Source organism: Megalops cyprinoides, chromosome 3 (assembly GCF_013368585.1).
Source record: "Megalops cyprinoides isolate fMegCyp1 chromosome 3, fMegCyp1.pri, whole genome shotgun sequence".
Lineage (NCBI taxonomy): Eukaryota > Metazoa > Chordata > Actinopteri > Elopiformes > Megalopidae > Megalops > Megalops cyprinoides.
The window spans coordinates 34,339,594-34,411,186 of record NC_050585.1 but is presented as its reverse complement, the minus strand read 5'-3'; the positions used below and the strand labels follow the sequence as shown (position 1 = coordinate 34,411,186).

General features: G+C 40.8%; 12 protein-coding genes across 12 annotated transcripts; all 12 read left to right on the top strand.

The window, feature by feature from the left end:
* Positions 1–3,432: 3,432 nt before the first annotated feature.
* Positions 3,433–4,396, top strand: LOC118774638 (odorant receptor 131-2-like). Its single transcript, XM_036524026.1, has one exon. It carries the CDS (start codon positions 3,433–3,435, stop codon positions 4,393–4,395), a length of 963 nt encoding a protein of 320 aa, XP_036379919.1. The 3' UTR covers position 4,396.
* Positions 4,397–16,443: 12,047 nt separating this feature from the next.
* Positions 16,444–17,406, top strand: LOC118774644 (odorant receptor 131-2-like). Its single transcript, XM_036524030.1, has one exon. It carries the CDS (start codon positions 16,444–16,446, stop codon positions 17,404–17,406), a length of 963 nt encoding a protein of 320 aa, XP_036379923.1.
* A 5,687-nt stretch (positions 17,407–23,093) lies between these two features.
* On the top strand, positions 23,094–24,056 carry LOC118774641 (odorant receptor 131-2-like). Its single transcript, XM_036524029.1, has one exon. It carries the CDS (start codon positions 23,094–23,096, stop codon positions 24,054–24,056), a length of 963 nt encoding a protein of 320 aa, XP_036379922.1.
* A 2,554-nt stretch (positions 24,057–26,610) lies between these two features.
* On the top strand, positions 26,611–27,573 carry LOC118774482 (odorant receptor 131-2-like). The gene has a single exon (XM_036523825.1). It carries the CDS (start codon positions 26,611–26,613, stop codon positions 27,571–27,573), a length of 963 nt encoding a protein of 320 aa, XP_036379718.1.
* A 3,333-nt stretch (positions 27,574–30,906) lies between these two features.
* LOC118774645 (odorant receptor 131-2-like) lies at positions 30,907–31,869 on the top strand. Its single transcript, XM_036524031.1, has one exon. The coding sequence runs from the start codon at positions 30,907–30,909 to the stop codon at positions 31,867–31,869; it is 963 nt and encodes a 320-aa protein (XP_036379924.1).
* A 6,283-nt stretch (positions 31,870–38,152) lies between these two features.
* Positions 38,153–39,146, top strand: LOC118774647 (odorant receptor 131-2-like). The gene has a single exon (XM_036524034.1). The coding sequence runs from the start codon at positions 38,153–38,155 to the stop codon at positions 39,110–39,112; it is 960 nt and encodes a 319-aa protein (XP_036379927.1). The 3' UTR covers positions 39,113–39,146.
* A 5,025-nt stretch (positions 39,147–44,171) lies between these two features.
* LOC118774631 (odorant receptor 131-2-like) lies at positions 44,172–45,134 on the top strand. The gene has a single exon (XM_036524020.1). It carries the CDS (start codon positions 44,172–44,174, stop codon positions 45,132–45,134), a length of 963 nt encoding a protein of 320 aa, XP_036379913.1.
* A 4,954-nt stretch (positions 45,135–50,088) lies between these two features.
* Positions 50,089–51,118, top strand: LOC118774640 (odorant receptor 131-2-like). The gene has a single exon (XM_036524028.1). The coding sequence runs from the start codon at positions 50,089–50,091 to the stop codon at positions 51,049–51,051; it is 963 nt and encodes a 320-aa protein (XP_036379921.1). The 3' UTR covers positions 51,052–51,118.
* A 941-nt stretch (positions 51,119–52,059) lies between these two features.
* LOC118774627 (odorant receptor 131-2-like) lies at positions 52,060–53,272 on the top strand. The gene has a single exon (XM_036524016.1). The coding sequence runs from the start codon at positions 52,260–52,262 to the stop codon at positions 53,229–53,231; it is 972 nt and encodes a 323-aa protein (XP_036379909.1). The 5' UTR covers positions 52,060–52,259; the 3' UTR covers positions 53,232–53,272.
* Positions 53,273–56,867: 3,595 nt separating this feature from the next.
* Positions 56,868–57,842, top strand: LOC118774481 (odorant receptor 131-2-like). Its single transcript, XM_036523824.1, has one exon. The coding sequence runs from the start codon at positions 56,871–56,873 to the stop codon at positions 57,840–57,842; it is 972 nt and encodes a 323-aa protein (XP_036379717.1). The 5' UTR covers positions 56,868–56,870.
* A 5,458-nt stretch (positions 57,843–63,300) lies between these two features.
* Positions 63,301–64,357, top strand: LOC118774637 (odorant receptor 131-2-like). The gene has a single exon (XM_036524025.1). The coding sequence runs from the start codon at positions 63,301–63,303 to the stop codon at positions 64,261–64,263; it is 963 nt and encodes a 320-aa protein (XP_036379918.1). The 3' UTR covers positions 64,264–64,357.
* A 6,044-nt stretch (positions 64,358–70,401) lies between these two features.
* LOC118774480 (odorant receptor 131-2-like) lies at positions 70,402–71,377 on the top strand. Its single transcript, XM_036523823.1, has one exon. It carries the CDS (start codon positions 70,402–70,404, stop codon positions 71,311–71,313), a length of 912 nt encoding a protein of 303 aa, XP_036379716.1. The 3' UTR covers positions 71,314–71,377.
* Positions 71,378–71,593: the final 216 nt, after the last annotated feature.

The window sequence follows — 71,593 nt, the reverse complement described above, 5'->3', positions numbered from 1 at the left end:
GAGGGGGAGGGAGGAGGAGGCGGGGTGAGGAGGGTGGAGAAAAGTTTTCGTGGGTTAGTTATATTGGCATTGATTTTGGATTGGAAGAAAGAGGACTTAGCTGATGTTGTTGCGGTTGTAAATGCTGTTAGCAGAGAGTGATAGGCAGCCAGGTCCACAGAGGATCTGGATTTCCTCCACTTCCTCTCAGCAGCTCGCAGCGCAGTCCTGTCGGAGCGGAGGGAGTCAGTCAGCCATGGGCATGAGGGTGATGGTCGCGATGGCCTGGAAACAGTAGGGCAGAGAGCATCTAAAGATTGAGACAGACATGTGTTGAGGACTGATGTAGCAGATTCAGCAGGCATGCTGGAGAAGGAAGGAAGAGGAGGGAGGGAGGAGAGAACAGTAGAGGAGAATGCAGAGTGTGAGAGGGTGTGGAAGTTTCTTCTGAAAGTGAAGGTGGGGGGATCAGTAGGGGGGTTGAGGGTGGAGGGGATAGTGAGGGAGAATGATATGAAGTAGTGGTCTGATACGTGGAGGGGAGTCACCGTGAGGTGGGTTGTGGCGCAGCTCCTGGTGAACACGAGGTCGAGCTGGTTGCCGGCCTTGTGGGTCGCAGGTGATGGTGAGAGGTTGAGGGCGAAGGACTGGAGGAGGGAGATTATGCTGGCCATCGCAGAGGTTGCAGATGGGATATTGAAGTCTCCCAGTAGAGTCAGTGGGGTGTCATCAGGGAGGGAGCTCAGAAGAGTGTCGAGCTCATCAATGAAGAAGCCGAGGGGACCTGGGGGGGCGATAAACAACAATCGTGAGGTTTAGAGGATGAGACACAGATATGGCATGGAATTCAAATGAGTTAATAGAGAGAGTATGGAGGGGCAGAGGGGAGTATCTCCAGGATGGGGAGATAAGCAACCCTGTGCCACCTCCTCTGCCTGAGACCCGTGGAGTGTGAGTGAAGGAGTATGAGGACGATAGGGCAGCGGGGGTGGCGGTGTTGTCCGGGGAAATCCAGGTCTCGGTGAGTGCCAGGAATTGGAGCGACATGGTCTCAGCGTAGGCTGTGATGAATTCAGCCTTCTGAACCGATGACCGGCAGTTCCATAGTCCACCCACCACTGAGAGCACCTCGGAGGAGGACAGAGGGGGATAAACCAGGTTAGTCGGGTTGCGTTTGCGGAAGTTGTATCTCCTGGAACGAGAGGAAGAGTGGATGAGGATAGGAAGGCGGCACATGATGACTGAGGGGTCTGGTGATAGAGAGGAGAGGAGAGGAGAGGAGAGGAGATCAGAAAAAACGCTGGAAGAACTGCTGGCAATTGGTGAGGAAATGGCGACGAGGCTGCCGTACTGGCAGCCTCTGTGTTAGCTACATACCTGTGATGCTAATTAGCTTGATCAAACGAACAAAGTACAAACAGCTGGTTACAGCTGAGCACAGGTGATACTAATCGATGATTAACACCACAATAGAATGAAACTGGTCGCTGCAAACACGAAGTCAATTACAACTACAGCTGACAATTATCAACAATTATGAAAGTGATACACTTAACCGTGTCCTGCACGAAGATGCCGCAACGCCAACTAGATGCACTTACTGCTCAAGCACCTGCTTTGACCCATCCCTTTCTTCTTTTCTCCAGATAATCTCTCCCAGTCTCCTCCCATGTTAGTTAAATCAGTGGATACCTTCCTCCGTGTTTCATAGTTTACCACCATTTTTAAACATCAGCATTAATCAATTAATGTCAGATGTTCAATTATACCAAGCACCAGGTCATGGTTGGCATAAATGAAAGGGCTAAAATATCTCCAAACCTGAGATACCACTCCGCTCTAGAGAATTCTAGAGAACACAACCATGTAAACTTTTGTTCCCACCAAACATTAGTTCCCAAGCACAATGGAGGAGAGGTTGAAAATTGCTGTGGTGGGATTTCCCATTATTTACTTTAATGTAGGCTACACACAAATTAACGTTAATGTTAATTAAAGACCACGGCTAATATGTGTCCTATAAGCTGCATGTTGAAATTTGACTTCGCACTTAGCATCAACACAAAACTCATAAAACACAAATGGCTTTTAATGAGTTTATTTTGTTACCAAACATGTAATTATAATTGTTCATTTCTTTCCTTTGTCAATCAATTTCTTACCTTCACATTTAAAAGATTTCATGAGGTTAACTTATACCCTACTTGTGGTCAGTCGGCACAAAGATACCAGTCGACACGTTTGTTTGTTTTGCGGCCCCTTTAAATAACGTTTGCAAGACCAAGCATTCTGAACAAAATTGTAGCCACCTATTTCATCTATGTCAGAACGTCCACTTCTTCGACAGCGCTGTTGGCAGGGCAGCCAGATCGAATTTTGACGCTCTTGCTGCTCCCAGTGTGAACGTACAGTTACTCTGTGCAAAGGGTTAAGACTATCATAATGGAAATTGCTAATTCCACAATTGCACTGATGTCAAATTATTTTATTGCAATCAAAAGTAGATCATCACCTTTAAACACACTAGAATGGTTTTCATCTCCATTCTCCACTGAACTTCTAAACCTAAACACATGATAACTACTTCCTGGAGGCAGTAGATAGCTGTTCATTAAATGAGGATATCCTTGACATTAGAGGACTTTAATGTACTTGAATGAAGCAAAAAGGCACTGAGACTTTGCTTCTAACCAGGGGTTGTCAAAATTAAGGTAAACAATCTTTGTGTGAGCTACCAGAGCTCTACACCCAACCACTAAGAAGGAAATATACAGGCCCATGAAGGCCTAGTTCTTTTTTCTAGTTTAAGGACACTGCAGCTAGCTGAAAACTAGAAACCTGTACTTATGTACTTTGTAAGAAAAGAAGACAAAGAAATATCCTGATCATAAACATTCACCCAGCTTCTCTCTTGGTGACTTAGAACAGGGTACTGTGGGTTATCAATCCATAATTACCCGTCATACACACACACACACACACACACACACACACACACACAACTGTTGAGTTCCAGCTCACAGGTGTGCCATGCCATACACCCTGGTGATAACTGCATGATGTCACTGTCATCTTGTCCATTTATATAAATCGCAGCAGAGAGGTCACCAGCACATGCAGTGTCTGATGCTGGCACAAGACCACAAGGACTTAACAGGTATTTCCAGTTTTATTTCTCATAAAGGTGAGTCAATGTTTTATTGATCTCTTTCTGTTTTAGAAAATATAAAATTTAAATACCCATAGGTTTCACACATCTGTTTAATGTTTGTTGTAAAAAACTTTTATGAATATTTATTGCAACATTCCTGTAATTACAGATTACAAATGTATAAAGGCATATTTAAATTGGACATGCACTATGAGCCATGTTTGAGAAAAATACACAAGAAGATTCTTCCTTGTCATGAACAATTATGTTTATTTTTGTTAATATTCAGAGAGAAGTGATCTATGGAAGAGGCCAATGCTTCCTCTGATGAGCTTACATTTGTCCACCAGCAAGCCTTCTCAGTCCACTGGGACGGGGCACTCGTGACAAGAGTGGTCATAATGCTGGCCACATCCCTAGTCTTCATTTATGTGAACAGCATCATGTTGTTCACTCTGAGGAAAAAAACAATTTTCAGCGAGACATCTCGTTATACCCTGTTTGCTCACATGCTCTTCAACGATTCTCTCAACCTGATGGGCAGCACAGTGCTGTACTCATTCGCCCTGGCATACCTCCATGTGGTTAAGGCCCTCTGTGCACTGGTGATGTTGATGACTGCTGTGACTTTCAACAACACCCCACTGAATCTGGCTGTGATGTCACTGGAGCGTTACGTGGCTATCTGCTTCCCCCTCCGGCATGCAGAGATCGCCACGCAGAGAAGGACAGCCATTGCCATTGGAGCAGTCTGGTTTCTCGGGTCCCTGAACTTTGTGATTGACATGTTCTACACCACTGTGGCATATCCCCACTCTTTCACCACACCCACATTTTGTACACGGGAGAGGCTATTTATTGCTAAGTGGCAGATCGACATGTATCAGGGGTTCAACGGTTTTTACTTTGTGGCTGTGGCTGTAATTCTGATCTACACATACATTGGCATTATGACAGCAGCCAGGTCCGTCTCCACAAACAAGGATTCAGCTAAGAAGGCCCGCAACACTGTGCTCCTCCACTTGATTCAGCTGGGACTGTGTCTCACCTCTTTTCTGTATGGCGTCATTGAGCGTATAATGGCCACGGCTGGTGTTGCTCTGTTCATGCACCTGCGCTTTTTGAACTTTTTCATCCTCTTCCTCCTCCCGCGATGTCTGAGTCCCCTGATTTATGGCCTGAGGGATGATACTTTCCGGCCCCTGTTCCTGAGCTACTTCAGATGCAGGCCCAGCAATGTCAAGCCTGTTATGATTACACATTAACTTCGAAACAAAAATCAATATTCAAACATTTAAAATGTATTTATTCTTAATGTCTGTAGCTGTGTGAGGTAATAAGCATTTGTAAGACACGCCTTAGAATTCACAAAGATATATAAAATTAAACTTTGTCTGTGTAACATTAGTTGCTGAATGTCAGAATGGAGTTTATCTAAAATAAAATTGAATTATAGTACACTAGTGTGTCATCAACACCAACAGAGTGATGCATGTCATCAAAACAGGATTTTCAAAATGGAAGATAATGTAAATAAAGTTACTTCCACAATTGAAATCACAACTTGTACATTTGTGTGTAATTTATATTTCCTCATTCACATGTTCCAAACAATAGTTGACTAAGTAGTAAGATAGCCAGCAACAATTTAATCCCATATGAACACTGGCCAGTAAGTGTTAGTCTTTTCTGTGATACTGATGCTGGTCGCTGCCCGTTTCCTGCTTCGCACTTCCTGAACGCCAGACGCCGATCTGCTAGGACCCAGGTAGGACTCAAACCCGGAGTATTTGTGGATTCCAACATCTTCACAAAGTAAAGACTACAAACGTAAGTAGCCAGCTAAACTATCTAGGATGGCTTCTTGCAGCTCCTTTCCCCCATCCTTAGTTCTCCTCCCTCTCGCTGTCTCCCCTGCTCAGTGTGCAGCATGTTTAGTTACTCTTACTCCGCCAGTACTGCTAACTTTATTTGTGATAAATGCGAGCTGAACGCTAGATTGACGGACAAAGTAGCAGAGCTAGAAGCACGTATCCGCACTTTATACGAGATTAAAGCTAGTGAAAAGTCAGTTAGCCTTTCCCCTAACTCAACTCCGGCAGAGCCTTCGCAGCAAGGCTTACAGACGTAAGCGCAAGCCCCTGGTGCGCCACCAACCCTCGGTTCACGTTTCCAACAGGTTCTCCCCCCTCAAAACACACCTGATGAGAAGCCTGTTAAAAGAACCCTGATTATTATTCCATTCTTAGAAATGTGAAATTAGAGACGCCAACGACCATAGTCAATTGCATTCGTGGAGCCAGAGAGACCGACACAGAAGTCAATTTGAAAGTGCTGGCTAAAGCTAAAAGTAAAAGTAAATACTCTAAAATTGTTATTCACGTCGGCGCTAACGATGTCCGCATGAGACAATCGGAAATAACAAAGATAACTATTAAATCGGTGTGAAGGATTGCAAAACAAATGTCGGATTCAGTCATTTTCTCTGGCCCCATCCCCATGCGGCGCGGTGACGAAATCTATAGCAGATTTTAGATAGTCACTTAATCGTTGGTTGTCTGAGTGGTGCCCCTCTAACAACATGGGCTTTATAGATAATTGGCACTAGTTTTGGGGGAGGCCTAGTCTTTTAAAACGAGATGGCATCCACCCTTTGAGGGAGGGTGCAGCAATCATCTCTAGAAACCTGGATCATAGTCTGAACTCCTCTAAACCTTGACTGATCAGGGCCAAGGCCAAGCAGCAGACTTTCTGTCCTACACAGATGTCTGCTTTTTCCCTTGAACCACCACTTAAACTCCCTGTCCCAAACTTCTTAAAAACATCTAATAAGGGCATTTGTGCTGATAATTTGATAAAAATTAAACTTGACAGACCTGAAAGTAGTACTTGTAGACAAATGGTCCTTAAGATTGGGTTAATAAATATTAGATCGTTACAACCTAAAGCTATGTTAATAAACAAATTGATTACTGATCACCAATTTGATATCTTATGCCTGACTGAAACATGGCTTTGTAACATCCAGATTAGACTACTGTAATGCCCTCTTATCAGGATGTGCAAATGTCTCACTAAAACCCCTTCAACTGGTACAAAATGCAGCTGCTCAAATCTTAACTAGAACTAAACGTTCTGAGCACATTACCCCAATTCTAGCTTCTCTTCATTGGTTACCCATTAAATACCGGTTCGATTTTAAAATACTCTTACTCACATTTAAATAGGCTTGCCCCTCCCTATCCTACAGACCTTCTTCATCCATACCTTCCACAAAGAGCCCTTCGTTCCCAAAATGCCGGGCTTCTCATCATTCCAAGAGTGGGTAAAACTACTCTAGGCGGTAGAGCCTTTTCCTATCGAGCCCCTCTCCTGTGAAACAGCTTACCTACCGAGGTTCGGGGAGCAGACTCTCTCTCCACCTTTAAGTCTAGGCTAGAAACATATCTATACAGTAAACCCTTTAGCTGAGGGACATGGCCTGGTGCTGGCATGAATCATAGAGTCTCTGGTGGACTAAATGGCCATTGCTGTCATGACATGGACCCTGTGCCGTGAACTGGTGTTGACTGCCCTCATGACTTTGCCGGTTCCTTGCCTCCCATCCCCTAGTTATGCTGCCATAATGTTAGTCTGCCAGGGTTTTTCCTTGTTGCACACTGGCACCTTTTTTAACTATTCCCTGTTCCCTGTTCTCTATTTGTTTCCTGTCCCTGCTCCATGCTCCTGCCTGAAGCTGTAGTCCAAGTATCACACCCCGATCTCCCGTCCTGCTACTTCGCTGCCTTGCTTATCAAGCCAACTGCCAAGAATCGGACATTCTCTAGGATACATTTTATAATTACTGTTATTTACTATTGTCTATCAAAACTCAAATGTCTTAAAGTACAATTCAAGTATTCTATATAATTCTATCTGCCCAGTGCCGGCCAGAAGCAGCTGGGCTCCCCCTCTGAGCCGGGTTCTGCTCAAGGTTTCTTCCAGTAAATTAGGGAGATTTTCCTTGCCAGTGTTGCCTTAGGCTTGCTCTCAGGGGGTCTCAGGCCTGGGAAAAATGTAAAGCTGCTTTGTGACAACTTGTGTTGTAAAAAGCGCTATACAAATAAAAATGGATTGAATTGAATTGAATTGTTTGCTATTTTCTTTTTTTTAAAAAAAACAATATACATGTGGCGCTGAGGCAAGTACCCAAGCAGCTGTACTAAACTACAAAACTAAATAAAAGTAGAATAAAAATAAAGACCAGTTAGAGAAAGTTATAGTGTCCTAAGAACCTTACGTGTGAGAATTGTCTGCACCTTTGCACAGCTATCACAGTCAGTTGACCTGTTCAGAGTTCAAAACCAGGCTGCCTCTGTCACTGAATTGTGACTTAGACCTGTGACATCCAGACAAACACACAGCAACACACCTCCACAGGGAATCAGGGGAACAAACAAGGGTGCATAATTAGGCTCACACCCCCAGAGTGGGCTCTTCATAATTAATGGCAGTTAATGATGGAGCAGGGGAGCTGTGCAGAGTCAAAGCATATTAACTGCACTCTGGAGCTATTCAGCAGTGCCTCCCTCCTCAAACACACCACCTTGTGTACAGAGCAGGTTTATTATTCCATAATGTTCCTTTCTCCTGTTTCATCACCTGCTGAAACACAACAGTGCACTCCTCTTGTGGTTTGGCAAGAGCATTTGCCTTTACGTTTTAGCAAGGATGTCACTGATTTCACCAATCATTCACTAATATTAAAAATTAATTTAAAGACAAAGGTTAATAAGATACCCAGCAATCTGAGGGACATGAATGTAATTAAAGTTAAATTTTTCTAAGCTATGAAATACAGTGTTTGTGGAGGAAAATAAAACCTTGTTTGGCCTAACACAGACATGCACAGCTCTTGCCTGGAAACTATTTTTTCATTTGGACATTTCATTACCCAGTTACAGTAATTGCAATTATTATTTAAATGAATAAATAAATGGCTTTAGGTAAGCCAGTAGGTCTGAAGGGGAATTTCAGAAAATGTAATTTGCCCATTTAAGAACTGCAGTGATTTATTATTGTAATTGAGTAAACTAACAGAATACATTACAAATTACATTTTAGGGCAAGTATTCTGTAATCTGTAGTGGAATACATACAAAGCAACCAGACGTATTAAAAGTAACATAATACATATTGATTAAGAATACATTTTAAAAACAACCCTTCCAACCCTGCTGATTGGCCTTCACACCAGGTGTGTTCACTCCAGCTTTCTTTGTATCTTGGGGTGTAATGAGTTTCTTGCTAATGGCCACTTTTCAATAATTGTGTCAATGATATGAAATCTGAGCCTCCAACTCAATCTGTTACTCAGAAGTAATTATTCGCTTCGACTGTCATCTTCGTGAAAACACAATCTTCAGTGTTGCTCTGGCTGCTGTATCAGGGAATGTATGGACATTGTGTATAGGCCCAATTTATTGTCACCATAACTTTAGGGACACTTCAGGCTACAGTAACCCTTGCCCCCACCTCCCCACTCACACACCCAATGCTCTCCATAAACATTTCATCCATCTTATCTACCAGTAACTCAGCACAGGGCTATGTGGGTCATTAATCATTTATCTGTCAGACATACAACACGCCCCTGCTCAGGAGGATTGCAGAGGTGTGTCATTCTGTGCACCCTGATGATAACTGCATGATGTCACTGGCATTTCATCCTTCACATAAATTAGACACAGAGGTCATGTTTCTGTACAGCATATTTGAACGTATGTCGGCCATGGTTGATATGACCTTGTTTTTGCACCTGCGCTTTTGAACTTTTTCACCCTCCTTATCCTCCCCCAATGCCTGAGTCCCCTGATTTACGGCCTGAGGGATGATACTTTCCGGCCCCTCTTCCTGAGCTACTTCAGATGTAGGTCTGGCAATGTCACGCCTACTGTGACTTTACACTAAAAATAATAATAAAAAAACAGACTGCAATGATGTGTATGCCTGATTTGTATTTACAATACAATGATTTAGTTAATTGAGCTGTCTACCCTTTGCATTGTTAGCCATGGAACTAGCTATAGTAGCCTACTAACTAGCTAACTACCTACCTGTCTAGCAATGACCCACTAGATCTGTCAAGACTGTTTCACAGTGATATTTCATCTTTTATACACCTTCTGCTGTTGTAATCTCATATTTCTGCTCCAGAGAGTATCCCCATCTCCTATGTGCTTTCTTGAACAATAGGCCTATTTGAATTTTGTGATGATTGTCAAAAATGAATTTGTACTTTTTGTATTGCAGAGATTTTGAATTTGAATTGTACTGTTACACTTCAGCAATAAAAGTATTTTGATACTACGGTACAGTGTCCATCACACAAGAAGATCCACTTTGAACAACATGGCCAATTTTATGGCCTTTTTCTACTTCTGGTTACATATCCTCAAAGATCAATAGCTCATAAGACTGGTTCTCAAATAATGGACACTAAATCCAGATAAATTGTAAAAAAATAAATAAATGTACACATGGCAATATTCAAGGAAGAAAAGAAAGAGAAGCTGTGGCCTTTGTAATGTCATTACTATAAGGTTCAATATTTAATTTGAAGAATACTCTGAGGGGGTTCATATTACAAATTATGACACTCAAGTATAGAAGTATTAGAAGCAATATACTTAGATGCTTCTAGACTTATAGTAATAGTAGTAGAAGCATATACTTAGATGCTCAGCTTTGATTTTGGAGACAGAAAAGCTTAGGAAATACACTATTGGAAATACACTATTGAAAGATTTTTCTTGTGCATGAATGTCTTACATTTAGATGGGATCCCCGCTAAAACATAGAAGGTACTATTCACCCATTACAATATTGCTACATATCCTAATGAAATCCCTTTGATACTTCCAGCAGCTGTTCTTGCTGTACTTCAGGGAACAATTAATTAGTCTGTGAGGACTTTTAATATACATGTATTTCCTATCTGGTAAACTCACAAGTGCTCACTGTTTCATAACTTAATACTCAACTTCCTCAGGGAAATTGGAGCCTTTGAGCTAGTTCACAACGAAACAGTTGTAAATTATATTAATTTTTTTCAGACTGAACATATCTAACCACTCTATTCAATATGAAACCCCAGCTCTTTCAAGGCTACCATATCTCCACTAACACTCAGCACCCTACACTCACAAACACCTGAGGTCTTGTGCTATATCAGCGTACAATGGCAACAAAAGGCAGTGGACATGGTGTCACTCGAACCATACCCTCCCCAAACATCAGACTATGACTTGCTTTTCGATAGACAGCTTGTTCACTTCTCCTCTCCTCATTTTGTTGGAAGGTACAAAATACTTTGCAAAGCCTCAGCTCTCTGCAGTTTTTTAGTTTCGGAAAGTTAACTGAAAATGGCCTAACTATGACTGCTGTATAAGAATGGGACAGTGCCTCTCAGTACTATAGTAATTCTGAGCACTGTTTAGTAATGGGATATTCTTGACCTAACTCTCAGTGCTGTATAAGTGTGGGATATTCTTGGCCTAACTCTCAATAATGTACAAGAATGGGATATTCTCATCTGAACTCCGTAGTGCTGTGAAAGCTTGTGATATCCCCTGCCAAATTTTAACATGTAGAAAAGCATACATACCACTCTGATAGTTAGTGATTTTAATCAGAAAGAGAAAGGTGTTTGAACCTCTGCTATTCCTTATTTACATAAATAAGGACCTTATAAGCAAAACATTCAAATTTGCCAATGACGCCAAACTTATACAGTGCCTAGGTACTGTATGTTTTATCATGTTCCACTACTAGTACTATGTCCAGCTCTGAACACCATAATATAAGAATGGCAAATGCAGTGCTTAAAAAAACTTTTTAAGTGCAACAAGACCAGCTGTAGGTGCTAACTTATAAATTTTGAAGAAAATCAATACGGTTAATCTATTTTGTCTTAGTAAAAGAAGACTACATTCAGGTGTTAACTTTCTCTAAAGGGATTAACGAAGTGGACTGTGGAAGCAATTTCAAGATAAGCTCTGGCAGCAGAGGAAGTAGGTGTAAATGAGTTAAAGCAGTGTTTCTCAATCCTACTCCTGGTCCTGGAAGTTCACTGTCCTGCATATCTTCCATATATTCCTATCTATCCTTGTTCCAAACACACCTGATTGAAATTAGTGTGCATGCTCTTGATTAAATCAGGTGTGCTCAGCTAATCAAAAGTGCCACTGATGAGTTCAGTCAGGTAGGTAGAGCAGGGAAAGATGGAAAACGTGCAGAGCAGGGGCCCCCAGGATTCAGTTGCAGTTATTCTCTGTAAATTAGTAAAAATGTGCAAACTTGCTTGGGTACAGAGCTGCTGTTAAGGACCCTGTTCTTCAGTATGTAGAGGGCACAAATGTAGATGCCACCTGTTTTCACATTAAAACGCATAATTTCCTCATCTTGTTAGAACAAATTTTATTTGCTTGCTTTTTAGAGCTCTGTGAAAATCAGAGAAATTATGTGTTTACAGCTAAGGTATCAAGCTGTTGATCCAGACCCTCCTCTTAAAATTTTAAAGAGAAATGATGAATTTTGTCATTTACGCTGTTTACCTTGATGTAAAAGCTGCTCTGCAGATTATGGATTTAAATCAGCTAAGGAATTGGGCTTAAAGACCAGCTGAGTTAGAGGAAGTTACACTGTCCTCAGAACTTGTGGAAGAAGTTTTTGGCTCTTCCATATTTTTATTTGCTGTATGTTATCTCTGAAATATGGGAGTTAGATTACCCATATAATGGTAAGGATTCTGAGAGAGGGTTGTTTGTTCCTTTGTGCAGCGATTATACTCAGTTTACCTGCTCAGAGCTCAAAGCCTGGCTTCCTCTGTCACTGAATCCTGACTGAGGCCTGTGGCGTCCGGCCCAATACATTACAGCACACCTCCACAAAGAAAGAGAAGAAACAAGGGGCCACAATTAGGTACACAGCCCCAGAGTGGGCTGTTAATAATAAATGATGCTTAATGATGGTGCAGGGGAGCTGTGCAGAGCCAAAACCTGTTTACTGCACTCTGGAGCTGTTCAGCAGCACCTCAGTCCTCACCTGACACAGCCTGTTCACACAGCAGGGACCAGGTTTATTCTGTGGCAACATCCCTTCTCCTGTTTCATCACCTGCTGAAACAAACAATCCTCCTCTAAAGACAGGATAAGAGGCCTTTGTCTGAAGGCCTTTATGTGCAATGAATACAGCTTAATTTGTATGGATTGCCAGAAATGTTCACCTATTTTATGACTACACACAATATTTATTTGAGATAAATATTAATGAATTGATTTACCCTTAATATCCAATAATAGGCTCCACACAAGCCTTTGAAAGTACAACATGTGTTGAATGCACTTCATTATGTAGATGAGTTTCCATATACACTGGCCTATATTAGATTAAAAGAAGTAAAGCACAAGATTCAAACAGGATGTTCTTTATTGATAATGACATAGAAACGAGTGAATGAATAACCTTCTCCTAAAAGGTAGCAAAGATATTGTGAATTTGTTGGTGTTGAAATAATGTACCTAAAAATCCATGGTTCATGTGGAGACTTCAATCAGACACAGAAACACAGTAGCACACTGTAAGGAGGTCAACTACCTGACCTTTATCCTGTATTAAACATATACACCTTAACGGTTGTACATCTTAGGAGAATGTAGGCAGTAATTCCTTCTAAACCAGGTCCTTTAGGCCTGCTATTCATCATTGTGTCATGACATATCTGAGGATGTTTTAAATCCACCAATGAAGATACTCTGTCTCTGGTGAAAAAATGTTGGGACATAGGTCTTCATCAGTGACAGAATGTAAAAAAAATCAAGTTGTGCTGAATAGATGAAACACAACATCTGGTCTAAGAACACGGAAACATTATTTGTTTGCATTTTGTTTTGTTTTGATCCAAAATCACTTGTCTCCAGAGGTGTAGATTACTGTACACATGTAATTTTCTGAGAGTCCTAGTTTTTTTTAATATTTTTACTGAAAAACCTTTTACTTTTACTAAAATACATTTTGAAGAAACATTCTACTTTTTACTCCACTACTTTTGTTCAAACTAAAATTGTTACATTTTCTTGGTTTCTCACAGCCTGTTTGCAGAGTCAGATTTATATAGGCACAGTTGGCTAGCTAACTGACTGGGTGTCATTTTAATGGAGGAGACAGTGGAGGCTACCAAGGACCAAGTAGACCCTGGCAGAACCTTCATAAACTATTCATCTTGGGAAACACTAATGTCAGCAGTGCCAGTGGAGATATAAGACATAGAAAGACAACACAAGAAAGCACACAAGAACTGTATTAATAGTTGTTTGAGAGGTTGCAGACTTGCTAAATACAGCTTGCTAGTGAGTTATCATGACCATAGCTGCTAGCTAGCAAAAACAGTCACAAGCAGCTGACAGGATAAAAGACTATAAGGTTAATTTGCCAGCAGTAACTAGTTAAAGACTCTAATCAAGCTTGTGTTAAAAATGGTGCTCTCTAACCACTCACTAGAAGGTGTTGTACTCTATTTCTTCATACTCCCTGCTAATTCTAGCTAGCATTCTCTTATTAGCATGCCCCACGTTCAAGAAATTTGTAATAAAGTATTGGCATGTTAGCTGTTTCTGTGAGATACCTAATGAAGCTGAACATTTGGTGTGACCATGCGCTTCCTTTCTGATGAACAGTACAGATGGTGGCCTCTCTGTCTATTCATTAAGATCCACATCTGTAGCAACTCATTGTACATATCTCTATATTCATTTTACCCTGACTGGTCAACATTTACAGATAACACATTACAACAAATTTCATGTCATAAGGCTGAGTTTATCTGAACTTACACAGTATATGACCGCTTTGGTGCTGGTGACCATCATGTGTATTATTAGGTGCAAAAAGACATATGGTGCAAGGCAGCCTGCTATTAATTTGCTCCAGTTCTCGCTGGCAATTTTGCACTATAGAATATATATTTCATAATTTTGATAAATCGACACATTAGCAAAAATGACATTTAGTAAAATTACAGTCCTATACACAGAGATGGACAAAGATACACCAAAATGTATCTTGTTGCAAAATACAAAATACCCCTCAAATAAATTTATCAAAATAAAATATAAAATACTGGTGCCAGAAAATGTATCAAGATAAAATACATGTATTTTGCATTTTCAAAATACAGGAAAATACATTTGTAACATGACATTGGACATGGACATTCTGAATTTGTACAAAATGGCATAACATTCAGATTTTTATAATGTACACAAGGTTCTGGTGAGAGTTTGAACCCTACAGGAAGGAAGAACAGGAAGTAGAATGCTACTGTATCTAAGCAAAACTGTAACAAAAAAATGCTGAAAATAGGATGTCTTGTGCAGTATGTAGAAACTTGCTCTCTGTCCAAGTGAAACACATGGCAGTTAAGACACAACCACTTCAATTAGTAGCCTATTTAGTTGCCTTTAAGAACAACTAACTTTTCAAATATTTCTGGTGTTGACCACCTCCTGTGCAGATGGAGAATTATTCCTGCAAATGAGAACAGTGTCTCAACTGGAGCTGAAGAGGGGAGGGTAGTGTTAAATCGAGCAAAAAGGAGCTTGATCAGTGGATACAGCTCCAGAGAAACCAGGTCCCTTCTGGTGCCCTCCAGAAAATGAAGGGTCTCTAATTCAGCTTTGCTTTGGCTTGTAATATCTGGTCTTTCCCAGACTTATACATCTAGCTAACACTTGCTGGCTACCCATACCCATCTTCTTCACAGAAGATGATTACAGATTGATTACAGAAATACTGTGAGTAGTGAAGGCTTATAAAATCACTGTGTGTGAGTGTGTCTTGTTCTTCATTTTAAGATTTATGTTTTATGAATCATGGAGAAAGTATTTTGAGTATTTTGAAAACACAAAATTACTCCACTCTAAAGTATCTTGTTACAAATTACATTTGAATTTTTTCAGCCCTGTCAAATACAAATTACAAAATACACAAAAATAATTGAAATATGTATTTCACATACAAGTAACAGAAATACTGCCCATCTCTGCCTATACATGCAAAAGAAGGTGCGCATTCACAATGGACTCTCAGTCACAGATATCAGATGTCGTTGAATGCAATTGGAGGTGAAAAAACATATGTAAGTAATAAGCAAATTTTTGTTAAACAATTTTGGGTCTATACATACTGTGGGACATGCCTTATCACTGCCTCAAAGTTTATCAGATTCCATGAAAAAGGGGGCCACCAAAAAAACAAAAGCAATTTTCCATATTGAAAAGAAAAGAAATCTCATAGACTGCTATGCTAAAGTTTGAAAAAAAAAAAAAACTTGCGCCATTTCCCTTTATTATCTCTATGTATGCAGCCTCTAGATTCAATCAAATGGTAGACATGGTTGAAGACAATAAATCCTGTGAAATGTCTCTGAATTGAAACGTAAGAGTGTTATGGGGGTGGAGAGACGAGTCTGTTCAACAGATGTCAGTGGGTCATTTGATTTGCTTGAACAGCTGAATGATGTTGAGGATCTTTTACTTTCATTAATGAATTCAAAACTTGCAGGTGTGCTGTGCTGTTTATGGAAGGTTCCACCTAACATTCTTGCATAGTTCTTCAATGAAATACTATATTGTGAGACAGGTGCAGAGGCACAGCAGCACTGCCCCAATATTATGTGTTCCTAGGTAATGGCCACTGGTCCACATCCTTGGCCATGATGTTAAATTTGAACTTCTCTTCAAATTCAGCGTGTCAGCAATTGCTGCTCCCTGTAATTATCCTCTCAATGAAAACACAATGTTCCTTAAACCTGGATGTCATAGAATAGAATGTATGTATGCTAACAGGCCTAGATAATGTCAGCCTCAGCCACAGTCACATAACATCTCCTGCAAAAGCCCTGAGCTTTGATTCTGAGAATGTACACAGCTTCTCTCTTGGTGACTATGCATAAGGAATTATGGGTTATTAATCATTATCGCTTGTCTCATACATGGGCACATAACAAATAAACACCTGTTCAGGCCTGGCTCAGAGGTGTGTCATTTTACGCACCCTGGTGCTGACTGCATGATGTCACTTATCATTTATATAAATCACAGCAGAGAGGTCACCAGCACTGTTTCTGATGCTGACGCTCAAGGATTTACAAGGCATTTCAAGTTTTATGTCGCACAAAAGTCCGGCTATCTGTCTGTTGCTTCATGGTTTTCCCTTCTGATCTGAACCATGAACATTTAGGATGATCGTTATGTGATATCAGAAAGAAGTTATTTATGGATGAAGCCAATGTTTCAGCTGAGGATCTTTCATTTATTCACCAGCAGGCCTTCCTCGTACAACTGGATGGACAGATTATCATCCGACTGGTTATAGTGCTGTCCACGTCCCTGCTCTTTTTCTATGTGAACAGCATCATGTTCTTCACTGTAAGAAGCAAACCCGTCTTCAGGGAGACGTCCCGCTACATCCTCTTTGCTAACATAGTCCTCAGCGATTCTATCCTTCTGTTGAGCAACACAGTGCTATACTCATTTGCCGTGGCATACCTCTATGTGTTCAAGGCTGTCTGTTCGCTGGTGATGCTATGCTGTATCGTCTCATACACCTTCACCCCCTTGAACCTGGCAGTGATGTCACTAGAGCGGTATGTGGCCATCTGCTTCCCCCTGCAGCACGCAGAGATCACCACACAGAGAAGGACAAACATCGCTCTCGGGGTAGTCTGGTTACTCGCCTCCCTCAATTTCATCATCGACATGTTTTACACCACTGTGACAATGCCCCATTCTTTCATCGCACCTACATTTTGCACACGGGAGAGGCTGTTCATTAACAAGTGGCAACTCGACTTGTTTTACGGACTCAACGGTTTTTACTTCGTGGGTGTGGCTGTAATCATCATGTACACATATGTCGCCATTATGATAGCTGCCAGGTCCATCTCCACAGACAAGGAATCAGCTAAGAAGGCCCGCAAGACTGTACTGCTCCACTTGATTCAGCTGGGACTGTGTCTCTCCTCTTACCTGTACAGCATCTTTGAACGTATGTTGTCCACAATTAGTTTGACTCTGTACTTGCATTTGCGTGTCTTGCTATTCTGTGTCACCTTCATCCTTCCCCGATGCCTGAGTCCCCTGATATATGGCCTGAGGGATGATGCTTTCCGGCCCCTCTTCCTCAGCTATTTCAGATGCAGGTCTGGCAACATCAAGCCTGCTGTGATTTTACATTGAAAATAAAAAACACGATTTTCTGCAAATACTTGTATGACTGATTTGCATCATTTGAAATATGCTGTCATCCAGGGACATGTAAAATGAATACTTCAGACATAATAACCCCAATAAATTAACGGGTAGGTTTGTTTTTGAGCAACTTAGGTCAGATATTCTCTTGAATGGCAAAAGCAAACGTTCGCATGCAGGACTCAAACTTATAATTATGACACCAACAGTCTCAGGCTCCAACCTTTACTCTGCTTCCAGAATACTACACAATACTTATTTACTGCTGACAGAACACTTTACTACATATCATTACTGCTGCTAGAATAAAGCAATACATTTCATTACTGCTGCCAGAGTACTAACCTACATGTCATTTCTGTTGTCAGAATGCCCTGCTACAACTGCTACGTTGCATTACTGCTGCCAGAATATTACACTACATTTCATTACATTTTATACTTTGCAGAAACCCATAATCAGAACAGCTGAAGGAAATAATATTTTTCTTAAAACTGACACATTTTGTAAATGTGCTGCTTATGTCCTTATCATAATCTAAAACATTTTAAAAAATCAAAAGTGAAATATTTTGTAATACATTGACAAAGATGTTGTTCAGCCTAAGAATACATTTGAATGTATTTAAAGATTATTAATACAAGTAGAAATATATTGCAAATTTACAATGTAACAAAACAGTAATAACATACATATTTCAATGTTTTTGAATGGGTGGATAATACATTTTAACGACTGTAGTTGTCTACTTTTGGCTTTATTAGTCATGGAACTCCCTATGGTAGCCAACTACTAGCTAATGTAACTATTTGTGTGTTTGCATTCATTACCTGGCTCTATTGGCATTGAGAACTGCCACTGAATTTCATTCATTCAAATTCCATTTCTCTATACTGCCATTTAAGCAGAGCTATGTAGCCTTGATCCACAGGGTCTGTCCAGATTGTCGACACACTTTCACACCTTCTGTTATCGATTTCTGCTTAATCATTTGTACTTTCTTCAACAATGTTTGCATTATTGATCATTGTTTAAAATACATTTGGGCTTTTGAAGAGAGATTTTGAAAAAGTGCTATTACATTTAAGCAATAAAATACTTTGTTACAGTTTGTGTCACACAAGAAAGACCACTTTAAAAATATTTCTAGCTCTGGTGTCATGTACTGTAAAGCCAACAATTCATAGTGTTGGTGTAGGAATGCAAGAAAGGGGAGAAGCTGTGGTCTTTGTAGTATAACTATTACGAGGTTCAACTTATTTTTGCCATCTATGATTTTCATGGTAGACTTTTTTGCACTTATTCACACCATTAACATATACTAAGAGTTAACATATACTCAGAGTTCATATACTATGATACTCAACTATGATCTTGGATACAAAAAGGCTTATGAAATAGAATATGACCTACTAAAACAGAGTTGAAAGCATTACCCCCCATATATGAATGCCTTATATTTAAATATAATCCCATCTGAAAACCACAGAGTAGCCTACTGCTTACAGATTTTAATATATCTACATATCCTAATAAAGTCCCTTTGGTATTTCCAGTACTGTAGTTCTTCCATCTATACACCAGGGAGCAGTTAATTAGCTTGTTAGGCTAAATAAACTCCTAACACACATGTTCACTGTTTCACAATTTAATACTCAGCTCCCCAAGGTGAGACTGCGGGAAACATCGGTTGGTGTTAATCAAAAGCAAAGGAATACAGAGAGGTAAGAGCTGACATCATGTGCATGTGACTATGACAGAGTCTGTAAACCCTTGTCTCCGCTGACAAACAGTATAGTGTACTCATGAATGCCAGACATCTGATTGTGCTATATCGGCCTACACTTCCAACAAAAGACATGCTGACATATAAACCATATCCTCCCCAGACATAAAACCATGGCTTGCTTTTCAAAAGAGAGCTTGTTCACCTCTTACTCCTCATCTGTACTGCAGATGTCAAAGGTACTAATATTCTTCAGAAGAACTCAGCTCTTGGCAGTTTTGATTCTTTATTCAGAAAACGTGAAAATGACCACACTGTCATTACTGTATAAGTATGATAATGCATTACACAGACATGGCTGAATTCAGGAGATGGAGACAAATACAACACTGATGGGTATAAATTACTAAGAATGGGTAGAACTCGCAAAAGATGAAATGTGGGAGCTGTGTATATAGAAGAAAACCTGAATGAGAATGAAATTAGAGGAAAAGACTGATAAAAAAAAAATACATCAATGGTCAGTGAGATCAGATCACAACCTTAATCATAACCTGATTGGTTTTTCAAAAACTGTACTTTGTGGCTAAATAGTACAACATTATCAAATCATTATCAGACAATGCTAAAATCTGAGGTGAAGTAAACATTTTTGAAGTTACTTAAGTAAGCAGCTGTTCTGCAGATTATGGATTTGAATCGACAAAGGAAGGGGCCTAAAGACCAGCTGAGTTAGAGGAAGTTACAATTTCCTCAGAACTTGTGGAAGAAGTTTTTGGCTCTTCCATATTTTTGTTTGCTGTATGTTATCTCTGAAATATGGGAGTTAGATTACCCATATAATGGTAAGGATTCTGAGAGAGGTTTGTTTGTTCCTTTGTGCAGCTATTGTACTCAGTTTACCTGCTCAGAGCTCAAAGCCTGGCTTCCTCTGTCACTGAATCCTGACTGAGGCCTGTGGCGTTTGGCCCAATACATTACAGCACACCTCCACAAAGAAAGAGAAGAAACAAGGGGCCACAATTAGGCACACAGCCCCAGAGTGGGCTGTTAATAATAAATGATGCTTAATGATGGTGCAGGGGAGCTGTGCAGAGCCAAAACCTGTTTACTACACTCTGGAGCTGTTCAGCAGCACCTCAGTCCTCACCTGACACGGCCTGTTCACAGAGCAGGGACCAGGTTTATTCTGTGGTAACATCCCTTCTCCTGTTTCATCACCTGCTGAAACAAACAATCCTCCTCTAAAGACAGGATAAGAGGCCTTTGTCTGAAGGCTTTTACGTGCAATGAATACAGCTTAATTTGTATGGATTGCCAGAAATGTTCACTTATTTTATGATTACACACAATATTTTATTTGAAATAAATATTAATGAATTGATTTACCCTTAATGTTCAATAATAGGCTCCACACAAGCCTTTGAAAGTACAACATGTGTTGAATGCACTTCATTATGTAGATGAGTTTCCATATACACTGACTTATATCAGATTAAAAGAAGTAAAGCACAAGGTTCAAACAGGGTGTTCTTTATTGATAATGACATAGAAAAGAGTGAATGAATAACCTTCTCCTAAAAGGTAGCGAAGATATTGTGAATTTGTTGGTGTTAAAATAATGTACCTAAAAATCCATGGTTCAGGTGGAGTCTTCAATCAGACACAGAAACACAGCAGCACACTGTAAGGAGGTCAACTACCTGACCCTTATCCTGTATTAAACATATACACCTTAACGGTTGTACAACTTAGGAAAATGTAGGCAGTAATTCCTTCTAAACCAGGTCCTTTAGGCCTGCTATTCATCATTGTCTCATGACACATCTGAGGATGTTTCAATTTAATCAATGAAGATACTCTGTCTCTGGTGAAAAAATGTTGGGACATAGGTCTTCATCAGTGACAGAATGTAAAAAAAAATCAAGTTGTGCTGAATAGATGAAACACAACATCTGGTCTAAGAATACAGAAACATTATTTGTTTGCATTTTTCACTGTGATTGTTTTGATCCAAAATCACTTGTCTCCAGAGGTGTAAAGCAATGGAGTACAAGCAGACATGACTATACACAAGTAGTTTTCTGGGAGTCGTAGTTTTTTGAATATTTTTACTGAAAAACCTTTTACTTTTACTAAAATACATTTTGAACAAAATATTCTACTTTTTACGCCACTATTGTTGTTCAAACTGAAATTGTTACATTTTCTTGGTTTCTCCCAGCCTGTTTGCAGAGTCAGATTTATATAGGCACAGTTGGCTAGCTAACTGACTGGGTGTCATTTTAATGGAGGAGACAGTGGAGGCCACTACCAAGGACCAAGTAGACCCTGGCAGAACCTTTAAAAGCTATTCATCTTGGGAAACACTAAGGTCAGTAGTGCCAGTGGAGATATAAGATATAGAAAGACAACACAAGAAAGCACACAAGAACTGTTACTGTAACCTGAGGATACATGTAGAGGTAGAATTCAAAAGTTGTATTAATAGTTGTTTGAGAGGTTGCAGACTTGCTAAATACAGCTTGCTAGTGAGTTATCATGACCATAGCTGCTAGCTAGCAAAAACAGTCACAAGCAGCTGACAGGATTAAAGACTATAAGGTTAATTTGCCAGCGGTAACTAGATAAACATTCTAACCAAACTTGTGTTAAAAAATGGTGCTCTCTAACCACTCACTAGAAGGTTGTGTGGTCTACTTCCTCATAATCTCTGCTAATACTAGCTACTATTCTCTTATTAGCACGCCCCACGTTCAAGAACTTTGTAATAAAGTATTGGCATGCTAGCTGTTTCTGTGACATACCTGCAATCGGAGGTGAAAAAATATGTCAGATATAAGCAAATGAGTTTTGTTAATCAATTGTTAATCAATCAAGTGTGTACATACTGTGGGACATGCCTTATCACTGCCCCCAAAGTTTATCAGATTCCATGAAAAAGGGGGCCACCAAAAAAACAAAAGCAATTTTCCATATTGAAAAGAAAAGAAATCTCATAGACTGCTATGCTAAAGTTTGACTTGCGGCATTTCCCTTTATTATCTCTATGTATGCAGCCTCTAGATTCAATCAAATGGTAGACATGGTTGAAGATAATAAATCCTGTGAAATGTCTCTGAATTGTAACGTAAGACTGTTATGGGGGTGGAGAGACGAGTCTGTTCAACAGATGTCAGTGGGTCATTTGATTTGCTTGAACAGCTGAATGATGTTGAGGATCTTTTACTTTCATTAATGAATTCAAAACTTGCAGATGTGCTGTGCTGTTTATGCAAGGTTCCACCTAACATTCTTGCATAGTTCTTCAATGAAATACTATATTGTGAGACAGGTGCAGAGGCACAGCAGCACTGCCCCAATATTATGTGTTCCTAGGTAATGGCCATTGGTCCACATCCTTTGCAATGATGTTAAATTTGAACTTCTCTTCAAGCTCAGCGTGTCAGCAGTTTCCCGCCCCTTTAATTATCCTCTCAATGAAAACACAATGTATGGTAACAGGCCTGGATAATGTCAGCCTCAACCACAGTCACATGAACACATAACATCTCCTGTAAAAGCCCTGAGCTTTGATTCTGGGAATGTACACAGCTTCTTTCTTGGTGACTATGTCTAGGGAATTATGGGCTATTAATCATTACCACTTGTCTCATACATGGATGCATAACAAATCAACACCTGTTCCGACCTGGCTCAGAGGTGTGTCATTTTACGCACCCTGGTGATGACTGCATGATGTCACTTATCATTTATATAAATCACAGCAGAGAGGTCAAGAACACTTACTGTGTCTGATGCTGATGCTCAAGATTTTACAAGGTATTTCAAGTTTTATGTCTCACAAAATTCTCTCTATCTCTCTGTCTGTTGCTTCATGGTTTTCCCTTCTGATCTGAACAACGGACATTCAGACTGATCTTTACGTGATGTCAGAGGGAATTGATTTATGGATGAAGCCAATATTTCCGGTGAGCATCTTTCATTTATATACCAGCAAGCCTACCAAACGCAACTGGATGGACTGCTTATCACCCAACTGGTTATGGTGCTGTCCACGTCCCTGTTCTTTTTCTATGTGAACAGCGTCATGTTCTTCACTTTGAGGAGCAAACCCGTCTTCAGGGAGACGTCCCGCTACATCCTCTTTGCTAACATAGTCTTCAGCGACTCTATCCTTCTGTTGAGCAACACAGTGCTATACTCATTTGCTGTGGCATACCTTTATGTGTTCAAAGCTATCTGTGCACTGGTGATGCTATGCACTGTCGTCACGTACACCTTCACCCCCTTAACCCTGGCAGTGATGTCACTAGAGCGGTATGTGGCCATCTGCTTCCCCCTGCAGCACGCAGAGATCACCACACAGAGAAGGACAAACATCGCTCTCGGCGTAGTCTGGTTACTTGCCTCCCTCAATATTGTCATTGACTTGTTTTACACCACTGTGACAATGCCCCATTCTTTCATCGCACCTACATTTTGCACACGGGAGAGGCTGCTCATTGCCAAGTGGCAACTTGACTTGTTTCACGGACTCAACAGTTTATACTTTGTGACTGTGGCTGTAATCATTATCTACACATATATCGCAATTATGGTAGCAGCCAGGTCCGCCTCCACAGACAAGGATTCGGCCAGGAAGGCCCATAAGACTGTGCTCCTCCACCTGATTCAGCTGGGACTGTGTCTCACCTCTTTTCTGTACGGAGTTTTTGAAAGCATGTTGTCCACAATTGATTTGACCCTGTTCTTACATTTGCGTGTCTTGTTTTTTTTTGTCCTTATCATCCTCCCCCGGTGCCTGAGCCCTCTGATTTATGGCTTGAGGGATGATACTTTCCGGCCCCTCTTCCTCAGCTACTTCAGATGCAGGTCTGGCAACATCAAGCCTACTGTGATTTTACATTGAAAATAAAAAACAAGATTTCCTCGAAATTGTATGACTGATTTGTGTCATATGAAATATGCTGTCATCCAGGGAAATGGAAAATGAATAATTCAGACATAATCACCCCAAAAAATTAATGGGTACATTTGTTTTGGAGCAACTTAGGTCAGATATTCCCTTGAATGGCAAAAGTAACCATTCGCATGCAGGGCTTAAACCTGCAATTATGACACCAACAGTCTCAGACTCCAACCTTTACTCCTAACTGCTGCCAGAATACTACGCAATACTTATTTACTGCTGACAGAACACTTCATTATATATAACATTACTGCTGCTAGAATAAAGCAATACATTTCATTACTGCTGCCAGAGTACTAAACTACATGTCATTTCTGCTGACAGAATGCCCTGCAGAGCATTGCATTGCATTACTGCTGCCAGAATATTACACTACATTTCATAACATTTTATACTTTGCAGATACCAATAACCAGAACATAATAAACACAATAATATTTTCCTAAATTTGACACATTTTGTAAATGTGTTACCATGATCTAAAACATCAGATTTTATTCAATTTCATTAAAATGATGACAACCAATCAGTCTCATAACAATAACCCTCACAAGCTGCTAATGCCGTAAAAATGCTATTCATTGTTTGAATGTTAAAATTCCCAATATGTCTCAACACATTTGTCCATTAGTCTGCATGTGAAACTTGGGTAATAATTGAAATCTGAAAGCATCTTTTTTTGTGACTATATTCCACAAAAATAGAACAGTAACAATTTTGTTTAGCTACTACCACTGTCATATCATTTTTACCCACATACCAAACTATTTACTAGGTAATGTATCACTTATTATGTTAATAACTGATATTAACAACCTGCAAGCACCTCTTTCCACAACCCACTAAGAATGGGAATGTAGAATATAACTTGGACTCAGATTAGTTTCTTAACAACTCTGATCTCTCAGCAATCTCAGCCCTCAGGTACAGGTGCTGGTGCTGCTCTATTTACTTAGGTCACAAAAACAGCAGATCCACAGTTCCTCAGGACTTTGCTTTGTATCAGTCGGGGACTGATAGTAAAGGCAGGCCCTAGTCTTTTTGCAAAACTTTGCTTCCCCAAAACAAAGAACCTTAACCTTTAAAAGGCAGCTTGCTGCCAAGATATGTTGATTAATTTTTACATTTGTTTAGTTCATTAAATTTGGCTGAAATGAGCATTAAGTGTATTTTCATCTTTTCTCAGCTGCCTTCAGTAACCGTCTCATCTTCACTACCTATGGCTGACCAATGTAACTTCGCTACTTAGATATCAGGCAGACAAAGTTTATAATGCAGTTAACATAGCTACATAATGGATTAGACAAAATAGTTGAAATGTTCGTAAATATTTTGATGGCAGCATTAATTCAGGGTGAAGTCTGTTACCCTTAAACGTGGATATAAGATCAGATTGTCCAACCCCAATTCTAACCTGAACCATTACAAAGTTAAAATCAAAACTTCTAGAGTATCAGCAGCGATGGATAACTACACCTGAGGTTTGTGATGTCTGAAGCCTCACCTGTAATTGTGTTTTTTCTCTTTCGCTCATCTACTCGCTTGCCCAACAAATAAACAAAAAAAAAATTAATTAAAAAAAATTTGGTAACTTCAGTGATGGGCAGCAGCCTTGGAGGCCACCTATTTAGCTTGTGCCTAAGGCCAGCGCTTGTGAGTACTAACTGTTCACAAAAAGTGTTTAAACACAGACAATAACAAGAGGATAGAATGATGGCCAAATCAAACTCAACCTCTCAGTATCTCCACAAAACAAGATAAACTTGTTGTTCTGACAAAACCGCTATGGCACATGCGAGTAGGCTCTTGTAGCTTTGCTTAGGTATCTTATATCTAATCATGTTTATAAATGTATGGCTACCAAGGCTACTGGTCCACACTTTTGGCCACAATGTTGAATTTGAACATCACTTCAATCTCAATCTGTGAGTCAGCAATTACTGCCCCCTTTAATCACCCTCTGAATGAATAGATGATATTCGTTCAAGCTACCCTGAATGTCATAGCAGGGAATGCATGGATGCTGACAGGCCTGCTTAATTTCAGCCTCAGCCACAGCCACATGAACACATAATGTCTCCTGTAAAAGTCCTGAGCTTTGATTCTGAGAATGTACACAGCTTCTCTCCTGGTAACTATGCATAGAGAATTATGGGTTATGATCATTGTTATTCTCATTATTGCTTGTCCCATCCGTGGATACATAACAAATAAACACCTGCTCAGGCCTGGCTCAGAGGTGTGTCATTTTACGCACCCTGGTGACGACTGCATGATGTCACTGTCATCTCCTCCATTTATATAAATCACAGCAGAGGGGTCAACAGCACTTACTGTGTTTGATGCTGATGCTCAGGATTTTACAAGGTTTTCCAAGTTTTATGTCTCACAAAAGTCTGTCTATCTGCCTGTCTGTTGCTTCATGGTTTTCCCTTCTGATCTGAGCCACGGACATTCAGACTGATCTTTACGTGATATCAGAGGGAATTGATTTATGGATGAAGCCAATGCTTCCGCTGAGGAACCTTCATTTATATACCAGCAAGCCTACCATATGCAACTGGATGGACTGCTTATTACCCAACTGGTTGTTGTGCTGCCCACGTCCCTGTTCTTTTTCTATGTGAACAGCGTCATGTTCTTCACTTTGAGGAGCAAACCCGTCTTCAGGGAGACGTCCCGCTACATCCTCTTTGCTAATATAGTCCTCAGTGATTCTGTCCTTCTGTTGAGCAGCACAGTTGTATATTCATTTTCTCAATTGTACCTGTATGTGTTCAAGGCTGTCTGTGCTCTGGTGATACTTTTCTGTATTACCACATACACATTCACCCCCTTGAACCTGGCAGTGATGTCACTGGAACGTTACGTGGCCATCTGCTACCCTTTGCATCATGCAGAGATCACCACACAGAAAAGGACAAACATCACTATAGGAGTAGTCTGGTTACTTGCCTCCCTCAATATTGTCATTGACTTGTTTTACACCACTGTGACAAAGCCCCATTCTTTCAATGCACTCACATTTTGCACACGGGAGAGGCTGTTCATTGCCAAGTGGCAACTTGACTTGTTTTACGGACTCAACAGTTTATACTTAGTGACTGTTACTGTAGTCATCATCTACACATATGTCGCAATTATGGTAGCAGCCAGGTCCATCTCCACAGACAAGGATTCAGCTAAGAAGGCCCGACAGACTGTACTCCTCCACCTGATTCAGCTGGGACTGTGTCTCACCTCTTTTCTGTACGGAGTTTTTGAAAGCATGTTGTCCACAATTGATTTGACCCTGTTCTTACATTTGCGTGTCTTGCTTTTTTTTGTCCTTATCGTCCTCCCCCGATGCCTGAGTCCCCTGATTTACGGCCTGAGGGATGATACTTTCCGGCCCCTCTTCCTCAGCTATTTCAGATGCAAGTCTGGCAATGTCAAGCCTGCTGTGATTTTACATTGAAAATAAAAAACAAGATTTCCTCGAAATACTCTGATTTGTATGACTGATTTGCGTCATATGAAATATGCTGTCATCCAGGGAAATGGAAAATGAATAATTCAGACATAATCACCCCAAAAAATTAATGGGTACATTTGTTTTGGAGCAACTTAGGTCAGATATTCCCTTGAATGGCAAAAGTAACCATTCGCATGCAGGATTCAAACCTGCAATTATGACACCAACAGTCTCAGGCTCTAACCTTTACTCCCAACTGCTGCCAGAATGCTACGCAATACTTATTTACTGCTGACAGAACACTTCACTACATATCATTACTGCTGCTAGAATAAAGCAATACATTTCATTACAGCTGCCAGAGTACTAAACTACATGACATTTCTGCTGTCAGAATGCACTGCTACAACTGCTACATTTCATTACTTTTGCCAGAATATTACACTACATTTCATTACATTTTATGCTTTGCAGATACCCATAACCAGAACAACTGACAGAAATAATATTTTCCTAAATTTGACACATTTTGTAAATGTGTTGGTTATGTCCTTACCATGCTTTAAAACATCAGATTTTATTAGACTTCATTAAAATGATGACAACCAATCAGTCTCGTGACAATAACCCTCACAAGCTGCTAATGCCGTAAAAATGCTATTAATTGCTTGAATATTAAAATTGCCAATATGTCACAACATAATTTCCAATCGTCAGATTGTTAAACTTGGGCAATAATTGAAATGTGAAAGCATCTTTATTTTTTTTTCTTACTTTACTCTACTCTGGTTTAGCTACTACCACTGTCATATCATTTTTAACCACATACCAAGCTATTTACTAGGTAATGTAGGCGACAGTGTATCATAGTGGTTAAGGAGCAGGAGTCGTAACTGAAAGGTTGCTGGTTCGATCCCCGCTGGGATGCTACTGTACCCTTGGACAAGGTACTTAACCCAGAATTGCCTCAATGAATATCCAGCTGTATAAATGGATAACATTGTAAAGAACTGTAACCTATGTAAGTTGCTTTGGGTAAAAGTGTGTGCCAAATGAATAAATGTAATGTATCACTTATTATGTTAATAACTGATATTAACAACCTGCAAGCAATTCTGTCCACAACCCACTAAGAATGGGAATGTAGAATATAACTTGGACTCAGATTAGTTTCTTAACAACTCTGATCTCTCAGCAATCTCAGCCCTCAGGTACAGGTGCTGGTGCTGCTCTATTTACTTAGGTCACAAAAACAGCAGATCCACAGTTCCTCAGGACTTTGCTTTGTATCAAATGGGGGACTGATAGCAAAGGCAGGCCCTAGTCTTTTTGCAAAACTTTGCTTGACCCCGTATTTAGCTTGTTTCTAAGGCCAGTGCTTGTGAGCAGTAATTGTTTACAAAAAATATTCAAACAGACAATAAGATAGGATGAGATAAGATAAGAAGGCTTCATTGTCATTGTTCAGGACAAAAAAATTACAGTTGCTGCCCCATGTCAGTGCCATGACAACACATAACAAGAATTTAATACAAAATGTATGTATATATGAAACATGAGGAGTGTATGGAAAATAAATAAATAAAAATAAAGTGTCTGTGCTTTGACAGGAACAGTCAGCAGAGTATGTATAAGTGTCCATGTAACACACCTGAACTTGTGGTATAGTAGTAATATACTCCATAGCTGTTACCATAAAAATCTCTCTTACACACATATCTGATTATTGCACATGCCCGTATTATTGCATTACACTGTATTGTATTGTTTTAAAGTTTGCTGCACGTGGTGTTCATATTATTGCACAAAAGGCAGCTTGCATTGCACATAATAATGACATTATTGCACGTGAGGCAGTCCGTAGTTCATTGTCGCCTACTATGGGAGGTGGAGTTAGGGGGATGTGTTCAGCTGCATTACAGCTCTGGGGAAAAAGCTGTCCTTCAGTCTGGTTGTGCAAGTTGAAATACTTCTGAATCTCCTGACAGATGGGAGGAGATTGAACAGGTGATTGCTGGGATGTTATGTCCCTGACAATGTTGTGGCTAACAAATGAATAGAATGATGGCCAAATCAAATTTAGTCTCTCAGTATCTCCACAAAACACAATAAACTTGTTGCTCCAACAAAACTGCAGTGGCACATGCAAGCAGACTCCTTTAGCTTTGCTTAGGTATCTTATATCTAATCACGTCATTTTTTGTGTCTGAAATCACGTCAGTATTCGCTTAATTGTTTGATTCGGGTACAACTGAGTACCGCCAACAGGAAGGGAGTTTAGTGAATCTTCACATTGTGCAACCAAAGGTGTGGAAAAAAAACATACTTTATTTCCATGAATTTCTCAGTCAAATTTTCATGACAAATAAACAAGCTATGCCATTATATCTTAAACCTTGGATTCTTAAAAGGAAGCCTTAAAATGTTACACTTGATGAAAATGCAAAGAGGAGAGTTTGATAGTTCAGCAGGTCGGCACAGGAGCTGGATTTTCTCCACTTCGTTCTGCAACAGGGAGCTTGGTCGCTCGATTTCTCTGACAAGCTGAATTATGTTGTGGTTCTTTTATTTTGAGTAATAAATTGATGACTTCCAGATTTTGCAAAAAGGCTGGTTACGGATGGTGCCACCTAACATTCTTACATAGTTCTTCAATGATATATTATATTGTGAGACATTTGCTGAGGCACAGCAATGCTACAACAATATTATGTGTTTGACCACTGGTCCACAATCTTGGCCACAATGTAGAATTTGAACAATTATTTAAACTCAGTAAGCAAGTTAGCAGTTACTGCCCCCTTTAATTTTCCCCTGAATGAACAGATGATGTTCGTTCAAACTACCCTGAATGTCATAGCAGGGAATATATGGATGCTGACAGGCCTGCTTAATTTCAGCCTCAGCCATAGTCACATAAACACATAATGTCTCCTGTAAAAGTCCTGAGCTTTGATTCTGAGAATGTACACATCTTCTCTCCTGGCAACTATGCATAGGGAATTATGGGTTATGATCATTGTTATTATCATTTTTGCTTGTCCCATCCATGGATACATAACAAATAAACACCTGTTCAGGCCAGGCTCAGAGGTGTGTCATTTTACGCACCCTGGTGATGACTGCATGATGTCACTATCATCTCCTCCATCTATATAAATCACAGCAGAGGGGTCACCAGCGCTTACTAGGTTTGATGCTGATGCTCAAGAATTTAGAAAGTTCAAATTTTATGTCTCACAAAAGTCTGTCTATCTGTTGCTTCATGGTTTTCCCTTCTGGTCTGAGCCAGGACATTCAGACTGATCTTTACATGATATCAGAGGGAAGTGATTTATGGATGAAGCCAATGTTTCCGCTGAGCATCTTGCATTTATATACCAGCAAGCCTACCAAATGCAACTGGATGGACTGCTTATCACTCAACTGGTTATAGTGCTGTCCACGTCCCTGTTCTTTTTCTATGTGAACAGCGTCGTGTTCTTCACTTTGAGGAGCAAACCCGTCTTCAGGGAGACGTCCCGCTACATCCTCTTTGCTAACATAGTCCTCAGCGACTCTATCCTTCTGTTGGGCAGCACAGTGCTATACTTATTTGCTACATTATACCTGCATATGTTCAAGGCTGTCTGTGCTCTGGTGATACTATTCTCTGTTACCACATACACCTTCAGCCCCTTGAACCTGGCAGTGATGTCACTGGAACGTTACGTGGCCATCTGCTACCCTTTGCGTCATGCAGAGATCACCACACAGAGAAGGACAAACATCGCTGTCGGTGTAGTCTGGTTACTCGCCTCCCTCAATATTGTCATTGACTTGTTTTACACCACTGTGACAATGCCCCATTCTTTCAGCACTCCCATATTTTGCACACGAGTTAGGATGTTCATTTCCAAGTGGCAACTTGACTTCTTTTACAGACTCAACGGTTTTTACTTTGTGACTGTGGCTGTAGTCATCATCTACACATATATTGCCATTATGGTAGCAGCCAGGTCCATCTCCACAGACAAGGATTCAGCTAAGAAGGCCCGCAACACTGTGCTCCTCCACCTGATTCAGCTGGGACTGTGTCTCACCTCTTTTCTGCACAATGTCTTTGAACATATGTTGTCCACACTTGATGTGACCCTGTTCTTGAATTTGCGTATCCTGCTTCTTGTTGTCCTCATCATCCTTCCTCGATGCCTGAGTCCCCTGATATATGGCCTGAGGGATGATACTTTCCGGCCCCTCTTCCTCAGGTATTTCAGATGCAGGTCCAGCAATGTCAAGCCTGCTGTGATTTTACATTGAAAATAAAAAACAACATTTTCTTGAAATAATCTGATTTGTATGAATGATTTGCATCATATGTAATATGCTGTATCAAAAACAAAGAATACTTCATACATAATCACTAGAAACCCCAAAAAATTAACGGGTAGGTTTGTTTTTGAGCAACTTAGGTCAGATATTCTCTTGAATGGCAAAAGCAAACGTTCGCATGCAGGGCTTAAACCTGCAATTATGACACCAACAGTCTCAGGCTCCAACCTTTACTCTGTTTCCAGAATACTACACAATACTTATTTACTGCTGACAGAACACTTCATTATATATAACATTACTGCTGCTAGAATAAAGTAATACATTTCATTACTGCTGCCAGAGTACTAAACTACATGTCATTTCTGCTGTCAGAATGCCCTGCTACAACTGCTACATTGCATTACTGCTGCCAGAATATTACACTACATTTCATTACATTTTATACTTTGCAGATACCCATAACCAGAACTGACAGAAATAATATTTTCCTAAATTTGACACATTTTATAAATGTGTTGGTTATGTCCTTACCATGATTTAAAGCATCAGATTTTATTAGACTTCATTAAAATGATGACAACCAATCAGTCTCGTGACAATAACCCTCACAAGCTGCTAATGCCATAAAAATGCTATTAATTGTTTGAATATTAAAATTGCCAATATGTCACGACACATTTTTCCATTAGTCAGATTGTTAAACTTGGGCAATAATTGAAATGTGAAAGCATCTTTATTTTTTTTCTTACTTTACTCCACAAAAATAGAAAAGTAATAATTTGGTTTAGCTACTACCACTGTCATATCATTTTTAACCACATACCAAGCTATTTACTAGGTAATGTATCACTTGTTATATTAATAACTGATATTCACAACCTGCAAGCACCTCTTTCCACAACCCACTAAGAATGGGAATGTTGAATATAACTTGGACTCAGATTAGTTTCTTAACAACTCTGATCTCTCAGCAATCTCAGCCCTCAGGTACAGGTGCTGGTGCTGCTCTATTTACTTAGGTCACAAAAACAGCAGATCCACAGTTCCTCAGGACTTTGCTTTGTATCAAATGGGGGACTGATAGCAAAGTCAGGCCCTAGTCTTTTTGCAAAACTTTGCTTGACCCCGTATTTAGCTTGTTTCTAAGGCCAGTGCTTGTGAGCAGTAATTGTTTACAAAAAATATTCAAACAGACAATAAGATAGGATGAGATAAGATAAGAAGGCTTCATTGTCATTGTTCAGGACAAAAAAATTACAGTTGCTGCCCCATGTCAGTGCCATGACAACACATAACAAGAATTTAATACAAAATGTATGTATATATGAAACATGAGGAGTGTATGGAAAATAAATAAATAAAAATAAAGTGTCTGTGCTTTGACAGGAACAGTCAGCAGAGTATGTATAAGTGTCCATGTAACACACCTGAACTTGTGGTATAGTAGTAATATACTCCATAGCTGTTACCATAAAAATCTCTCTTACACACATATCTGATTATTGCACATGCCCGTATTATTGCATTACACTGTATTGTATTGTTTTAAAGTTTGCTGCACGTGGTGTTCATATTATTGCACAAAAGGCAGCTTGCATTGCACATAATAATGACATTATTGCACGTGAGGCAGTCCGTAGTTCATTGTCGCCTACTATGGGAGGTGGAGTTAGGGGGATGTGTTCAGCTGCATTACAGCTCTGGGGAAAAAGCTGTCCTTCAGTCTGGTTGTGCAAGTTGAAATACTTCTGAATCTCCTGACAGATGGGAGGAGATTGAACAGGTGATTGCTGGGATGTTATGTCCCTGACAATGTTGTGGCTAACAAATGAATAGAATGATGGCCAAATCAAATTTAGTCTCTCAGTATCTCCACAAAACACAATAAACTTGTTGCTCCAACAAAACTGCAGTGGCACATGCAAGCAGACTCCTTTAGCTTTGCTTAGGTATCTTATATCTAATCATGTCATTTTTTGTGTCTGAAATCACGTCAGTATTCGCTTAATTGTTTGATTCGGGTACAACTGAGTACCGCCAACAGGAAGGGAGTTTAGTGAATCTTCACATTGTGCAACCAAAGGTGTGGAAAAAAAACATACTTTATTTCCATGAATTTCTCAGTCAAATTTTCATGACAAATAAACAAGCTATGTCATTATATCTTAAACCTTGGATTCTTAAAAGGAAGCCTTAAAATGTTACACTTGATGAAAATGCAAAGAGGAGAGTTTGATATTTCACCAGGTCGGCACAGGAGCTGGATTTTCTCCACTTCGTTCTGCAACAGGGAGCTTGGTCGCTCGATTTCTCTGACAAGATGAATTATGTTGTGGTTCTTTTATTTTGAGTAATAAATTGATAACTTCCAGATTTTGCAAAAAGGCTGGTTATGGATGGTGCCACCTAACATTCTTACACACTTCTTCAATGATATATTATATTGTGTTATAGAAAGTTCAAGTTTTATGTCTCACAAATGTCTGTCTATCTGTTGCTTCATGGTTTTCCCTTCTGGTCTGAGCCAGGACATTCAGACTGATCTGTATATGTTGTCCACACTTGATGTGACCCTGTTCTTGAATTTGCGTATCCTGCCTCTTGTTGTCCTCATCATCCTCCCCCAATGCCTGAGTCCCCTGATTTACGGCCTGAGGGATGATACTTTCATACTTACATTTTCATGCTTACATTTCATTTCTGTTTCCAGAATATTACACTACATTTCATTACATATTATACTTCGCAGACACCCATAGCATGAACAGCTGACAGAAATGTTATTTTCCTTGTTATTTTGTTATCGTTATTTTGATAACCTCTCAGTGTTGTGACAATAACCATCACAAGGCGCAAACTTGCTGTAAAAATATTATTTGTTTCAATGTTAAAATTGCCAAATAAGCATATGGTTACATGATTAATGCAGCACAACCATTACCGACCACTAAATCCAATATGACTTAATCGTAGCTTTAAATATGTAGGCAAAGCTTTTTTTCCCCGTTAGCTTGTTAAATCACAGGTCCCTTAGTTTATCAAATAACCCTTTTCTGTACATTCTGAGCTCCTGCTGGTCGGAGGGTTCACATTAAAATAAATGCACTAGAATCCTATGTCTTATATTTTATCTATATGTACTTATGTTACATTAAGTGAGATGTGTATACTGTTTTCATACAGTTGACATTGCAAAATATGCTGTGTTTAAATCATACATGTGACAAAGGAAAATTTAGCCTTCACTTTAGGCATTTTTGCTGTGAGGATCTAGCCCAGTTGTCTTCCAAGTTATGCTCATAGGCATTTATCTGTAATGAGTGGTGTCACACGCCCACAGGGCATGTTCTAAAATAGGCTACGAAGCTTTGCCCATTTACATTGCATTACATTATATGCCTTTACATGTATCCAGAACAACTTCTAGCCCAAAAGAACATAAGTGTATCCATTGAAGTTAAATGAGCAACAGTGTCAGACCAGGCTAACAACACTCACAGACCAGTGAGTGTGAGCATAACATCATTCAAGCCCTACCACAAGTTACTTTGTGTAACCTGACTAGGTAACAGAAGCCAAGCACACTACCACACATCAGTCACTAGATAATAAGGTTTCTAACGTCCTCTTTTTGTTGCACAGACAAATGGCCCAGAATGGCTGTCAAATCATTAAGAACATCACCATTAGAAAGCCTGACCTCACAAAGCACATGAATGAACAGACAGGTGGAATCCTCTGATGACCTGGCCATCACAGGTGGAGAGGGCTAGGGCAACCAGACCAAGAGACACACCTTCACGCTCCTGATAAGCCTTCAACATGTTATATTACCTCTGAGCCTTGCGTAAGCTAGGAGTACTGATCATGTAATTTACCTCACCAGCTTTCTTGGTCACAGAGTATGGGCTACTACATTTAGCTTTCAAAAGGTCACCAGGGCCAGGCAGAAGCATTAGAACTGTTTCCAAATTTTAACTCTCAAACCTTCATCTTCCTGTTGGACAAGTGTTTCATGTTTATCTTTGGACACAGGGATTCACCTGCAAGGTGGGGCACGGAGGAGAACACTCCCATCCACTGGCAACCTACTGGCAACCTGCTGGGCCCCCTTCTGTTTCACTCTGGTATTAAATGTATCTGATCTGTGGTCTATATGTTTTGCCTGATAGGACACAGATTTAACTGGCACATTGTGATGGAGATACAGTTCCCCTCCCTTTTCCTCTACTGAACATGCACAGTTCAATGCTGGTGCATCATAGGAAACTGTAGGCAGTAATTCATTCTACACCAGGTTCTTAAGGCCTGCTATCTATCATTGTTTCATGACACATCTGATGATTCCACCTGAAGTCAGGTTATTACAACACTGTCTCTGATCTAAAAAAAATCATATGGCTTTATGGCTTATGTGAGCAAATAAAGTGTTTCAGAATATATCAAGTCAAAAATTAATTCAATGAAAGACCACACACTGTATCAATTTGTCTATTCAGTAAGATCCACTTTTACATCAGAATGTCTTTTCCAACAACCAGCAGTCACTGCCCCCATGACCCCATTTATCCTCTGACTAAATACACTCTGTTCTTTCTTGCTGTCTTGGCAACCACAACAAGGAATGTATGGACCACAACCATTTTCCCTGTAGGTGCAGATCAACTCAGCCTTCAGTCTTCACATAAATGTCTCCAGTAAAAGGCCTGAGCCATGATTCTCTGAATGTATGCATTTTATAAAATAAAACATCACCCATCCTCTCCTCCTGCTAAGTGCACACAGGCCAATATGAACCATTAATCATAAATCTGTCACATACACACACACACACACACACACACACACACACGCACACACACACACACACACACGCACGCACACACCTATTGAGTTCCAGCCCAGAGGTGAGTCATTCTGTACACCCAACTGATGAGTGCATGATGTTATAGTCATCTCCTCTGTTGACATAAATCACAGCGGTCACCAGCACAGCAATATTACTTCTCACAAAGATCTGTTTTTCCATTCCAGGTATAATTACATTGTACGTGCATCCAATTTTTGAATAACCATTGATATATCTTACACAATAGCACAGCCGATAGCATTATGAAATATACTCGTGTAATTTGAAACTGAGCTGAACATTGTGTAAAGGCTTGGAGAGTAATGGAATACATGGAACGGCGTTACGTAATTAGGACACAAAAAAAGCTAACTGTATTCCTTTACAGTTACAGGAAAAAAAGACGTAATCAGATTACCAATACATTTAGTAAAAATGGGAATTATTAGAAGGATTACAATTTTAAAATACATTTTAAAATAAAGAACAACATACTACCGTGCACATGTGCAGAAATTACAACACTTACAACACAGAAATCTAGATAGGTAAAGTTAACGTTAGTTAGCTAGCTAACCTGTCAATACTACTACTATTACTGAAAAATATTTTGGGACTGTAGGTGGTGATGCTAGTGACAGGATGGTGTGTGGGTAAAAACACAAGTCCCAGACCGGAATAAGCTTAGTTAACATTAATTTCAGAAGTCAATATCTTGGCTTGCAGTACGAATGTTAAAATTAACTATTTGTTTAGAAGAGACATGATGAAGTTGTATTGGTTTGATAGCTAGTAAAGTGCATGAAAGCCAAATTAGCTAGCTAGCTACGTGCACATTCAACTAAAAAGTACAAATACCACCTTACAAAGACAAATCTAGCTAGCTAGGTACAATACAAACAAAACAAACGTAACTAGCTAGCTACTATCACATTCCGCTGAAAAATACAAATGTCACCTTGCAAACAAACACATAGGTCTACAATTTAAAAAAAAACAACGTAGACAGCTAGATAGCTTGCTAGTTAATTTGGCTTTCATGCACTTTGCGCAACTGTCATATTACTAATAGCTATCTAGCTAGCTATCAAACTAATAAAACCTCTGACCAAATAGTTAATTTTACCACAGACAATGCAAGCAATCTGTTCTGACAACTTTAGTACTGTTAGCTAGCTAGCTACCAAATTAACATGATAGTCATATTTGGTATTGAAGCAATCCAAAAGTAACGGAAAGTAATCAAGTTTTAATGATTTAATATTGTGATACTTGGATTAGGTTACTGACTACATTTTATAACAGGTAATTAGTAATTGTATCGGTATACATTTATAAAGTAACCCTCCCAACCCTGATTGTGTTTTATTTGGGTAAATGAAAGTGATTCTTTTTGCTTAATTTTGACAGCAGTCATCTATGGAGGTCAATGTTTCCTCTGAAGAGGTTACATTTGTTCACCAGCAAGCCTTCCGTTGGGAGCTGAATGAGGCACTTCTGATAAAAGTGATTGTGGCTCTGTCCACATCCCTGCTTTCTGTCTATGTGAACAGCCTTATGTTCTTCACTTTGAGAAGCAAGCCCATCTTCAGGGAGACATCCCGCTACATCCTCTTTGCTAACATGCTCTTCAACGATTCTCTCACCCTGATGGGCAGCACAGTGCTGTACTCATTCGCCCTGGCATACCTGCACCTGGTTAAGGCCCTCTGTGCACTGGTGATGTTGATGACTACTGTGACTTTCAACAACACCCGACTGAATCTGGCTGTGATGTCACTGGAGTGTTACGTGGCTATCTGCTTCCCCCTCCGGCATGCAGAGATCGCCACGCAGAGTAGGACAGCCATTGCCATTGGAGCAGTCTGGTTTCTCGGCTCCCTCAACTTTGTGATTGACATGTTCTACACCACTGTGGCAGATCCCCACTCTTTCACTACACCCATATTTTGCACACGGGAGAGGATGTGTATTGCTCAGTGGCAGATTGATATGTATCAGGGCTTCAATGGTTTTTTCTTTGTGACTGTGGCTGTAATTCTGATCTACACATACATTGGCATTATGGTAGCAGTCAGGTCCGTCTCCACAAACAAGGATTCAGCTAAGAAGGGCCGAAAGACTGTGCTCCTCCACTTGATTCAGCTGGGACTGTGTCTCACCTCTTTTCTGTACGGCCTCCTTGAGCGTATAATGGCCACGGCTGGTACTGCTCTGTTCATGCACCTGCGCTTTTTGAACTTTTTCACCCTCATCATCCTTCCCCGATGTCTGAGTCCCCTGATTTACGGCCTGAGGGATGATGCTTTGCAACCCCTCTTCCTCAGCTACTTCAGATGCAGGCCTGGAAAAGTCAAGCCTGTTGCAATTGGACACTAAAACACATTTTAAAATGTTAACTGTAAAATCTAATAAAAACTTTTTTTGTTCAAAAAGATGACAAGGACATTGTGTGCTAATATAATGTGTGAGAACAAAATAAATGGTGGACACCTTGGATATATCCTTGTTTTTATGATGATTTATTTTTACTGTAATATTTCTTTGCTATGATGAGTCCTGTTTCTGGGAGAGACTACCAGGGCAATTACTGTAGCTGAGAACTGAGCCTTGGTCTCCCATTCCATAATCCAGCAGCATTACCATATCGGTGAAGGGCTGGGCCTAATAGCCAGGTGGAAATATCTTGCTAAAGGTTTTTAAATTTTAAGTGAGATCATTTTAATATTTTTTTTAATTTATTTAACATGTTTTCTACTAATTCATAGAGTTTTGTACATTGAAACCAGTTTTTATGCAGATTAATATCTTCAAACAAAGTGACCCATTTACCTGTAAAAAGAGAGCGATGATGTCAGAAAATACTGAGAGCTGATGATCGTCACCTGATGATTAAGAATATCAGTGCTGCCACCTACTGTTAAAAGTGCAGCACACTCCTTCATCACATGACCCCAATAAAGTAATCAAGTTCTCATGTATGGGTTTATTGGTTTGACAAGAGGAAATCCTGTTTTGGCCCCAAATTACTGTGCTATTTCTGCCCAGCCAGAAGCGCTATACTGAATAGTCCATTAATGAGTATGATGAGCGTATATGTAAGTACTTTCAAAAAGATCTAAGACATGCCTTGACCACACAGGAATAAAGGGTCTAATCACAAGCTCAGTTTTAGAAAAACTACAGATTTTCAAAACATTCCAGAATGATCTTTACTGATGATGATGTAGTGGTTCAGACAAACATTACTATTTTTGTATGCTTTTCAAAACTGTATGCCCTTTATGACTTTAATGCTGGAATCGCCAATGATATAGAAAGGTAGGCTTGTCTCACTGTGACCACTTCTGCACTCTCCCAAGAGAGCTGATGTGAAATGAATGTAATCCTCAGCCAACAGCTGTTTGCCATGCGACCACTTACACGGCACATTACAGCATAGTGGGCTCTCATTGGAGGATAGGCACTACTCAGCTGACATCATTACAGCATAGTGGGCTCTCATTGGAGGATAGGCACTACTCAGCTGACATCATACCACCAAATAACAGAATTCTCAAGCTTTACTCAAGCTGACTATCTTGACCACTGAGCCACTCAGGAGCAGAAAATACCACTTTTGTCTCATGCCTTAATCAAGAGGCATATAAACAGCTTCTTTAGATGACTGGACACACTCTCTGCTGATTTTGAATGTGGCCTACTCTAGTGCAGGCTTACTATTACATTATTACTATTATCTACTTGGGTTGTCTAATGTGGCAGCGGCCCTCCGTTTCGGGGGGGTAGTCATATTTAGAACTAATGGGTGGCATGCAGTAGTGGCAGCATATCAGCTTTGGAATACAAGGAAGTCTGCTAGATGACACATTTAAGGAGGGCAGCAGTCATTGTAAATCCATTGTAAATCCTGTGCTGTCTGTAAACAGTTTTTTCCCCAAATGTTGACAGATTGCAGTAGCTAACAGCTTGTTCAGGTGATTCTATTTTGTTTGACATTCAGGTGATTCTGATTAGTTTGATTCTTAAAATCCAATCCCCAAGTCATCTATCAAATTTTCTGGCTTCTTACAGGGAAAATTTAGTACCTGATGTGGTAAGTTAGAAAAATTATTAGAAAACATGAAATTCACAAAAGGGAATCTCATGCATCACTTTGCCCTCTGTACTTGTGCTTCTATATACAGGACCCATCTGGGATGCTGGGTGTCGATGCCTTGGCGTACCACTGACCTCCAGCACCTGTTTATACCCTCTGGATAGGGGAACTTGCAATGCTTTGATACAGTAGGACTGCAGACACATCAGAGCGACTTGTACAAAACAAAGTTGAACAGGATTTATGTTTCCTATAAAACAAGAGGCTTGAGACCTTCAATTAGTATGGAGTATCTCTGTCTCAGACTGTCAATCAGCACTAAACACTCATTATCCCTAATGCTGTCACAGAAGTTTCTATCCCAGTCAGGCATTTTAGCTTCTGATTCACTGCAAACATATCTTTCATCCTCCCACACATCACTACATAAGTACAAGCATATGAATTTTCAGATGTGTATTTTCAGATCATCAATGAAATTCTCTCCTTGAAATGTTTTCAACATCTCAAACACATTCCACTCCATTTGCATATAAATCATAAATCAGCTCTAATGAAGATGGCCCTATGTGGTGAGAAGGCCAAAGCCTGGGACTATACTGAGGAAGCAGGCAAAAATCAGAGAAAGTCGGGCTGGGGTACAGAGCTGCTGTTAAAGATCTTTTTCTTGAATGTGTAGAGAGAATAAATACATTTGCTCTATGTTTCCCCATAAAATATGTTAATTTTGTTAATTTTTTTATGTTAATTACCTGAATTAGAGGAGAGATTTCTCAGCCAGGAGAAAGTTAGAGAAAAAAGTTAGTATTTGTTAACTGTGCATTTTCTCTAAAATTATTGGAGTTGGATTATGATACAGATGCTGGGTGAGATTTTTCTGTTCATTCAAACAGTTGACACACTCAAATCTGACCGACTCAGAGTTCAAAGCTTGGCAGCCTCTCCTGACTGAGGCCTGTGACATCCAGCCCAAAACACTACAGCACACCTCCACAGACAAACAGGAGAACACACAAGGTGTCACAATTAGGCCCACAGCACCACAGTGCCTGTTAATAATTAATGACAGTTAATGATGGAGCAGGAGAGTTGTGCAGAGCTGTTTACTGCACTCTGGAGTTGTTCAGCAGCACCTCAAAACTCACCTGACACGGCCTGTTCACACAACAGGGACCAGGTTTATTCTGTGGTAACAGCCCTTCTCCTGTTTCATCACCTGCTGAAATAAACAATCCTAAACTCCTCCACAGGATAAGAGGCCTTTGTCTGAAGGCCTTTACGTGCAATGAATACAGCTTAATTTGTATGGATTGCCAGAAATGTTCACCTATTTTATGATTACACACAATATTTTAATTGAGATAAACATTAATGAATTGATTTACCCTTAATATTCAATAATAGGCTCCACACAAGCCTTTGAAAGTACAACATACGTTGAATACACTTCATTATGTAGATGAGTTTCCATATACAATGAACCTTATATTAGATTTAAAGAAGTAAAGCACAAGATTCAAACAGGATGTTCTTTATTGATACTGACTGACACAGAAAAGAGTGAATGAATAACCTTCTCCTAAAAAGATATTGTGAATTTGCTGGTGTTAAAATAATGTACCTAAAAATCCATGGTTCAGGTGGAGTCTTCAATCAGACACAGAAACACAGCAGCACACTGTAAGGAGGTCAACTACCTGACCCTTATCCTGTATTAAACATATACACCTTAACGTTTGTACATCTTAGGAAAATGTAGGCAGTAACTCCTTCTAAACCAGGTCCTTTAGGCCTGCTATTCATCATTGTCTCATGACACATCTGAGGATGTTTTAAATCCACCAATGAAGATACTGTCTCTGGTGAAAAAATGTTGGGACATAGGGCAAGTTGTGCTGAACAGATGAAACACGACATCTGGTCTGAGAATACGGAAACATTATTTGTTTGCATTTTTCACTGTGATTGTTTTGATCCAAAATCACTTGTCTCCAGAAGTGTAAAGTAATGGATTACAAGTACATATTACCATACCCAAGTAGTTTTCTGGGATTTGTAGTTTTTTAAAATATTTTTACTGAAAAACCTGTTACTTTTACTAAAATAAATTTTGAACAAAATATTCTGCTTTTTACACCACTATTTTTGGTCAAACTGAAATTGTTACATTTTCTTGGTTTCTCCCAGCCTGTTTGCAGAGTCAGATTTATATAGGCACAGTTGGCTAGCTAACTGACTGGTTGTCACTTTAATGGAGGAGACAGTGGAGGCCACTACCAAGGACCAAGAAGACCCTGGCAGAACCTTCACAAACTATTCATCTTGGGACACACTGAGGTCAGCAGCGCCAGTGGAGATACAAGACATAGAAAAACAATACAAGAAAACACACAAGAACTGTAACTGTAACCTGAGCATACACGTAGGGGCTGATTTCAAAAGTTAAATTAATAGCTGTTTGAGAGGTTGCAATCTTGGTTAATTCGCCAGCTGGTAGTAGTTAAACATTCTAACCTTGCTTGTGTGGTGCTCCCTATCCGCGCACTAGAAGGGAAGCCTCTGCTCAACAGATGTCAGTGCGTCACTTGATTTGTCTGACAAGCCGAATTATGTTGTGGCTCTTTTGAGTAATAAATTCATAACTTGCAGATTTTGCAAAAAGGCTGTTACAGAAAGGGGCCACCTAACATTCTTACATAGTTATTCAATAATATATTATATTGTGAGACAGGGGAAGAGGCACAGCAGCACTACCCCAATATTATGTGTTCCTATGTAATGGCCACTGGTCCACATCCTTGGCCACAATGTTGAATTTGAACCTCTCTTCAAACTCATTCTGTAAGTCAGCAGTTACTGCCCCCTTTAATCACCCTCTGAATGAATACATAATGTTCTTTCAAACTACCCTGAATGTCTTGGCAGGGAATGTATGGATGCTAACAGGCCTGGTTAAGTTTTGTCTCAGCCATAGTTGCCAGCTTCTCTCCTGGCAACTATGCATAGGAAATTATGGGTTATGATCATTGTTATTATCATTATCGCTTGTCTCATTCATGGACACATAACAAATAAACACCTGTTCAGGCCTGGCTCAGAGGTGTGTCATTTTACGCACCCTGGTGATGACTGCATGATGTCACTGTCATCTCCTCCATTTATATAAATCACAGCAGAGAGGTCAACAGCACTTACTGTGTCTGATGCTGATGCTCAAGGTTTTACAAGGCATTTCAAGTTTTATGGCTCTCAAAAGTCTGTTGCTTCATGTTTTTCCCTTCTGATGTGAGTTATGGACATTTAGACTGATCTTTACCTGATATCAGACAGAAGTGATTGATGGATGAAGCCAATGTTTCTGCAGAGGATCTTTCTTTTATACACCAGCAAGCCTTCTTTGTACAACTGGATGGACAGATTATAACCCGACTATTTATAGTGCTGTCCACGTCCCTGCTCTTTTTCTATGTGAACAGCGTCATGTTCTTCACTTTGATGAGCAAACCCATCTTCAGGGAGACGTCCCGCTACATCCTCTTTGCTAACATAGTCTTCAGCGATTCTATCCTTCTGTTGAGCAACACAGTGCTGTACTCATTTGCCGTGGCATACCTCTATGTGTTCAAGGCTATCTGTGCGCTGGTGATGCTATTCTCTGTTGTCACACAAACCTTTACCCCCTTAACCCTGGCAGTGATGTCACTGGAGCGGTATGTGGCCATCTGCTTCCCCCTGCAGCATGCAGAGATCACCACACAGAGAAGGACACACAATACTATCGGAGTAGTCTGGTTACTCGCCTCCCTCAATTTCATCATCGACATGTTTTACACCACTGTGACAATGCCCCATTCTTTCATCGCACCTACATTTTGCACACGGGAGAGACTGTTCATTGACAAGTGGCAGCTCGACTTGTATAGTGGACTCAATGGTTTTTACCTTGTGGCTGTGGCTGTAATCATCATCTACACATATGTCGCCATTATGGTAGCAGCCAGGTCCATCTCCACAGACAAGGATTCAGCTAAGAAGGCCCGTAACACTGTGCTCCTCCACCTGATTCAGCTGGGACTGTGTCTCACCTCTTTTCTGTACAGCGTCTTTGAACGTATGTTGTCCACAATTGATTTGACCCTGTACATGAATTTCCGCGTCCTGCTTTTTTTTGTCCTTTTCATCCTCCCCCGATGCCTGAGTCCCCTGATTTACGGCCTGAGGGATGATACTTTCCGGCCCCTCTTCCTCAGCTATTTCAGATGCAGGTCCGGGAATGTCACGCCCGCTGTGATTTTACATTGAAAATAAAAAAAATTAAGAAAGATTTTCTTTAAGTAATGATTGCCAAGATGTCTCAACACATTTTTTCATTAGTTTGAATATGAAACTTGGGCAATAATTGAAATCTGAAAGCATCTTTAATTTTTTCTTACTTAACAAAAATGAACAGTAATAATTCGGTTCAGCTAATAACACTGTCATCTAATTTTTAAACATATGCCAAGCTAGCCACTAGGTAATGTATCATTACGTTAACACCTAAAGTTTGTGATGTCGGAAGCCTCACCTGTTTTTTTTTTCTCTTTTTCTCATCTGCTTGCCTGTCAAACAAATAGAGAAATGAATAAATAAAAAACTATGTCATTTGGCACCTTTGGTGATGGGCAGCACCCTTGAGACCACCTATTTCGCTTGTGCCTAAGGCCAGTGCTTGCCAGCACTAATTGTTCATAAAATGAATTTAAACACATACAATAACAAAAGGATAGAATAATGGCCAAATCAAACTCAGCCTCTCAGTATCTCCACAAAACACGACAAACTTGCTCCGACAAAACCGCAGTGGCACATACCAGAAGGCCGCTTTAGCTTTGCTTTGGTACCTTATAGCTAATCATGTCATTTTTTTTCATCTCCACAGTACTTCAGGACTTTCCTACGTATCAATAGGGGAGTGATAGCCGAGGCAGCACCCTGGTCTTTTTGCAAGACTTTGCTTGACCAAAACTTTTAAACTTATCCTTTAAAAAGGCAGCTTGCTGCCAAATTATGTTGATAAATTTTCACATTCATTTTGTTCATTAAATTTGGCTGAAATGAGCATTAGGTGTTGAAAGCACAATCCAACTCAAAGGACCACTGAAACTGAGGGGGCAGTTTCACAAGTGAAATAGGTTCAAACTAAGGTTGCTGTCACAGTGGTGCGATGGTCAGGACACAGTCAGGTTTCGGGTTCAGAATTTTATTGAGGGATTTTCGTGGTGTGGAGTAGGTGTGGTGTGTGTGAGTCCATGTTACAGAGGGCTTGTTGGTATTTGGTTATGTGTTTGGTTGTCTGGTTGTGTGTTGTGTGTGTGGTTTCCTGCAAGGGAAGTAGCAGCAGTAAGGAATTAGGCCAGTACAGTCACGAATGTGAACAATTCCCACAGCATGAAACACCACAACTACATGGATATCTCAATGGAATGGGAGCCCTCTACAGGGACACAAATGTGACTTAACTAAACCTTCAGACTTTGTACAGCTCTACATTAATGAATTTTCTCACCATGTAATTGGTACGCTACTCTTGGTTAAGCAGCGCAGCACTTCTCACAGCCATGGTACACACAATCCCACTGTGAACTAATAGCGCCTAGGTTGCCTACTGCTTAGGAAGCCACCCCTTATACTACTGCACATGCGCAACAAAGCTAACAATAGGGTGCAGTTCTGTCTGCAACCACAGGAGGTCTTAGGTGTGTACCTTTCTGATTTCACTGCACCACATGCATGTAGAGGAATTGACGCTAGCTACCCAGACTTATGGGAGTAATCGTTTTGTCTGCTATTTGTCCTGCAACAGTGTATTCCACCGTAAAAACATTTCGCGATGCCAGCGTGTTGTCATACGCAAATACTTCGTTTCAGTACAAATAACAGACAGACAAACATGATCTTAAAGTGCACATTCATTTTACAAGAATGTATATCAACCTCCTCTCTCTACAGACAATTGTAATGCAACCAGTTGAACTCAGGCATAGTACTTACATACGCACAGATGCACACAACACAATAATCTGTCCCCAAGGGTTTGGTCTCCCTAGTTCTTCACCCCACAGGTATTGGTGCAGCACTGAGGTGGGGGAGGTCACCACTACTTATATTGTCCCATATCCTTGGCCCTGTTAGGGTTCCTATTGGTGGCCAAAGGATACGGACAGGTCAGAGGGCAAATGGTGGCCTGAGGGCTGTCCTTAGGGGTGCACCTGTGCGTCAGGTTACCTGCAGGGCTCCTGCTGATAAGGGGAGCAGCAGGACTGGTTTGGGCAGGTTTCAACTGAGCAGTAAACAAAGTGTGTGAGGTGGGGGTTGTGTGTATCAGGAACCACAAACGCTGACGTTGGCCCCCGTTACCCAACACAGGTTCCCCCCAAAAGATCCACCCGCCACAGACGACCAGGACACAGGAGTACAGGTACAAAGACTATTAAATAAAAACAATTCATACAGGGACGGCTCATGCCCTGCTGACCCCGCCAGTTCGGCCGCGGCAATAATTCAATGTCCCCGGCTCAAGCACGCACCCGCGGTTCCCAATTAATTCCCAATTGCAGCGTTCAACACAGCGGCACCTGTTGGCTTACCTCCCGACATGTGCACACACAGGGGCTACTCACAGGCGATCCATACCGTGCCCGAGCACGTTTGACCCCCAAAGTCCAGTTCGTTTGACTTGTGAGATCGCTCCATACCGTGCCCGGGCCCGCTTGAAGAGGTGGGCTCGGGCACGGTTCAGTTGGACACTCATCAGTGTGATCGCTAACCGTGCCCGAGCACGGAACTCGAACATGACGCCAGTGATGCGACTATCCCATTTTACAAATATATCCGTTATAGCAACAGTTGGATATCTGTTAGTTACATGCTCAGTCATAATAATTCCTTTAAACCATCATTGTATTAGCTAGCTGACTTCCTTAAATATAACAAGCTGGCTACCTCCAAAATGATCTTTGATTGGGTAGTTCTGTGGATCTATAGGCTACCTAAAAATAACTCTGTGGATCCCCACATTAGCTTGATTACTAGCGAGCAAAATAAAACTAACCATACTTTACGTGGCGATGTAAGCATTGCTGTTGTCAGGGGCTTAGTCAGAGTATCACAAATGAAGCAGCCAACCTGTTTAAGTAGCTAGTCTTCAACAATCGTTCAGATAGGTAGCCTGTTAGCTAACTAGCTATGTTTGAGAATTGTATCGCTAGATAGCTAACGTTGGTTCCTCAGCCAGTTAGCATCAATTATGCAACACAGCGATTTTCAGTTAATTGTGCTGAACGTATAAGAAGATTTTTATGGAGGCAGCTGACGTTCAGGGAGGAATTTGGAACTTTACTTGCCGATTACAATTCACGTTCATCAATAAGGTGAGAACCAGACCTGTTATTAACCCAAATATTCTCGAATGAATTGAAAAGTGTACTATCCAAGCAGTAATAGAAGATTCTTGCTGTTGTAATGATGACAGTAGCGCGCACACAAATAGTAGCCCTAACTGGTTGACATTAGCTAACATTATTGTGATTAGGCTACTGTAAACTGACACAAAATAGTGGTCTGTCCCTTAGCATAATGACTGAAACGTCAGCTGCCTCCGTAAAAATCCTCTTATACGTGCAGTACGATTAAAAGAAAATCGCTGCATTAGAGGGTCGCATGTCACTCCAAATAAGCCACAAAGTAAGTAACCTACAGTCATGAACTCCATTGTGCTGTGCGAGAGCGCTTTTCTTCAGCACAAAAAAATTGCACGGTGATGACGTAAGCGTGCTCGGGCCCGGAACGTTAAGCGCAATGTGAGTGCAGGCCAGCAGGGGAGTGGGGAGGGGGACAATCGTGCTCGGGCACGGTAAGCGGGCCTAGTGTGAGTGCGCCCTAAGGAATGTGGCCCTTTTCTACAGTTGTATTTTCATCTTTTCTCAGCTGCCCTAAGTAATCTTCTCATCTTCACTACCTAGGGCTGACTAACTTTACTTAGCAACTTAGATATCAGGCAAACTTTATCATGCAGCTAGCATAGCTACATAATGGATTAAACAAAATAATTTAAACCAGCGCCAGCAACTGTGAGCACTAATTATGCACAAAACGTGTTTAAACACAGACAATAACTTAAGAATAGAATGATGATCCAATCAAACTCAGCCTCTCAGTATCTCCACAAAACACAATAAACTTCTTGCTACGACAAAACTACAATGGCACATACAAGCAGGCTCCTTTAGCTTTGCTTTGGTACCTCATAGCTAATCATGTCATTTATTGTCTCAAAAATCATGTAAGCATCTGCTTATTTGTGTGACTGAGGTACTGCTGAGTACCAGCAGGAAGGGAGTTTAGTGAATCTTCACATGTGCAACCAAAGGTGTGAAAAAACAAAAAACGTCCAAAAAATTTCTCAGTCAAATTTTCATGACAGATAAACAAGCTATGCCATTATATCTATAACCTTGGATTCATAAAAGAAAGCCTAAACAATGTTACACTTGATGAAAATGCAAAGAGGAGACTTTGATAGTTCAGCAGATCGGCACAGGAGCTGGATTTTCTCCACTTCCTTCTGCAACAGGGAGCTCAGTCACTTGATTTCTCTGACAAGCTGAATTATGTTGTGGCTCTTTTATTCTGAGTAATAAATTGATAACTTCCAGATGTTGCAAAAAGGCTGCTTAAGGAAGGTGCCCTCTGAATGAATACATAATATTCTTTCAAACTACCCTGAATGTCATAGCAGGGAATATATGGATGCTGACAGGCCTGCTTAATTTCAGCCTCAGCCATAGTCACATAAACACATAATGTCTCCTGTAAAAGTCCTGAGCTTTGATTCTGAGAATGTACACAGCTTCTCTCCTGGCAACTATGTATAGGGAATTATGAGTTATGATCATTATTATTCTCATTATCGCTTGTCTCATGCATGGATGCATAACAAATGAGCACCTTTTCAAGCCTGGCTCAGAGGTGTGTCATTTTAGGCACCCTGGTGATGACTGCATGATGTCACTGTCATCTCTTCCATCTATATAAATCACAGCAGTGAGGTCAACAGCACTTACTGTGTTTGATGCTGATGCTCAAGGATTTACAAGGTATTTCAAGTTTTATGTCTCACAAAAGTCTGTTCTATCTGTTGCTTCATGTTTTTCCTTCTGATGTGAGTGATGAGCGTTTAGACTGATCTTTACGTGATATCAGAGGGAACTTATTAATGGATGAAGCTAATGTTTCTGTTGAGGAACTTTCATTTGTACACCAGCAAGCCTACCAAATGCAACTGGATGGACTGCTTATCACTCAACTGGTTATAGTGCTGTCCACATCCCTGTTCTTTTTCTATGTGAACAGCATAATGTTCTTCACTTTGAGGAGCAAACCCGTCTTCAGGGAGACATCCCGCTACATCCTCTTTGCTAACATAGTCCTCAGTGATTCTGTCCTTCTGTTGAGCAGCACAGTTGTATACTCATTTGCTACATTATACCTTTATGTGTTCAAGGCTGTCTGTGCTCTGGTGATACTATTCTCTATTACCACATACACCTTCACCCCCTTGAACCTGGCAGTGATGTCACTGGAACGTTATGTGGCCATCTGCTACCCTTTGCGTCATGCAGAGATCACTACGCAGAGAAGGACGAACATCACTATAGGAGTACTCTGGTTTCTCGCCTCCTTCAATATTGTCATTGACTTGTTTTACACCACTGTGACAAAGCCCCATTCTTTCAACACACCCATATTTTGCACACGGGAGAGGCTGCTCATTGCCAAGTGGCAACTTGACTTTTTTCACGGGCTCAACAGTTTTTACCTTGTGGCTGTGGCTGTAATCATCATCTACACATATATCGCCATTATGGTAGCAGCCAGGTCTATCTCCACAGACAAGGATTCAGCTAAGAAGGCCCGACAGACTGTGCTCCTCCACCTGATTCAGCTGGGACTGTGTCTCACCTCTTTTCTGTACGGAGTTTTTGAAAGCATGTTGTCCACAATTGATTTGACCCTGTTCTTACATTTGCGTGTCTTGCTTTTTTTTGTCCTTATCATCCTCCCCCGATGCCTGAGTCCCCTGATTTACGGCTTGAGGGATGATACTTTCCGGCCCCTCTTCCTCAGCTACTTCAGATGCAGATATGGCAATGTCAAGCCTGCTGTGATTTTACATTGAAAGTAAAAAACAAGATTTCCTCTAATACTATGGCTGATTTGCATCATATGAAATGTGCTGTCATCCAGGGAAATGGAAAATGAATACTTCATACATAATCCCCCCCAAAAAAACTTAATGAATAGGTTTGTTTGGAGGAACTTAACAACCTGCAAGCAATTCTTTCCACAACCCACTAAGAATGGGAATGTAGAATATAACTGGACTCAGATTAGTTTTTTGAGAACAACTCTGATCTCTCAGCAATCTCAGCACTCAGGTACAGTTCTTCAAAGATTTTTTATATTGTGAGACAGGTGCAGAGGCACAGCAACACTGCCACAATATTATGTGTTTCTATGTAATGGCTGTTGGTCCACACTGTTGGCCAAGATGTTGAATTTGATCCTCTCTTCAAACTCAGTGTGTAAGTCAGCAGTCACTGCCCCTCTTTAATCACCCTCTGAATGAATACATAATGTTCTTTCAAACTACCCTGAATAACCAAGGGGAGAATTTATGGATCCTAACAGACCTAGTTAATTTCAACCTCAACCACACTCACATCAATACATAAGGTCTCCTGTAAAAGCCCTAAGCTTTGATTCTGAGAAAATTACATTACATTATATTACTGACATTTAACAGACACTCTTATCCAGAGCAACGTACATCAATTACAGATTTTTACCTATGTTATCCATTTATACAGCTGGATATTTACTAAGGTAATTGTGTGTTAAGTACCTTGCCCGAGGGTACAGCAGCAGCGCCCCAGTAGGGAATCAAACCAGCAATCTTTTGGTTATGAGTTATGCTCCTTAACCACTATGCTACACTGCCACCCACCAACAGAATATACACAGCTTCTCCTTTGGATACAATGCATAGGGAATTATGGGTTATTAATCATTATCACTTATCTCATGCATGAATACATAACAAATGAACACCTGCTCAGGTCTGGCTCAGAGGTGTGTCATTTTACGCACCCTGGTGATGACTGCATGATGTCACTGTCATCTCCTCCATTTATATAAATCACAGCAGTGAGGTCAACAGCACTTACTGTGTTTGATGCTGATGCTCAGGATTTTACAAGGTTTTCCAAGTTTTATGTCTCTCAAAAGTCTGTCTATCTGCCTGTCTGTTGCTTCATGGTTTTCCCTTCTGATCTGAGCCACGGATATTTAGACTGATCTTTACGTGATATCAGAGGGAACTGATCTATGGATGAAGCCAATTTTTCTGTTGAGGAACCTTCATTTATATACCAGCAAGCCTACCATATACAACTGGATGGACTGCTTATCACTCGAATGGTTATAGTGCTGTCCACGTCCCTGTTCTTTTTCTATGTGAACAGCATAATGTTCTTCACTTTGAGGAGCAAACCCGTCTTCAGGGAGACATCCCGCTACATCCTCTTTGCTAACATAGTCTTCAGCGATTCCATCCTTCTGTTGAGCAACACAGTTATATACTCATATGCTGTGGCATACCTCTATGTGTTCAAGGCTGTCTGTGCTCTGGTAATGCTATTCTGTATTACCACATACACCTTCAGCCCCTTGAACCTGGCAGTGATGTCACTGGAACGTTACGTGGCCATCTGCTACCCTTTGCATCATGCAGAGATCACCACACAGAAAAGGACAAACATCACTATAGGAGTAGTCTGGTTTCTCGCCTCCCTCAATATTGTCATTGACTTGTTTTACACCACTGTGACAAAGCCCCATTCTTTCAATGCACCTACATTTTGCACACGGGAGAGGCTGCTCATTGACAAGTGGCAACTTGACTTGTTTCACGGACTCAACGGTTTTTACTTCGTCACTGTGGCTGTAATCATCATCTACACATATATCGCTATTATAGTAGCAGCCAAGTCCGTCTCCACAGACAAGGATTCAGCTAAGAAGGCCCGTAACACTGTGCTCCTCCACCTGATTCAGCTGGGACTGTGTCTCACCTCTTTTCTGTATGGTGTCTTTGAACATATGTTGTCCACAATTGATTTGACCCTGTACTTGAATATTCGTGTCCTGCTTTTTTTTGTCCTTATCATCCTTCCCCGATGCCTGAGTCCCCTGATTTACGGCCTGAGGGATGATATTTTCCGGCCCCTCTTCCTCAGCTACTTCAGATGCAGATACGGCAATATCAAACCTGCTGTGATTTTATATTTTACAAAATAATAATAAAATAAAAAGATTTCCTCAAAGTACTCTGATTTGTATGGCTGATTTACATCATATGAAATGTGCTGTCATCCAGGGAAATGGAAAATGAATACTGCATGAATAATACCCCCAAAAATTGAAATTTAATTTTCATTACTGCTGCCAGAGTACTAAACTACATGACATTTCTGCTGTCAGAATGCACTGCTACATTTCATTTCTGTTGCCAGAATATTACACTACATTTCATTACATTTTATAGTTCGCAGACACCCAAAGCAAGAACAGCTGACAGAAATATTATTTTCCTTATCTGACACATTTTGTAAATGTGCTGGTCATGTCCTTGGCATGATCTAAAACATCAGACTTTAATGGACTTTACTAAGATAATGACAACCTCTCAGAGTTGTGACAATAACCATCACAAGCTGCAAAAATGCTGTAAATTGCTGTAAAATAGTATTACAAAAACAGTATAACTTGTCTCAATGTTAAAATTGCCAAATAAGCATATGGTTACATGATTAATGCAGCACAACCATTACCGACCACTAAATCCAATATGACTTAATAGTAGCATTAAATATGTAGGCAAAGCTTTTTTTCCCGTTAGCCTGTTAAATCACAGGCCCCTTAGTTTATCAAATAACCCTTTTCTGTACATTCTGAGCTCCTGCTGGTCGGAGGGTTCACACTAAAATAAATGCACTAGAATCCTATGTCTTATATTTTATCTATATGTAATTATGTTACATTAAGTCAGATGTGTATACCGTTTTAATACAGTTGACATCGCAAAATATGCTGTGTTTGTGACTCAGGAAAATTTAGCCTTCACTTTATGCATTTTTGCTGTGAGGATCTAGCCCAGTTGTCCAAGTTATGCTCGTGGGCATTTATGTGCAATGAGTGGTGTCGCACGCCCACAGAGCATGTTCTAAAATAGGCTACGAAGCTTTGCCCATTTACATTGCATTACATTATATGCCTTTACATGTATCCAGAACAACTTCCAGCCCAATAGAACATAAGTGTATCCATTGAAGTTAAATGAGCAACAGTGACAGACCAGGCTAACAACACTCACAGACCAGTGAGTGTGAGCATAACATCATTCAAGTCCTACCACAAGTTACCTTGTGTAACCTGACTAGGTAACAGAAGCCAAGCATACTACCACACATCAGTCACTAGATAACAAGGTTTCTAACGTCCTCTTTTTGTTGCACAGACAAATGGCCCAGAATGGCTGTCAAATCATTGAGAACATCACCATTAGAAAGCCTGACCTCACAAAGCACATGAATGAACAGACAGGTGGAATCCTCTGATGACCTGGCCATCACAGGTGGAGAGGGCTAGGGCAACCAGACCAAGAGACACACCTTCACGCTCCTGATAAGCCTTCAGCATGTTTATATGACCTCTGAGCCTTGCGTAAGCTAGGAGTACTGATCATGTAATTTACCTCACCAGCTTTCTTGGTCACAGAGTATGGGCTACTACATTTAGCTTTCAAAAGGTCACCAGGGCCAGGCAGAAGCATTAGAACTGTTTTTAACTCTCAAACCTTCATCTTCCTGTTGGACGAGTGTTTCATGTTTATCTTTGGACACAGGGATTCACCTGCAAGGTGGGGCACGGAGGAGAACACTCCCATCCATTCATTCTACACCAGGTTCTTAAGGCCTGCTATCTATCATTGTTTCATGACACATCTGATGATTCCACCTGAAGTCAGGTTATTACAACACTATCTCTGATCTAAAAAAAATCATATGGCTTTATGGCTTATGTGAGCAAATAAAGTGTTTCAGAATATATCAAGTCAAAAATTAATACAATGAAAGACCACACACTGTATCAATTTGTCTATTCAGTAAGATCCACTTTTACATCAGAATGTCTTTTCCAACAACCAGCAGTCACTGCCCCCATGACCCCATTTATCCTCTGACTAAATACACTCTGTTCTTTCTTGCTGTCTTGGCAACCACAACAAGGAATGTATGGACCACAACCATTTTCCCTGTAGGTGCAGATCAACTCAGCCTTCAGTCTTCACATAAATGTCTCCAGTAAAAGGCCTGAGCCATGATTCTCTGAATGTATGCATTTTATAAAATAAAACATCACCCATCCTCTCCTCCTGCTAAGTGCACACAGGCCAATATGGACACACACACACACACACCTATTGAGTTCCAGCCCAGAGGTTTGCCATTCTGTACACCCAACTGATGAGTGCATGATGTCATAGTCATCTCCTCTGTTGATATAAATCACAGCGGTCACCAGCACATGCCGTGGCTCATACTGAGACAGCAGCTCAAGGAAATTGAAGTTACTTCCAGGAAAAGGTAAGAGCAATTTTACTTCTCACAAAGATCTGTTTTTCCATTTCAAGTATAATTACATTGTAAGTACATCCAACCTTAATAACCATTGATATACACTATATGGACAAAGGTATTTGGCCACACCTGTTTTTCAGGGTTTGGGCTAGGCCCCTTATCTCCAGTGAAGGGCAATCTTAATGCTTCAGCATACCAAGACATTTTGGACAATGCTATGCTTCCAACTTTGTGGCAACAGCTTGGGGAAGGCCCTTTTCTATTCCAACATGACTGAGCCCCAGTGCACAAAGCAAGGACTATAAAGACTATAAAGATTTGATAAGTTCGGTGTGGAAGAACTTGACTGGCCCACACAGAGCCCTGACCTCAACCCCATCCAGCACCTTTGGGATGAACTGGAACAGAGATTGTGAGCCAGGCCTTCTCGTCCAACATCAGTGCCTGACCTCATAAATGCTCTACAGAATGAATGGGCACAAATTCCCACAGAAACACTCCAAAATCTTGTGGAAAGCCTTCCAAGAAGAGTGGAAGCTGTTATAGCTGCAAAAGGGGGACCAACTCCATATTAAAGTATATTGTAAGAATTGAAGAAGCGCGGGTCCAATGTAGTTTGGAAGACGGTACGGTTTTATTGGCGTTCGAGCAGTTGCAACGAGAAAGTTTTACAATGATCGGCAAAGTGTCACAGAAAAACAGTCTCTTTCGGTTCACAGAGTAATTGAACACTGATTGATACATTGAGCCACTTTATGTACCTTCTCTGAGTTCTTTGTCCTCAGAGGCGGGAAACAGAAATGTATATTCCAGCTACAATCTTGTGTCTGGCATTCTTATCTCTGACCATCACCTCTGTTACCTGCCTCCTGCTGGTCCACAAGGGGTCTGACCCGTCGCCCTCAACCAGAGGCTTAGCCAGGTAACAATCTATGGCAGTCCTTGTGTGTGCATGTGTGTGTGTGTGTGTGTCTGTGTGTGTGTCTGTGTGTGGGGTGTGTGTGCCTGTGTGACTGTGTTGGCATCTAGGGTGTCAGCACCTCTGTGTCTGTGGGGTAATGGAGGCGACCCTGCATAGGGTCTCTCAAACCTTACAATATGTATTTGAATATAATGTCAGTACAATGAATTGTTCAGGCGTCCGAATACTTTTGTCCATATAGTGTATCTTACACATTTGCAGAACTGATATCATTGTGAAATATACTTGTGTACATTGAAATGGAGCTGAACATTGTGTGTTTTACTTGGGTAAGTGAAAGTGATTCTTTCTACTTAATTTTGACAGCAGTCATCTATGGAGGTCAATGTTTCCTCTGAAGAGATTACATTTGTTCACCAGCAAGCCTTCCGTTGGGAGCTGAATGAGGCACTTCTGATAAAAGTGATTGTGGCCCTGTCCACATCCCTGCTTTCTGTCTATGTGAACAGCCTTATGTTCTTCACTTTGAGGAGCAAGCCCATCTTCAGGGAGACGTCCCGCTACATCCTCTTTGCTAATATGCTCTTCAACGATTCTCTCAACCTGATGGGCAGCACAGTGTTGTACTCATTCGCCCTGGCATACCTGCACCTGGTTAAGGCCCTCTGTGCACTGGTCATGTTGATGACTACTGTGACTTTGAACAACACCCCACTGAATCTGGCTGTGATGTCACTGGAGCGTTACGTGGCTATCTGCTTCCCCCTCCGGCATGCAGAGATCGCCACGCAGAGTAGGACAGCCATTGCCATTGGAGCAGTCTGGTTTCTCAGCTCCCTCAACTTTGTGATTGACATGTTCTACACCACTGTGGCAGATCCCCACTCTTTCACTACACCCATATTTTGCACACGGGAGAGGATGTGTATTGCTCAGTGGCAGATTGACATGTATCAGGGCTTCAATGGTTTTTTCTTTGTGATTGTGGGTGTAATTCTGATCTACACATACATTGGCATTATGGTAGCAGCCAGATCCGTCTCCACAAACAAGGATTCAGCTAAGAAGGCCCGTAACACTGTGCTCCTCCACTTGATTCAGCTGGGACTGTGTCTCACCTCCTTTCTGTACGGCCTCCTTGAGCGTATAATGGCCACGGCTGGTGCTGCTCTGTTCATGCACCTGCGCTTTTTGAACTTTTTCACCCTCATCATCCTTCCCCGATGCCTGAGTCCCCTGATTTACGGCCTGAGGGATGATGCTTTGCGACCCCTCTTCCTCAGCTACTTCAGATGCAAGCCTGGAAAAGTCAAGACTGTTGCAATTGGACACCAAACCACATTTTAAAATGTTAACTGTAAAATCTAATCGCTTTTTTTTGTTCAAAAAGATGACAAGGACATTGTGTGCTAATGTAATGTCTGAGAACAAAATAAATGGTGGACACCTTGGATATATCCTTGTTTTTATGATGATTTATTTTTACTGTATTATTTCTTTACTATGGTGAGTCCTGTTTCTGGGGGAGACTATCAGGCTAATTACTGTAGCTGAGAACTGAGCCTTGGTCTCCCATTTCACAATCCAGTAGCATTACCATATCGGTGAAGCGCTGGGCCTAATAGCCAGGTGGAAATGTCTTGCTAAAGGTTCTCATGACATCACTCACACTGTCCTACAAGTGTTGTAGTACTTCCACTGTCATCTTCAGTATGAGATTTACTATATACAACCCCAACACAGATAAAACATGAATTAATTCATTTTGATTTTGTTGCTACAAAAAAATGCATTACAAAACATTTACTATATTATGGAAAAATTACAGAGCGTTGGAATGAACTGTTCTCAGACACTGCATAGCTACAACATTTTAAACAATATAGCAGACTATTGGAGACCATTAATGGAAATGTATAAATGAGCAGATGGTCTTAAAAAATCTAGTGGAGCTGGCAGGCAGGAACTTTTTACTGATTCTTTGTTGCATTTTACACTTTAATGTTACACAAAATTTGAAGGACTACATTACACTCACATGTTAAGATGAAAAACATATTTCAGGAAAGAATTTAAAGAACATTGGATAGATTTGCAGTGGAATGCTGTATCTAAATTTTAAGTGAGATCATTTTAATTTTTTTTTTAAATTTTGTACATTGAAACCAATTTTTATGCAGATTAATATCTTCAAACAACTGACCCATTTACCTGTAGAAAGTGATGAGTGATGATGTCAGAAAATACTGAGAGCTGATGATCGTCATCTGATGATTACGAAGATCAGTGCTGCCACCTACTGTTAAAAGTGCAGCACACTCCTTCAGGTCTCATCACATGACTCCAATAAAGTAATCAAGTTCTCATGTATGGGTTTATTGGTTTGACAAGTGGAAATCCTGTTTTGGCGCCAAATGACTGTGCTATTTCTACCCAGCCAGAAGTGCTATACTGAATAGTCCATTAATGAGTATGATGAGCATATATATAAGTACTTTCAAAAAGATCTAAGACATGCCTTGACCACATAGGAATAAACGGTCTAATCACAAGCTCAGTTTTAGAAAAACTAGAGATTTTCAAAACATTCCAGAATGATCTTTCTTGTCACATATTCACTGCCATCTTCAGTTTCCAGGGTATGTCTCCATCATCCAATCAGTTTAAACATTTTGTGAACATTGTTTTTAAGTCATTACAGCAGAAACATTCTGATGCCATGCACAGCTTACAGTGTACACTGTGGGTGCGTTCACTTTCAGATGGAACATTTTTTCCCCACATTCATAGCAGACTGCTAGTTTAGGTTTCCTTACACTTAAAAGATGATTCATTACACAAGTCCTATCAAATTCTTCATGAAAAATAAATAATACATAAAAGAATAGAGGTTTCAACATTTATTTAAAAAATGTTGGGAAACTGGCTTTACATTGGTTATATGCAGTCTCTGAACATCTCAGAAATTTAGAGACTGTTTTCTGTTAAGGGTTTATTGGGATGAAGCATGTAGTGGTTCAGACAAACATTATTATTTTTGTATGCTTTTCGAAACTGTATGCCCTTTATGACCTTAATGCTGGAATCGCCAATGATATAGAAAGGTAGGCTTGTCTCACTGTGACCACTTCTGCACTCTCCCAAGAGAGCTGATGTGAAATGAATGTAATCCTCAGCCAACTGCTGTTTGTCATGCGGCCACTTACACGGCACATTACAGCATAGTGGGCTCTCATTGGAGGATAGGCACTACTCAGCTGACATCATACCACCAAATCACAGAATTCTGTCACCATAAGTTACCGGTATATTATCGTCAGATGTTGACACGGCTAGGAATGAACCATATAGCTAGGCCATATAGCTCAGCTTTTACTCAAGCTGACTACCTTAACCACTGAGCCACTCAGGAGCAAACAATACCACTTTTGTCTCATACCTTAATCAAGAGGCATATAAACAGCTTCTTTAGATGCCTGGACACACTCTCTACTGTTTTTGAATGTGGGCTAATCTAGTGAAGGCTTAATACTTTCAATCTACTTGGGTTGTCTAAAGTGGCAGCGGCCCTCCGTTTCGGGGGTGTAGTCATATTTAGAACTAATAGGTGGCATGCAGTAGTGGCAGCATATCAGCTTTGGAATACAAGGAAGTCTGCTAGATGACACATTTAAGGAGGGCAGCAGTCATTGTAAATCCATTGTAAATCCTGTGCTGTCTGTAGACAGTTTTTTTTTCCCCAAATGTTGACAGATTGCAGTAGCCAACAACTCATTCAGGTGATTCTATTTTGTTTGAAATTCAGGTGATTCTGATTAGTTTGATTCTTAAAATCCAATCCCCAAGTCATCTATCAAATTTTCTGGCTTCTTACAGGGAAAATTTAGTACCTGATGTCGTAAGTTAGAAAAATTATTTGAAAACATGGAATTCACAAAAGGGAATCTCATGCATCACTTTGCCCTCTGTACTTGTGGTTCTATATACAGGACCCATCTGGGATGCTGGGTGTCGATGCCTTGGTGTACCACTGACCTCCAGCACCTGTTTATACCCTCTCTGGATAGGGGAACTTGCAATGCTTTGATACAGTAGGACTGCAGACACATCAGAGCGCCTTGTATGAAACAAAGTTGAACAGGATTTATGTTTGCTCAAAACAAGAGGATTGAGACCTTCAATTAGTATGGAGTATCTCTGTCTCAGACTGTCAATCAGCACTAAACACTCATTATCCCTAATGTCTGTCACAGATGTTTCTATCCCAGTCAGGCATTTTAGCTTCTGATTCACTGCAAACATATCTTTCATCCTCCCACATATTGCTACATAAGTACAAGCATATGAATTTTCAGATGTGTATTTTCAGATCATCAATGGAATTCTCTCTTTGAAATGTTTTCAACATCTCAAACACATTCCACTCCATTTGCATATAAATCATAAATCAGCTCTAATGAAGATGGCCCTATGTGGTGAGAAGGCCAAAGCCTGGGACTATACTGAGGAAGCAGGCAAAAATCAGAGAAAGTCGGGCTGGGGTACAGAGCTGCTGTTAAAGATCTTTTTCTTGAATGTGTAGAGAGAATAAATACATTTGCTCTATGTTTCCCCATAAAATATGTTAATTTTGTTAATTTTTTTATGTTAATTACCTGAATTAGAGGAGAGATTTCTCAGCCAGGAGAAAGTTAGAGAAAAAAGTTAGTATTTGTTAACTGTGCATTTTCTCTAAAATTATTGGAGTTGGATTATGATACAGATGCTGGGTGAGATTTTTCTGTTCATTCAAACAGTTGACACACTCAAATCTGACCGACTCAGAGTTCAAAGCTTGGCAGCCTCTCCTGACTGAGGCCTGTGACATCCAGCCCAAAACACTACAGCACACCTCCATAGACAAACAGGAAATCAAACAAGGGGTCACAATTAGGCCCACAGCACCACAGTGCCTGTTAATAATTAATGACAGTTAATGATGGAGCAGGAGAGTTGTGCAGAGCTGTTTACTGCACTCTGGAGTTGTTCATCAGCACCTCAATCCTCACCTGACACGGCCTGTTCACAGAGCAGGGACCAGGTTTATTCTGTGGTAACATCCCTTCGCCTGTTTCATCACCTGCTGAAATAAACAATCCCAAACTCCTCTAAAGACAGGATAAGAGGCCTTTGTCTGAAGGCCTTTACGTGCAATGAATATAACTTAATTTGTATTGCCAGAAATGTTCACCTATTTTATGATTACACACAATATTTTAATTGAGATAAACATAAATGAATGGATTTACCCTTCACATTCAATAATAAGCTCCACACAAGCCTTTGAAAGTACAACATATGTTGAATACACTTCATTATGTAGATGAGTTTCCATATACAATGAACCTTATATTAGATTTAAAGAAAAAAAGCACAAGATTCAAACAGGATGTTCTTTATTGATACTGACTGACACAGAAAAGAGTGAATGAATAACCTTCTCTTAAAAAGACATTGTAAATTTGTTGGTGTTAAAATAATGTACCTAAAAACCCATGGTTCAGGTCGAGACTTCAATCAGACAGAGAAATACAGCAGCACACTGTAAGGAGGTCAACTACCTGACCCTTATCCTGTATTTAACATATACACCTTAACGTTTGTACATCTTAGGAAAATGTAGGCAATAATTCCTTCTAAACCAGGTCCTTTAGGCCTGCTATTCATCATTGTCTCATGACACATCTGAGGATGTTTTAAATCCATCAATGAAGATACTGTCTCTGGTGAAAAAATGTTGGGACATAGGGCTTCATCAGTGAGAGAATATGAAAATCAAGATGTGCTGAATAGATGAAACACGACATTTGGTCTAAGAACACAGAAACATTATTTGTTTGCATTTTTCACTGTGATTGTTTTGATCCAAAATCACTTGTCTCCAGAAGTGTAAAGTAATGGATTACAAGTACATATTACCATACCCAAGTAGTTTTCTAGGATTTGTAGTTTTTTTTAATATTTTTTACTGAAAAACCTGTTACTTTTACTAAAATACATTTTGAACAAAATATTCTGCTTTTTACACCACTATTTTTGGTCAAACTGAAATTGTTACATTTTCTTGGTTTCTCACAGCCTGTTTGCAGAGTCAGATTTATATAGGCACAGTTGGCTAGCTAACTGACTGGGTGTCACTTTAATGGAGGAGACAGTGGAGGCCTCTACCAAGGACCAAGAAGACCCTGGCAGAACCTTCACAAACTATTCATCTTGGGACACACTAAGGTCAGCAGCGCCAGTGGAGATTCAAACTCATTCAAAGTCAGCAGTTACTGCCCCCTTTAATCACCCTCTGAATGAATACATAATGTTCTTTCAAATTACCCTGAATGTCATAGCAGGGAATGTATGGATGCTAACAGGCCTGGTTAAGTTTTGTCTCAGCCATAGTTGCCAGCTTCTCTCCTGGCAACTATGCATAGGAAATTATGGGTTATGATCATTGTTATTATCATTATCGCTTGTCTCATTCATGGACACATAACAAATGAACACCTGCTCAGGCCTGGCTCAGAGGTGTGTCATTTTACGCACCCTGGTGCTGACTGCATGATGTCACTGTCATCTCCTCCATTTATATAAATCACAGCAGAGAGGTCAACAGCACTTACTGTGTCTGATGCTGATGCTCAAGGTTTTACAAGGCATTTCAAGTTTTATGGCTCTCAAAAGTCTGTTTATCTGTTGCTTCATGGTTTTCCCTTCTGATGTGAGTTATGGACATTTAGACTGATCTTTACCTGATATCAGACAGAAGTGATTGATGGATGAAGCCAATGTTTCTGCAGAGGATCTTTCTTTTATACACCAGCAAGCCTTCTTTGTTCGACTGGATGGACAGATTATAACCCGACTGGTTATAGTGTTGTTCACGTCTTTGCTCTCTGTCTATGTGAACAGCGTCATGTTCTTCACTTTGATGAGTAAACCAGTCTTCAGGGAGACGTCCCGCTACATCCTCTTTGCTAACATAGTCCTCAGCGATTCTATCCTTCTATTGAGCAACACAGTGCTGTACTTATTTGCTGTGGCATACCTCTATGTGTTCAAGGTTATCTGTGCGCTGGTGATGCTATGCACTGTTGTCACGTACACCTTCACCCCCTTAACCCTGGCAGTGATGTCACTGGAGCGGTATGTGGCCATCTGCTTCCCCCTGCAGCACGCAGAGATCACCACACAGAAAAGGACAAACATCGCTGTCGGGGTAGTCTGGTTACTCGCCTCCCTCAATTTCATCATCGACATGTTTTACACCACTGTGACAATGCCCCATTCTTTCATCACACCTACATTTTGCACACGGGAGAGGCTGCTCATTGCCAAGTGGCAACTTGACTTGTATAACGGACTCAACGGTTTTTACCTTGTGGCTGTGGCTGTAATCATCATCTACACATATGTCGCAATTATGCTAGCAGCCAGGTCTATCTCCACAGACAAGGATTCAGCCAAGAAGGCCCGCAAGACTGTGCTCTTTCATGCAATTCACCTGGGACTGTGTCTCACCTCTTTTCTGTACAGCGTCTTTGAACGTATGTTGTCCACAATTGATTTGACCCTGTACATGAATTTCCGTGTCTTGCTTTATTTGGTCCTTTACATCCTCCCCCGATGCCTGAGTCCCCTGATTTACGGTCTGAGGGATGATACTTTCCGGCCCCTCTTCCTGAGCAACTTCAGATGCAGGTCCGGCAATGTCAAGCCTGCTGTGATTTTGCATTGAAAATAAAATAAACACGATTGTCTTGAAATACTGATTTGTACGACTGATTTGCATCATATGAAATGTGCTGTCATCCAGGGAAATGGAAAATGAATACTTCATACATAATCCCCCTATAAAAACTGAGTAGGTTTGTATTGGAGAAACATATGTCAGATATTCTCTTGAACAGAAAAAAACAATGTTGTTACAAGCAAATGTTGCCAGAATATTACACGACATTTCATTACATTTTATACTTTACAGATACCCATAACCAGAACAGCTAACAGAAGTAATATTTTCCAAAATCTGACACATTTTGTAAATGTGTTGGTTATGTCCTTACCAATATCTAAAACATCAAATTTTAATGGAGTTCATTAAAATGATGACAACCATCAGTGTCATAACAATAATCTTCGCAAGCTGCAATTGCTGAAAAAATACTATGAATTGTTTGAGTGACAAAATTGCCAGGATATCTCAGCACATTTTTTCATTAGTCTGAATGTGAATAATTGACATTTGAAAACATTTTTCTTTTTATTCTTACTTTACTCCACAAAAATATAACGGTAATAATTTGGTTAAGCTAATAACACTGTCATATCATTTTTAAGCACACACCAATCTAATCACTAGGTATTGTATTAACAACTGATATTAACAACTTGTAAGCAATTCTTTCCACAACCCACTAAGAATGGGAATGTAGAATATAACTGGACTCAGATTAGTTTCTTAACAACTCTGATCTCTCAGCAATCTCAGCCCTCAGGTACAGGTGCTGGTGCTGCTCTGTTTACTTAGGTCACAAAAACAGCAGATCTACAGTTCTTCGGGACTTTGCTTTGTATCAACATGGGAGCAACAGTCAAGGCATGCCCTAGTGTTTTCATAAAATTTTGCTTGACCAATGCTAACGGCAAAAGCAGTCCAGCAAGGAGACTGAACATTTTGTTAATTTGCTTCAACACAGTATAACATTGCACAACTTCTGAACTCTTAACACCAACACAATGTATAAAAACGAATATAAAACAAATAATTATTTAGCATAATCCTTTCGCGCGTACGGTTACACCGGTGTGATTAGCTGTTTAGCGCATATGCTAAAACCGGTGCGATTAGAACACTAGATTGGAAAAATTCTAGCTATTTTTAGCTTTTAGGAAACAGCGATTTAACGTTAAAAATATAGCAAATGCTAACTGAAAACGATGAGAAGCTTAATAACGCTGATGGAAGCATAACGAACCATGTAATGTTCACGCTATCAGTCCAAATCCAATTTATTCGCATATCCGATAAGAATCCGATCATATGTAGCAAGTCTGAACAGCCAAAAATCACCATATCCGATTTTTACAAATCTTTTTCAAACCACATTTGCATTTGGTTTGAAATTCGATTCAAATCGCATTTTTGCAGATCCGTTTAGGTCTGACTGCTCTGATCGGATTTCAAGTGTTTTGTTTTTTTTACGTCTGTGACTTTTGACGCCATGTACGGTTCACGTGTACATCACACGTACAGGAAACATGCTAGTTTGGTGGACCACACTCCTCGCTGGACAGCGATACTGACGGTGACAGCTGCGCGAAATGAAGCGGCTCTGATGCTGTCTCATTATTTTTATAAAACGTGTGCCGTGGCTCCACATTGCCATGGTGTAAATAAGCAAGCCCACTTCATTACCCTCCATTCTGGTTTATTTATTCCGCACACACTGTCATTATTATGACAACCAGTGTGGATACGACCGAAAATGAGGATTGCCACCCGGACACACATATGGAATCTGATCACTTGCAAGTCAATCAGGAAGATCCGATTCTGATCGATTATGCAAAAAATGGTATTTGGACTGACAATGTGAATAGTATGTCTAATAACTTTTTAACGACAAGGCGCAGCTCCCGAATGGAGTTTGAGGTTTTTTTTCTGCGACTAACTGACTAATGAAAATTTGGTCGACTAGACTCTTCTTGTCGACTAACGGTTTGGTCGACTATTACCGTACGTTCACACATCAAAGCATCAAAGTGACTGGAAGTCATTCATTTTCTATGTGAGCCAGCGTCTCTCAGCAGCGAGCGGCGGCATGACCGTTGGCGGCGCGTCTTGGGCGGTGCGGGCTTCAGAATAAAGTTGATGTCCAGGCAAATTTATGGTAATGAGCTATGACGCGGTTTGGTGGCATCGGAATTGGTTGTGCTCCGCTCTAAAGAATTCTAGAGGACACAACCGTGTAAACTTTTGTTCCCACCAAACATTTGTTTCCAAACACAATGGAGGAGAGGTTGATAATTGCCATGGCAGGTTTTCCCATTCTTTAATGTAGGCTACACACAAATTAAGGTTAATGTTAATTAAAGACCAAGGTCAGTAAACGTGTCCTATAAACTGCATGTTGAAATTTGACTTTGCACTTAGCATCAACACAAAAGTCACACCACACAAATCGCTTTTTATTAGTTTATTTCATTACCAAACATGTAATTATAATTGTTCATTTCTTTCCTTCATCGATCGATTTCTTACCTTCACATTTAAAAGAATTAATGAGGTTAACTTATTTAATGAGGGAAGTGGAGTTGAGAAGCCTGACTGAGGAAAGACACTGTTGCAGTGTCTGGCAGTGATGGTACGGATGCTCTGGTATCTTCTGCCAGACAGCAGGGAGGTGCACAGTCCATGGGAGGGGTGGGAGGGGTCTGTGGCAGTGCTGGGTGCAAGGCAGATGCAGTGTTTATTAAAGAGTTTGTTCATGGTTGGGAGAGAGACCCCGATGATCTGCTCAGCTGTTTTCACTATCCACTGTAGGGACTTGTATTCGGCAACGTTGCAATTGCTGAACCAGACGGTGGTGCAGCTGCAAAAGATGCTCTCTAGGGTCCCTCGGTAGAAGGTGGTGAGGATGGGGGGAGGTAGACTGGCTTTCTTAAGCCTCTGCAGGAGGTGGAGACTTTGCTGGGCCTTTTTGGTGATGGTGGTGGTGTTGAGTGTCCAGGTGAGGTCCTCCGCTATGTGCATTCCCAGGAACTTGACGCTGCTGACTGTCTCCACAGCACAGCTGTTGATGTTCAGAGGAGAGTGAATAGTAGGGCTCTTCATGAAGACAACAACCATCTCTTTAGTTTTCTCAACATTAAGAGTCAGATTGTTGTCTTGATACCAGCCCACCAGCCAATTGATGTCTGCTCTGTGTGCAGACTCATCACTGTCACTGATGAGTCTCACCACTGTCGTGTCATCTACAAACTTGATGATGTGGTTAGAGCTCTGCTGGGCAGCATGGTCATGTGTCAGCAGAGTGAACAACAGTGGGCTGAGCACGCAGCCCTGGGGGGGCACCAGCACTCAGCTTGATGACCAGAGTGCTTTCCCTGAGGCCTGTCAGTTAGGAAGTCCAGGATCCAGTTACAGAGGGAAGTGTTCATGCTCAACTTCTCTACCAGATTCTGTGGAATTACTGTATCGAATGCTGAGCTAAAGTCTATGAACAGCATTCTGGGATTAGTGTCCTTTCTCCCCAGGTGAGAAAGAGTAAGGTGGAGGGCAGTAAAGATGGAATCTTCAGTAGTCCAGTTGGACCGGTAGGCAAATTGCAGTGAGTCAAGTTTGTCCGGGAGATGTGCCTTCATGTGCAGAAGTACCAGCTTCTCGAAGCACTTCATGACGATCGGTGTGAGTGCTACAGGCCAGTAGTCATAGAGGCAAGACATTGTTGACTTCGTAGGCACTGGGATAATTCTGGTTATTTTGAGGTAAGTAGGTACTGTCAGTGTGCTCAGAGAAATGTTGAAAATGTCATGAGAATGCCTGCCAGCTTGTCAGTGCATTCTCTGAGCACCCAACCAGGTATGTTGTCTGGTCCAGCAGCTTCACGTGGGTTGACTCTGCATGGAGTATTCCTTATGTCAGCTGTGACAACAGGCAGAGGACCTGGTTGTTGGGAGGAGGGGTGGTCTTCCTCGCAGCTGTCTTGTTCTGGGCCTAAAAACATGCATATAAGGCATTCAGCGCATTTGGTAAGGAGGTGTCACTGTAAGAAGCCTGAGGTTTTACTGATTTTACGATTTTACTGGTTGTACTGAGAGCCTCCATGTCAGAAGACTTAAAGGCAGCATCCCTGGCTTTCATCAAAACGTGTACCTCCGCATAGAACCAGCATTTATGGTTTGCTCGTGGTGACAGTTTTGGAGACAGTAACGTCCTCAATACACTAACTAATGTAGCCAGTGACCGAGGCTGTGTACTCATCCAGGTCCACTGAGCTGCCGTAGGTGGCAGCTTCTCTGAAAATGTCCCAGTTTGTGCTATCAAAACAGTCTTGGAGTGCTGATGTGGCTCCCTGAGGCTAGGTTCTCTCCTCCTTCAGGGCTGGTCTGCCCCTTATTTGTATGGGTCTGTAGGTTGGAGTCAGCAGAATGGATATGTGGTCAGACTGTCCAAGGTGGGGGCGGGGTGCGGCCTTGAATGCACTCTGGATGTTTGTGTAGACAAGGTCCAGTATGTTTTCCCCACGAATGGCAAAGTCTATGTGCTGGTGGAATTTGGGACGTATTGTCTTTAGATGTTGTTGATCTTTGTGTTGTAGATCTTTGTGTTGTTGAAGTCCCCGATGATGATGAAGAAGCCATCAGAGTGAACCACTGGTAGCTGATTTTCCCATAGAGTTCATCCAGGGCTCCGCTAGCATTAGCATTAGCGCTAGGGGGGATGTAAACAGCAACGACAATCACTGTTGTGAACTCTCTGGGGAGGTAGAAAGGTTTACATCTGACTGAAAGGACCTCCACGAGTGCTGAGCAGTGCACAGAGATGATCACTGCATTGGTACACCATTCTTTGTTGATGTAAACACACAGGCCACCACCGCGGGTCTTACCGGACAAAGTACCTATCCTGTCTGAACAGAAAACGGTTAGCCCATCAAGCTGAATGGCAGAGTCATGCGTAAAGCCTGTGGGGTAGCAGGTAGCAGGTAGCCAAGCGGTTGCAGCAGTTACATCAATCCCTGAGACCTGGTTAGCTAGTATTGTTGCCAACAGGCTAGGGGCAATTTGCCTTTACCTCAACTGGCAACAACATTGGACGTAAGAAGTTTGCAGTGAGCAGCGAGAACCCAGGTTTGAAACTCGCTCGCTTGCTCGCTGACCCACATAACATCTAGTTAAATACATAACGCAGCCTACACCCATTACACTCGCACACCACTTGGGACATCCTTCCGTCTGGCGATACCGTGTTCTTGAGGGCTGGTGTCTGTAGTCAGGAGCACATGGCACCTTCGGTGATGGGCGGCAGCCTTGGAGACTACATATTTATCTTGTGTCTAAAGTCAGCACTTGTGAGCACTAATTGTTCTTGTTGAGGTACTATTGAGTACCAGTACCAGGAAGGGAGTTTAGTGAATCTTCATATGTGCAACCACAGGTGTGAGAAAACATCCTTTCTTTACATGAATTTCTCAGTCAAATTCTCATAACAAAAAACAAAAGATATACCAACGTATCTATGACCTTGGATTCATGAAAGGAAGCCTAAAAAAATGTTACACGTGATGAAAATGCAAAGAGAAAAGCTTGATAGCTCAGCAGATCGGTAGAGGAGCTGTATTTTCTCCACTTCTGTTCTGCAACAGGGAGCCTGGTCACTTGATTTGTCTGACAAGCTGAATTATGTTGTGGCATCTCCTGTAAAAGGCCTGAGCTTTGATTCTGAGAATGCACACAGCTTCTCTCCTAGTAACTATGCATAGGGAATTATGGGTTGTGATCATTGTTATTCTCATTATCGCTTGTCTCATGCATGGATGCATAACAAATGAACACCTTTTCTCCCCTGGCTCAGAGGTGTGTCATTTTACGCACCCTGGTGATGACTGCATGATGTCACTGTCATCTCCTCCATCTATATAAATGAGAGAGGTCATCAGCACTTACTCTGCCTGATGCTGATGCTCAAGGATTTACAAGGTATTTCAAGTTTTGTGTCTCACAAGTCTATTCTATCTGTTGCTTCATTTTTCCCTTCTGATGTGAGTGATGCGCATTTAGACGGATCTTTACGTGGTATCAGAGGGAACTGATTAATGGATAAAGCTAATGTTTCTGTTGAGGAACTTTCATTCGTACACCAGCCTACCAAATGCAACTGGATGGACTGCTTATTACCCAACTGGTTATAGTGCTGTCCACGTCCCTGTTCTTTTTCTATGTGAACAGCATCATGTTCTTCACTTTGAGGAGCAAACCCGTCTTCAGGGAGACGTCCCGCTACATCCTCTTTGCTAACATAGTCTTCAGCGATGCCATCCTTCTGTTGAGCAACACAGTTATATACTCATTTGCTGTGGCATACCTCTATGTGTTCAAGGCTGTCTGTGCTCTGGTGATGCTATTCTGTATTACCACATACACCTTCAGCCCCTTGAACCTGGCAGTGATGTCACTGGAACGTTACGTGGCCATCTGCTACCCTTTGCATCATGCAGAGATCACCACACAGAAAAGGACAAACATCACTATAGGTATAGTCTGGTTTCTCGCCTCCCTCAATATTGTCATTGACTTGTTTTACACCACTGTGACAAAGCCCCATTCTTTCAATGCACCTACATTTTGCACACGGGAGAGGCTGCTCATTGACAAGTGGCAACTTGACTTGTTTCACGGACTCAACGGTTTTTACTTCGTCACTGTGGCTGTAATCATCATCTACACATATATCGCTATTATAGTAGCAGCCAAGTCCGTCTCCACAGACAAGGATTCAGCTAAGAAGGCCCGTAACACTGTGCTCCTCCACCTGATTCAGCTGGGACTGTGTCTCACCTCTTTTCTGTATGGTGTCTTTGAACGTATGTTGTCCACAATTGATTTGACCCTGTACTTGAATATTCGTGTCCTGCTTTTTTTTGTCCTTATCATCCTTCCCCGATGCCTGAGTCCCCTGATTTACGGCCTGAGGGATGATATTTTCCGGCCCCTCTTCCTCAGCTACTTCAGATGCAGATACGGCAATATCAAACCTGCTGTGATTTTACATTTTACAAAATAATAATAAAATAAAAAGATTTCCTCAAAGTACTCTGATTTGTATGGCTGATTTACATCATATGAAATGTGCTGTCATCCAGGGAAATGGAAAATGAATACTGCATGAATAATACCCCCAAAAATTGAAATTTAATTTTCATTACTGCTGCCAGAGTACTAAACTACATGACATTTCTGCTGTCAGAATGCACTGCTACATTTCATTTCTGTTGCCAGAATATTACACTACATTTCATTACATTTTATAGTTCGCAGACACCCAAAGCAAGAACAGCTGACAG

What these genes read in the sequence shown, in the direction of transcription:
- LOC118774645 (XM_036524031.1), top strand. Translation starts at nt 30,907, where the DNA reads ATGGATGAAGCCAATGTTTCCGCTGAGCATCTTGCATTTATATACCAG.
- LOC118774627 (XM_036524016.1), top strand. Translation starts at nt 52,260, where the DNA reads ATGGATGAAGCCAATTTTTCTGTTGAGGAACCTTCATTTATATACCAG.
- LOC118774647 (XM_036524034.1), top strand. Translation starts at nt 38,153, where the DNA reads ATGGAGGTCAATGTTTCCTCTGAAGAGGTTACATTTGTTCACCAGCAA.
- LOC118774480 (XM_036523823.1), top strand. Translation starts at nt 70,402, where the DNA reads ATGCAACTGGATGGACTGCTTATTACCCAACTGGTTATAGTGCTGTCC.
- LOC118774481 (XM_036523824.1), top strand. Translation starts at nt 56,871, where the DNA reads ATGGAGGTCAATGTTTCCTCTGAAGAGATTACATTTGTTCACCAGCAA.
- LOC118774641 (XM_036524029.1), top strand. Translation starts at nt 23,094, where the DNA reads ATGGATGAAGCCAATATTTCCGGTGAGCATCTTTCATTTATATACCAG.
- LOC118774640 (XM_036524028.1), top strand. Translation starts at nt 50,089, where the DNA reads ATGGATGAAGCTAATGTTTCTGTTGAGGAACTTTCATTTGTACACCAG.
- LOC118774482 (XM_036523825.1), top strand. Translation starts at nt 26,611, where the DNA reads ATGGATGAAGCCAATGCTTCCGCTGAGGAACCTTCATTTATATACCAG.
- LOC118774631 (XM_036524020.1), top strand. Translation starts at nt 44,172, where the DNA reads ATGGATGAAGCCAATGTTTCTGCAGAGGATCTTTCTTTTATACACCAG.
- LOC118774638 (XM_036524026.1), top strand. Translation starts at nt 3,433, where the DNA reads ATGGAAGAGGCCAATGCTTCCTCTGATGAGCTTACATTTGTCCACCAG.
- LOC118774644 (XM_036524030.1), top strand. Translation starts at nt 16,444, where the DNA reads ATGGATGAAGCCAATGTTTCAGCTGAGGATCTTTCATTTATTCACCAG.
- LOC118774637 (XM_036524025.1), top strand. Translation starts at nt 63,301, where the DNA reads ATGGATGAAGCCAATGTTTCTGCAGAGGATCTTTCTTTTATACACCAG.